Here is a 72,089-nt window from a genome sequence, read left to right as displayed (position 1 = left end):
ACGTGAGACCCCCAGTTAGATTTTTCCATACAGAGCCCTCCTTCAGCAGTATGATAATATTGCTGATTTCCTTCCCATTTTCCTTATTAGTGGCATTTTCCAACTTGGGCCTGATTTCCTCCCTTCTGCTGTTCCCTGGATAACCAGTCAGATCTCTCCCATCTGCCACCCCATTGGGTATGCCTTCTTCTAAAAGAAACTTCTCTGTGTAAACTCCAAACTGTCTTTAGTTAACTGTCATGTTGGATAATGTTAATTAATATAAAAGGTTAGATAAGGCATTCCAAGGGGAACTGCCTTTTAACCAGGGCAAAACCATCAACAATACTAATGAACGACTAATAGAATGTCAAGTTCCAGTAACATAGTCAATGAGACATATAAAGGAAAAAAATTAATCTCTGTCTCCACGAAGCTGGTTCTCTTTTGGGATTATCACCCAACCGTGCAAAGAAGCATGTGATGTTATTGCAACAGTGCAAAAACATATGTGGCTGGGAAGATTGTGTTCTGATTTCTATAAGCTGAAAGGCCAAGTTGACTATTTGTTTCCACTGTGCAGACTACATACCATGAACATTTATCCAGCAACCTCCCTTGTGCCTGCTAAAAGAGGCCCTTGTTGAACAAGCCATAGTCACCTTCACATGTTAGCAGGAGAATGAGTGAATCTGGAGAGGAAAGTCCAGGTCAGTTTTTCTGAGTCAGGAGTAAGTTAAAAGGTATAGGAGTCAAGATGGCAGTGTGGGAAGACATGGAGTTCACATCTCCCCACAACTAGGGCACCTGCAGGACGCTGATGGGGGACCTCTACACCCAAGGTGACAGGAGGAACCACCAGGCGAACTGGTAGGACAGGGGGTGACTGAGGGGGGAGGAGAAGTGGAGGCCAGACAGGACTGGTGCCCCTGAGGGGTGCCTGGGGGGGGGGGAGAGGTTCCCACGCTTGGAGGGACCCTTGGGGGCTCAGATCGGGGGGAGCACACCTAGCATATCCCTGGCCCACTCAAGCCCGGGAAGCCTGCTGAGCTCCCAGGTTGGGTCTCCCACCCTCCAAAGCCCCCTCCAGGACACGTGGGTCCTGGGGACATAGGAAGGAGGCTGAGGGTGAGCAGGAGAGGCAGGCAGCAGGGGCCCTCCAGGACCAGAGGAGTGGGAGAGGAGCAGGGGGCGTTTGCCCCACACACTTGAGCCCAGGAAGCATGCTGGGCTCCCAGGTGGGGACTGCCCCCCTTTGAGACCAGAGGCAGGAGGCACACCTGGGCCCCTTCTGTTCCATTGAGCCTAAGCCCCACCCTCACACCCCCCAGGGCCTTTTCCAGCCCTGTGGGTCCTAAGCATAGGCCTCGCCCACTGCCCAAACCCCACCCTTGCTTAGGCCCTGCCCTCCACAGCCAAGGTCTTTTCCACATTTTTTTCCCCCTCTTTTTTACTGTTGTGGTTCTGTTTTACCTTCTGGTTGTTGTTTCATCTATATTTTTATATTCTTTCTAACATATCTATTAGTTTCCTAGTCTAATTTTATCCTTTGCTTTGCTATTGTTCTTCCCTTTCTCCTTTTTTTTTTTTTTTTTTTTTTTGCCACCCCACGTGGCTAGCAGGATCTTGGTTCATGAGCTGGGGCTCAGGGCAAAGCTCCTGCGGTGGGATTTCTGAGTCCAAACCACTGAACTAAAAGAGAAACTCAGACCCCAGGGAATATTCCTCAGAGTGAGGTCTCCCAGAGGTGCTTATCTCAGCACCAAGGCCCAGCTCTACCCAACAGCCTACAAACTTCAGTGTTGGAAGCCTCAGGCCAAACAACTAGTAAGACAGGAACACAATCCCACTCATGAAAAAAATGTATATATATGAGATGGCAAAAAAATGTCACAGATGAAGGAGCAAGGTAAAAACCTACAAGACCAAATAAATGAAGAGTAAATAAGCAATCTATCTGAAAAAGAATTCAGAGTAATGATAGTAAAGATGATCCAGAATCTCGGAAATAGAATGGAGGCATAGATTGAGAAAATACAAGAACTGTTTAACAAAGATCTAGAACTAAAGAACCAACAAACAGAGATGAACAACACAATAACTTAAATGAAAAAAATACACTAGAAGGAATCAATAACAGAATAACTGAGGCAGAAGAACGGATAAGTGACCTGGAAGGTAAAATAGTGGAAATAACCGTCAAGGAGCTGAATAAAGAAAAAAGAATGAAAAGAAGTGAAGACAATCTCAGAGTCATCTGGGACAACACTAAACGCAACAACATTCAAATTATAGGGGTCCCAGAAGAAGAAGAGAAAAAGAAAGGGTCTGAGAAAATATTTGAAGAGATTATAATCAAAAACTTCCCTAACATTGGAAAGGAAATAGTCAATCAAGTCCAGGAAGTGCAAAGAGTCCCATAGAGGATAAACCCAAAGAGAAACATGCCGAGACACATATTAATCAAACTATCAAAAATTAAGTACAAACAAAAAAATATTAAAAGCAGCAAGGGAAAAACAAAAAATAACATACAAAGGAAACCCCATAAGGTTATCAGGTGAGTTTTCAGCAGAAACTCTGCAGTCCAGAAGGGAGTATCAGGATATACTTAAAGTGATGAAAGAGAAAAACCTACAACCAAGATTACTCTACCCAGCAAGGATATCATTCAGATTCAATGGGGAAATAAACAGCTTTTCAAACAAGCAAAAGCTAAGAGAATTCAGCACCACCAAACCAGCTTTACAGCAAATGCTAAAGGAACTTCTCTAGGTGGGAAACACAGAGAAGGAAAAGACCCACAAAAGCAAACCCAGAACAATTAAGAAAATGGGAATAGGAGCAAACATATCAGTAATAACCTTAAACGTAAATGGATTGAATGCCCCAACCAAAAGACACAGACTGGTTGAATGGATACAAAAACAAGACCCATATATATGCTGTCTACTTCAGACCTAGGTATATAGATAGATTGAAAGTGAAGGCGTGGAAAAAGATATTCCATGCAAATTTGGAAATCAAAAGAAAGCTGAATAGCAATGCTTATATCAGATAAAATAGACTTTAAAATAAAGACCAGTTATAAGAGATAAGGAAGGACACTACATAATGATTAACGGATCAATCCAAGAAGACGATATAACAATTATAAATGTTTATACACCCAACATAGGAGCACCTCAATACATAAGGCAGATGCTAACAATCATGAAAGGGGAAATCGACAGTAACACAATAATAGTAGGGGACTTCTCCACTTACACCAATGGACAGATCATCCAAAGAGAAAACAAATAAGGAAACACAAGCTTTAAATTACACAACAGACCAGATAGATTTAATTGATTTTTATAGAACATTGCACCTGAAAGTGGCAGAATACACTCTCTTCTCAAGTGCGCCTGGAACATTCTCCAGGATAGATCACATCTTGGGTCACAAATCAAGCATTGGTAAATTTAAGAAAATTGAAATTGTATCAAGTATCTTTTCTGACCACAATGCTATGAGATTGGAAATCAATTACAGGAAAAAAAAAAAAACTGTGAAAAACACAGATACATGGAGGCTAAACAGTGCACTACTAAATAACCAAGAGATCACTGAAGAAATCAAAGAAGAAATTAAAAAAATACATAGAAACAAATGACGACAAAAACACGATGATCCAAAACCTATGGGAAGCAGCAAAAGGAGTTCTAAGAGGGAAGTTTATAGCAATTCATCTCAACTCAAGAAACAAGAAATATCTCAAACAATCTAACGCTATACCTAAAGCAACTAGAGAAAGAATAACAAAGAAAACCCAAAGGCAGTAGAAGAAAAGAAATCATAAAGATCAGAGCAGAAATAAATGAAATAGGAATGAAGAAAACGGTAGCAAAGATCAATAAAACTAAAAGCTGGTGCTTTGAGAAGATAAATAAAATTGATAAACCTTTAACCAGACTCATCAAGAAAAAAAGGGAGAGGATGCAAATCAATAAATTAGAAATGAAAAAGGAGAAATCACAACTGACACTGCAGAAATACAAAGGATTATAAGAGACTACTACAAACAACTCTAAGCCAATAAAATGGACAACCATGAAGAAATGGACAAATTCTTGGAAAAGGTACATTTTCCAAGACTGAACCAGGAGGAATTAGAAAATATAAACAGACCTATCACAAGTAATGAAATAGAAACTAATTAAAAATCTTCCAACAAGCAAAAGTCCCGGATCAGATGGCTTCACAGGTGAATTCTATCAAACATTTGGTGAAGAGCTAACACTGATCCTTCTCAAAACCTTCCAAACAATTGCAGAGGGAAGAACACTCCCAAATTCATTCTATGAGGTCACCATTACCCTGATACCAAAACCAGAAAAAGATATCACAAAAAAGAAAATTATAGAGCAATATCACTGATGAAAATATATGCAAAAATCCTCAACAAAATACTAGCAAACAGAATCCAACAACATATTAAAAGGATCATACACCATGATCAGGTGACATATATCCCATGGATGCAAGGATTCTTCAGTATATGCAAATCAATTAATGTGATACACCACAATAACAAATTAAGGAATAAAAACCGTATGATCATCCCAGTAGATGCAGAAAAAGGTTTCGACAAAATTCAACAGCGATTTATGATAAAAACTCTCCAGAAAGTAGGCATAGAGGGAAGTTACCTTAACATAATAAAGGCCATATATGACAAACCCACAGCCAACATCATTCTCAATGGTGAAAAAATGAAACCATTTCCACTAATCAGGAACAAGACAAGGATGTCCACTCTCGCCACTGTTACTCAACATACTTTTGGAAATTCTAGCCATGGCAATCAGAGAAGAAAAAGAAATAAAAGGAATACAAATTGGAAAAGAAGAAGTAAAACTGTCACTGTTTGCATATGACATGATACTCTACATAGAAAATCCTAAAGATGCTGCCAGAAAACTACTAGAACTAATCAATGAATTTGGTAAGGTTGCAGGATACAAAATTAATACACAGATATCTCTGGCATTCCTATACACAAATAACGAAAAATCAGAAAGAGAAATTAAGGAAACAATCCCATTTAACATTGCAACAAAAAGAATAAAATACCTAGGATGAAACCTACCTAAGGAGGTGAAAGACTTGTACTCAGAAAACTAGAAAACACTGATGAAAGAAATCAAAAATCACATAAACAGATGGAGAAATATACCATGTTCTTTGATTGGAAGAATCAGTAATGTGAAAATGACTATATTACCCAAAGCAAGCTACAGATTCATTGCAATCCCTATCAAATTACCAATGGCATTCTTCACAGAATCAGAACAAAAAATTTTACAGTTCGTGTGGAAACACAAATAGCCAAAGCAATCTTGAGAAAGAAAAACTGAGCTGGAGGAATCAGGCTTCCTGACTTCAAACTATACTACAAAGATACAGGAATCAAAACAGTATGGTACTGGCACAAAAAACAAATATAGATCAATGGTACAGAATAGAAAGCCCAGAGATAAACCCAAGCACATACGGCCACCTAATTTATGACAAAGGAGGCAAGAATATACAATGGAGAAAAGACAGCCTCTTCAATAAGTGGTGCTGGGAAAACTGAACAGCTACATGCAAAAGAATGAAATTAGAACACTACCTAACACTATACACAAAAATAAATCCAAATGGATTAAAGACCTAAATGTAAGACCAGATACTATAAAACTCTTAGAGGAAAACATAGGAATAGCACTCCTTGAACTAAACCACAGCAAGATCTTTTTGACCCCCCTCCTAGAGTAATGAAAATAAAAACAAAAATAAACAAATGGGACCTAATTATACTTCAAAGCTTTTGCACAGCAAAGGAAACCATAAACAAGACAAAAAGGCAAGCCTCAGGATGGGAGAAAATATTTGCAAATGAAACAATGGACAAAGGATTAATCTCCAAAATATACAAACAACTCATAGAGCTCAATATCAAAAAAACAAACAATCCAATTAAAAACTGGGTGGCATCATCAAAAACTCTACAAACAATAAATGCTGGAGAGGGTGGGGAAAAGGGAACCTTCTTGCACTGCTGGTGGGAATGTAAACTGATACAGCCACTATGGAGAACAGTATGGAGGTTCCTTAAAAAACTACAAATAGAACTACCATACGACCCAGCAATCTCACTACTGGGCATATACCCTGAGAAAACCATAATTCAAAAAGAGTCATGTACCACAATGTTCATTGCAGCTCTATTTACAATAGCCAGGACATGGAAGCAACCTAAGTGTCCATCAACAGGTGAATGGATAAAGAAGATGTGGCACTTATGTACACTGGAATATTACTCAGCCATAAAAAGAAACGAAATTGAGTTATCTGTAGTGAGGTAGATGGACCTAGAGTCTGTCATACAGAGTGAAGTAAGTCAGAAAGAGAAAAATACTGTATGCTAACGCATATATATGGAATCTAAAAAAAAAAAAAAAATGTACTGATGAACCCAGTGGCAGGGCAGGAATAAAGACGTAGACATATAGAATGGACTTGAGGACACAGAAGGGAGGGGGAAGCTGGGCGAAGTGAGAGTAGCATTGACATATATACACTACCAAATGTAAAATAGTTAGCTAGTGGGAAGCAGCAGCATAGCACAGGGTGATCAGCTCGGAGCTTTGCGATGAACTAGAGTGGCGGGATAGGGAGGGTGGGAGGGAAACTAAAGAGGAAGGGGATATGGGGATGTATGTATGCATATGGCTGATTCACTTTGCTGTGGGACAGAGGCTAGTGCAGTATTGTGAAGCAGTTATACGCCAATAAAAATATATTTAAAAAAAATTTTTTAAAGGACTGGGAACTGTAGTCTTTTAGCTGAGTGGCAATATGTCCGGCTAAAAACTGGAATTCTGTTACTAAGGCAGAAAGGTAGAATGGATATTGGAGGCCCCCAACAGAATCAGCCATAGTAAGTTTTTCTGAAACAAGACGCAGAAGCACAAATGTTTAAGGAAAATATTGGCAACTGTGACTAAATTAAAATGTAAAACTTCTAATAGATAAAATATTTACATTATTTTAATCAATAAATATTGACAAAAACTAATTAAATAAAAGGTAGAGTTATGATTGCTAAGAAAGGGGTCATCAACAATTGGTTCTTCTGGACAAGAGAGTATTACAAAGTTAAAGATATGTGATATTTTAGGAGCATCAACAGAAAAGGTAACTCAGAAGTAGCAGTGAAATAATTAATGGATCTTGTTTTGCTGTATATTTCTGGGTTAAACTTGCAAGAATCAATAGCTGCTTGTTACATTCCCTCAGTCTCCATTCTCTGTCTCCCAGAGATAAATCATATTGGGTAACTGTGGCATCTTGACAATCATGACCTTGCAAACATGTGCAGGTAGGCCTGCTTTGGTGAACAGTGTGGAGAGGGGAATGTATCATAGGCTGTGAGAATGTCTTCCATGAGTGTGAGAGAAGACAAGTGACCCTGGGACTCTTCCGTTATAGGAGAGTGAGAGAAAAACATTGTATAAGGCCAAGGAGGAGACTATTGTAGGTGCCCCGCTGTATTTATTTGCTAGGGCTGCCGTAACAAAGTACCACAGATCAGATGGCATAAACAACAGAAATGTATTTTCTCGCAGTTCTGGATCAAGATGTTGGCATGTTTGGTTTCTTTTGAGGTTTCTCTCCTTGGTTTGCAGACAGTCACCCTCTTGCTGCCTCTTCGTGTGGTAGTCCCCCAGTGTATGCATGCCCCTGGTGTCCTTTTGTGTGTCCAGATTTTCTTCTCTTACAAGTCACCAGTCAGATTGGATTAGGGCCCCTTCTAACAGCCTCATTTAACTTAATCACCTCTTTAAAGGCCCTGTCTCCAAACACAGTCACATTCTGAGATACTGGGGCATAGGGTTTCAGCATATGAATTTTGAGGGAAAACAATTCAGTCCATAACACCCACTTCACTATGTACTTACCTAATCTAGGGCTTAGCTTGGTCTTGGTTACCCACAGACTATCAAAGCTCCAAGGTTAGTTTGTTTGTTTTTTTCTTTGTTAGTATTTTAGCAATACAGGCTGTAAAATGATATATCTGGAATATAATTCCATGCATTTGCCATTTCCTCCATTATATTACCTCCATTTCCAGTTATATTAAGCTATTACTGTTAACCACCTGTGTGTAGCTCTTCAGTCAAATGTTCATGTCCCTTGGATATTTGGTTTAGATCAGGAATCACAAATTAAATGCCTATGGGGAATGAGTAGGCAACACGGTGATGAAGCTGGCCCAGCACAGGCTAAGAGGAGTGTGAGAACTATGGTGAACTGGAGATCAGAAAGCACGCGACTCTTCAAAGGCGGCAGGGTTGTGGAGCTCCAGCTGGTCGAAGTGACGTGGAAATTTTGGTGGTGCTAGATTTTCTGATTTTTCAAGAGAAACTGGGAATACAGATTTTAATCAAATGCTTACAATTTTTAAATTTTGTAAACTATTTCAAGTAAACAAAATACTATGTAGTTCCCCAGTCTATATTATCTCTTCATTTTCATCTATTGGAGATGCTGTTTCAGAACCAATGGGCAATATAGAAATCTCAGGGATACTAGGAAAGACCAGAATAGGATATTCATTCATGGAAGGAGATGGAGGCATTTTTATTTTCCAGAATCCATCTTAGGTGAAGCACTATGTGTGTTTCATTGGAAAATGCACTCAGAGTGAAAAGAAACCTACAGAGTCATTCTCAAGCAATAAAAAACTATATTGCTAAACCATAAATCACAAGAGGCAGGAAGGCTAATGGATGAGGCAGTCAGGAGAAGGGAAGCAGAGACAGGTGAGCTGGTGTGATGCGGAAGGCTGTGTCTTAAAAGGGGGGAAATGTTCTAAACAATCAGAAAGTTCTAATGGAAGTGGGGGCACTTGAGCTTGGTTTAATAAATGAATAGAAAAGCAACTTTTAATTTTAGGATATGGTAAAGGCAGAAAAAAATGTATTGTTACATTTGGGAGATAATAGGGACTTTCATTATCTGAGAATGGAGACCGTCCTTCTGTAAAGTTAAATGAAACCAACTGGCATCTTTAGTTTGGTATTATTTCTGACTGAGTTTCCTAACCTTGTGATCTTTGCCTAACTAAGAAGAGCAGCCAAATGCAGAAAGGAATGGAACTTCTAAAAAGACTTTGTCTAGAGCAGAGGTCCACAAACTTTTTCTGAGGGCCCTAGGATCCCTGATATATAAGCATGCAACTCGGTCATAGCACGGAAGCAGCCGTAGACAAAGCAAAAGCAAATGGGCATGACTGTGTGCCAGTAACACTTCAGTTATAACAAGGGGTGGTGGGCCAGATGTGGTCCACAGGGCATGGACCATTGTCAACTCTCGTCTGGAGAGAGAAGACCCACTAATATAGGCTAGGGGTAGGAGAGGAAGGAAGAAGCTTCCAGACAGCGACTCTACGGCCAAGCACAATACTAGACACCCTCACTAATACGTCTTGTTGAAACTCTATGGAAGTAAAAGGAAGAAAGGAAACAGTGTGGTAGGCAGATGACGGATAAGTGATTTTTAAAAATTCAGAAAGAAATGTGTATAAATATATGGGGGAAAATCAGATCCAGATGAAATGAGAGACCAAGCCTATTTAAGAAGGCTAAATGGAAAGAAAAAAGCCAGAGCATGGAGGTCAACTCATTCAGAGAAATATCAGAGCAGAAAGGGTACAGTAGTATAGAAACAATAGATGATGATAGGACTCATTGCAGTAAAAGGACTAGTAAACAAGACTTGAGCTATTAATTCTACTGGGGCTACTTCTTTCAACCAGGAGCCCATCAGCCTTATTAAGCAAGGCCTGATTTTCCTTTCAGCAGCTGCCCCAAATTTCTTCTATCTCTAATCAATTATTCCAGTGCTGAGAGGCAGATGGGAAAATGAGAAATGATGATGGGAGATGGGCCTCTGTGGGTGTTTCTGTGCCCCTCCTCGGCACCAGGCCCAGTTGACATCTCTCCTGATTTCTGAAAGCTCTGTCTCTTCTGGCGAGGTGTGGACAGTCCCATAGGTACGGCGTGGTTTCTAATCTACAGAGTATTAAGCCTTGCAGGTGTCATTAAAGCAAGGTCCCCAGCTGATACAACGAACGCAGCCAGCAGGAGACTCAGAGAATTGAGTTTATCAAGGGGACTGTAGTAGTAGTAGTCTTATTATCTAGTTTAACAGTTTGGGGATCACCAAGTCACACATCATCATCACTCCTTTTCTGCCAATGTCTTCCCCTTGTCTTTCAAGACCTGCCACTAAATCATGTCACGGTACGCTTTAATGATAGTGTATATGGGATTCACTGCGGTTTCATAATAAAGCTGCAGCTGACAGGCTTGTCTAAAGAATTACAAGGTCTTCTTTCCAAGCATGGTGAAATGAATATCACATCAAAAATAACACCTAGGATTTAAAAATAAAGGGTGCTTGGATACAACTTACAAGAACCATATTCTCCTTTAGTTTTTCTTCCAGAGTGATTCCTGAGTCCTGAGAAGATGGCCTTTGAGTGAAGTGAATGTGAGGTGAGCGTTTGCGTAGGGTAGAACTAATTGTAGCTGTGGCCTCCACCTTCAACTAGCCAAGGTAACATCTTACTCACAACCATGTGCAGCCAGTGCCTGGCTCAGTGCCTCAAATTAAGAGATGCTCAGTAAATGGGAGGTAGGTTGGATGGATGAATAATTACAAATTGTCTTTGTGCTTCTAGGTCTTGGGAGGAAGCTGGTTAACGTCCTCTTCTCTTGTTATTTTGTCTGTACTTTGCAAATCACCAGCAGGCTTGGGATGCATTCCAAAGAGGGATTTTATTTAGCAATATGAAAACTAGGCAACCTACTTTCTTATTTTCAGTCAAATTTGAACCATTGCTAAGGAAATATTTTGAATTGGTACACAGCTGGATCCTATTTCAGTACAGCAGCCTACAACCTATGGCCTGAAACTTGACAGACTTGTTAATGTCCATTCTGTGGTCAGTCCTAATCACAACTTTAATTACTTTATAATTACACAAGTACCATCGTGTGATTAGATGTCTTCTCTCACTGAGGAGAAGGACAGACATAGCCTCCTCTTTTTTTTTTTTTTTTTTTTTGCGGTACGCGGGCCTCTCACTGCTGTGGCCTCTCCTGCTGAGGAGCACAGGCTCCGGACACGCAGGTTCAGCAGCCACGGCTCACGGGCCCAGCCGCGCCGCGGCATGTGGGATCTTCCCAGACCGGGGCATGAACCCGTGTCCCCTGCATCAGCAGGCGGACCCCCAACCACTGTGCCACCAGGGAAGCCCCCATAGCCTCCTCTTGATCATACTTTCCTGAGGGTCCTCCTTTGTCATCTCTCTGCTTCCTCTCCAGGTAATTAAAATCTATGAAAAGCAGGACTAAATCCAATAGTTAAATAATTTATTGTATAGTTAACAGACAAGCTGTACTCGTCACTTATTGAGGGGACAATTAAAAACACATAAAACTTTAATTCATATGATGTTTAATTGGTAGGTTTGAAGCCAATTATGGTACAAATGTACTCTTCTCCCAATTTTAACTCCTACATTATTTTTCATTAAAAACGTTAAATGAAAAGAAATTGTCATTAAGTATCAGGAAAAGCTGTCACTGAACCTAGCAGGTAGTATCTGTTAGCACAGCTAACTTCACTGAGGGACATGGAATCATTTCTTGATAACCACTGTCAGGCAACACAGACACAGACAAACACACACACATGCACACACACGGCAATATTCTATACTAATAGCTTAAGCATGTATCCAAGCCAGAGCATTGGAAAGTATCAAAATATTTTTTTAAATCCATAATGAAATAAACATTAGCTAACACTTATTAAGGCCATAAAATTGGCACTCTTAAATATGCCCCAATACCCCTAAGACACAGGATTACTCAGCTTAAAATCTTAAATGCTACCGGTTAATATCTGCTCCCCATTTTTGGTCTTGCTCCCTTCCCAAAGGATCCTTCACATCTAAGAAAAAACTAAAAAAACATCAAAGCCGCTGGTAACATTGAACCCCTGATCTGAACCGTGAAAGTTATCGTTTTTTTTTTTTTTTTTACGGTACGCGGGCCTCTCACTGCTGTGGCCTCTCCCGTTGCGGAGCACAGGCTCCGGACGCACAGGCTCAGTGGCCATGGCTCACGGGCCCAGCCACTCCGCGGCATGCGGGATCTTCCCGGACTGGGGCACGAACCCGTGTCCCCTGCATCGGCAGGTGGACTCTCAACCACTGCGCCACCAGGGAAGCCCCATGAAAGTTATCTTTGCGCCTTTCTGTTTCAGTATTTCCCAGGAGAGGGCTGTAGTCACCATTTACAGTCTTAATCAAAGGAACTTAAAAAAAATTATATTCCCCTGTCCTTTTTGTTTTATTCTTTTTTTCCAATTTCTATACTTTCTAAACTTATTTAATTAAAGACCCTGAGTGAAAAAAATATTTTGTACTGGAGTGAGGACTGTGCACAGTTGATATAAGATGGGGGTAGGAGTCATGCTGTCCCAAGGAAAAACGAAAACAATCTCACAATCCTATGGACATGTATGTTTTTACCTGGGGACAGTGTTTTCTAGTATTTATGTGCTAGTGGATCTGTGAGTTCTATCAAAACTTTATTGCATGTTACTCGATTCACCTTTCAGGGCTTCCCATCTTGTCTGTCTTTCCTAAGGGTTCCGTGTTGGAAGGAACCCTAAGTATTTTACTTTAAACACTTCCAAGGTAGAGATGGCCTTCAAAGAGCCCAGCAGTGTCATCATTCAGCTTGTGTTTGAAAATTTCCAGGGGAAGAAAGCTTGCTGTTACCAGCCATCCCAACCCACTTGTGAAAGACTTCAATTTTAAGGAAGAGCTTCCCTGTGATTTCTAGCCCTTCTCCTGGATCTGGGGTCTGGTTACGGAAATAAGGACAGCGTCTTATTATCCTGGCACAGAGTTTTTCAACTTCTGCAGTCCTGATACTTTGCAGGGGGTTGGGGGGATGATTCTTTGTCGGGAGGGGCTGTCCCTTGTACTGTGGGATCCCTGCTGTTTTCCCACTAAGTAGCAGTAGTACCCCTCCATCTCCCCCTACCCACTTCCTCCCGCCCCACCAGCTGTAACCATAAAAAATCCCCTAGGTGTGTTGGGGGTGGGAATTACCCCTGGTTGAGGAACACTGTCTAGAGAATGAGAACATAGCTAGTTGGTGGCAAAGCTTGGGCTCAGACCCAGGCTTCTGTCCTCTTACTATTTCTATATTCACTTAACATAGACTCTCATTTAAAAGAAATGGTTTTAGACACAGAAAGAGGAAGGGGATTAGGATCCCCTGTTCGAAATGAGCGTGTGTGATGTCACCTGGTGTCAGCCAGTGGCCCTGCTTCTACACTTTTACGACACCAAGTGCTCGCCAGACTGGGGCATTGGACGAAAATCTATGAGAGTCTTTTTTTCACCAAAATCCTGTGCCCTTACGTATTACATAATAAAAAGGTTTAAAGATACGTCATCACATCATCTCTGCCATGGCTTGGCCTGGCCTACTGCTTTTTGAATAGACACTCTGGATATAGCTTTTAGTTGGACATTTTGCTAATTTCACACCCTGCTGTCCTGTTTCCCCACACTAACTTTTAAAATATGTGTGGATGTTATTAGAATTTTGCTGAGGTTTTTTTTGGTGCTTCGATGAACAAATCTGCCTCATTGTTGAGCTGTCTTCCCCAACCATATTTTTCTTCATGAGCCCTGTTATTTTTAGTGATCAATTTTGTGGAATGTAAGGTCTCTCAGGAACCTGTATATTGTGTTATTACTGTTATGACTTGTAGTTTAAAAAAGTAAAATAGTGCCAAAAGGCTTATAAAAATAGCCCTAGATTTCTGTCCCCAAACTTTAGAACCTTTTCTTTATCCCCAGTATTCTAAGATCTCATGATGTGCCTTTGTGTGGGTCGTTTTTCATTCATTTCACTGGACAGTCAGTGGGCATTTTTAATCTGGAGTTATATGCCTTTCACTGTGGAAATTTTTCTCATATCATTTCTTTGATAATTCTCCTTTCACCATTTTTTCTAGAACTTCTATTAATACAATGAAAGTGGAAGAAGATTTAAGTGAAACTTCCTCAGTTATATAATCCAAACTATAAAAATAGAAGTGAAAGGAGGCTGATGCCAGGTGTTAGCCTAAGAGTTGGCATATATTTGTTGGAGGTTTATTGCAAGCCAGTCTTGCTGTTATTTGTTTAAATTTTTCAAAAGCTAAAGTCAAAATTGCCTAAATAACTTAGATCATTTCAAAAAACATTATTTGCATAGTGTGTTTGAAGGAAGTTAGACTATTAAGAGTTACTAGGGAAGGATAAAATTAGACTATCTATATGGGGAAAATGAATGAGAAAGTTGCATTCGGGTAGTATGCTCTTTACCAGCCCATACTGCCATCCCCTAGTTGCTGGGGGTGTGGACTGGTAACTCACGGCATCCCATTCTCTAGAGAGCTGTCCTGGCTAACCAGGAGCTGCCTCTTCTGAGTGGCTATGCAGGGCTCAGAACTCAGACAGGAACTGACAGTCATGGGAGTAAACAGGCTCGATGCTTGTTCAAATGGGATTGAGTGGGTAGGGTAGTGTGTAGTCTACATTTTTCACTGTCACCTAGACTGAAGGAAGTTTCCAGTTGAGACCAGATTCTTGTGCAGGTTTCTTGCCCTGACCTATCGTGGTTCTCTCCCCAAAACTCTCCCTCAGTCTATCACTGGAACAAGAATCCCCATCTCAGGCTCTACTTCTGTTACCAAACCAAACTTAGGTCCGATTGCCTCCCCGCAGTAAAGCCAATCTACTGACACTGGGTTGTGGTGAAGGAAAGCGCAGCGTTTATTGCAGGGCACCAAGCGAGGAGTCCAGGGCAGCTAGTGCTCAAAAGGCCCAATCTCCCGATGGCTTTCAGGGGAAGGTTCCTAAAGATAGGGTGATGGAGGTGTGTTGTGAGGTACGTGATCATCTCGTGATGTTCTTTTGATTGTTTGGTGGTGAAGTAATCAGGTAATCGGGAGTCAAAATCATCAACCTTCTGATTCCAACTGATCTGGGGTCTGCGTGCTTGTGGGCAGCATACAGTTAACTTCTTCCATCTGGTGCGGGTTCAGTATCTGCCAAACAACTAAAAGGACATGGCTCAGAATATTATCTATAGCCCTTGAGGAGGAACTAAATGTCCTTGACTTTATTTGATGGCTAAACTACTATTATTTTGTCTTGCTTGACTGTTTTTCTTCCTTTTTGCATTTTGTCACCTCTCTGATTAAATTTATTCTTTGGAATTCGGGGACGGCCTGGAAGGCTAAAGTTTTCTATAGACAAGAGGCAGGTGGAGGACATGGTGGGGATCTGACCCGGGAAAGCCCTGTAAGGTCCCATTTGATTACACTTCCAAGGTAGCTGACCTAAGACAAAAATAAAGCTTTTAGGGGCTTACCTGGTGGCGCAGTGGTTGAGAGTCCGCCTGCCGATGCAGGGGACACGGGTTTGTGCCCCCGTCCGGGAGGATCCCACATGCCGCGGAGCGGCATGGCCGCTGAGCCTGCGCGTCCGGAGCCTGAGCTCTGCAACAGGAGAGGCCACAACAGTGAGAGGCCCACGTACCACAAAACAAAAATAATACTAAAATAAAGCTTTTAAATTCAAAGAGCTCTGCCCCCACCGTCCCAATTATTCCTGTTTGTAGTATCCTGTTCTTGTTATGTGAATGTGATATTTTAAAAGGTTTGTTCTGTTTCCTGAATCATCTCTATTTTCTTTTTATCTGTTTGTTTTGGTCTCTCCTTCACAGTGAAGGCCTTCCTCAAATGCCTGGTGATTTTTGTCTATCCATTCCTATTTAAGGTAGGAACACCAAAACATGGTTTGGAAGCTCTGTGTGGATGGTGGACTTGTTCTTGGTGGACATCGCTTGTAAGAAAGTTTTATGGTCACTGGTTTATCACTAGATGTGCCCAAATATTTTATCCTTTGTGTGGTTCAGTTTCTCTGGGGAAGGATTCCCTTCTCTCTTACCTACATTGTGTAAGCTTGGTTCCCTGGCAGTTTTTCTGGAGCAGTGGGGGAAGGGTCTACCCAGTCATTATACAGTGAGCTTTCACTTCATCCCCTTGTCTCAATCCAACTGATCATCCTTGCCCATTTTAAGCCTAACATATTTGCCTCCAGAGCCCATCTGGTTCCATTTTTCTAGAAAATTAACCCAACCATCTCCTGGCAAGGGTCAGGGAGGAGAAAAGATAACCAAATATCTGATTCTTATCATAGGGGCTTTCAAATAAGTCTCCCGCTTTTTTCGGTCTTATCACCTTAGTCATTCTCCCCGGATAGCCTTGCTTTTTATCAGCCCCATCACCACACATTTTAGCTGGAATAGATTTTTCTACAGTATTTTATTTACTTAACAAAAGCTTATATAGTGTTTGCTATATGCTAGTGCAGGTCTAAGTACTCTGCAAATACAACTTATTTCAATAACACAATGATCCTATGTGGTAATATTATTACCCCATTTTACAAATGAGGAAACTGAGCACAGTGTAACTTTCCCAAGTCACATAGCTACACAATGGCAGTGCCACACTTTGTTTGTTTTATTTTTTAATTAATTAATTCTTTTATTTATTTTTGGCTGCATTGGGTCTTCGTTGCTGCGCGCGGGCTTTCTCTAGTTGCGGCGAGCGGGGGCCACTCTTCATTGCGGTGCGCGGAGCCTCTCACTGTCGCGGCCTGTCTTGTTGCGGAGCACAGGCTCCAGACGCGCAGGCTCGGTAGTTGTGGTTCACGGGCCTAGTTGCTCCGCGGCATGTGGGATCTTCCCAGACCAGGGCTCGAACCCGTGTCCCCTGCATTGGCAGGCGGACTCTCAACCACTGCGCCACCAGGGAAGCCCCCCCCCCCAACCTTTTATAGGTTTCAAGGAAGTGGGTTTCATCCCACCTTCATCTCCTTTAAAAATTGCTTACACCCCTCTACCTTTCTGGACCTTTCTCTTGCAAGCCTGCCTGCGGAATATGAAGCTATATTTCTGCTTTCTTGTTTCTTAATGTCCTGGAGAGAAGCACACAGACCCTTTTTATTTTAAGGAGTGTAATAGTAAAAATAGCATTACCAGGAAAGTTACAAAGGTTCTAGAAATTTTACAAAATTCTTACAGTTGTATTCTCTGGTCCGTGGTTCTTGGGTCCCCCTAAAGGGATAATATCAGTCTTCTGTTCACTGTTTTCATTGTTTGTATGTAGGGCTTCTCACCCACTTCTAGCAAAGGAATTTTCTTTTACACGTGCCACTCTTTCTAATCAGAGGATGCAATAAATCTAAAGAGTTAATAAAGGGAAGAACTATTTTCCCTCAGGTGGGAAGTCTGTATCTCTGTAGCTTTTCAAAATTGGTGATAGCCATAGTCCTGTCAAAGAAGTGATTGCCTAGGATACTTCTACACTAAGACTCTGGGTTTACACAGTTGAATTCACACCAGGAAGTCCTGATAAATAAAATTCAGATTCAAAGTCCCATTAGGTGAGTTTCCAGATGCTAGGAAAACAGAGAGGCCAACTCTTACAGTTCTCAGAAATTAGCGAATAGGTTTTAGGGTTTTCCTGTTTCCTGGGGTTCAGAGGGCAGGTAAGGATAGGGAGCCAGTCCAGAGTTATAACAACCAGAAACAGAATATCCTACAGAGTAGACAGAGGGGAGTTAAACACAGATGGCTGGAATTGGAAACGAAGTGTTGACGTGGGTCAGATAAGAGAAGTAGTTATGTGGCAGCAATACTGAAAGCTGAGTCAGAGTGGTGATTCTATGCTGAACAGGAGCGAAGGCAGAATAGGTGTCACTGATTATAAAGGGTAGTGTCAGAGAGTCAGGCCAGCAGCATGGCACAGTGTCCTTGAAGGCTTTTGCCATTTAGCTGCATCTGGTACCTGACCTTTCTTTCATCTGGCTTCATGATGACATCCTTTGCCAATTGTCCACATGTTCTCTGCTCACTCACGTGAGCTCATAGATGGTGAGAAGTGGCATAAACACTGAGTGATCTTCTAGTGCAGCCCCCTCACTTAACACATAATGAAAAAGATATAAGTGTATGAAAAACATAGGAGACAAGTGTAATATTGTCATGGTCTGTGAGGCATGGGGGAGAGCGCTCAAACAGATGTCAGCAGGCCTTGAGGAGATTCCTGCTCAAGTCCTCTCTGCATTGTGGTTTCATGTTCTATAATAGCTGCCTTCCTTGTGGAATGGCACAGGTCGCAGATCAAATGAGATGATGCTTGTGGATGCTCTCTGCAAATTGTGAGGACAGAAAAGTAAATCCCAAGGCTCAGAAAACAGTGCGTACACAGTTGATATCACAGACTGGGTAGTCCCAGGAACCAGCATTTGGAGAATTTGTGGAAGATTATATGTAGGCACGTATAAGGAGAAAAGAAATGACCAGCAAACATCTGTAAGGTAGAGAAAAAGGACACAATTAAGTAACAATAATAATAATGATTGCCATTTGCTAACTGAATACCATTTTCTCATCTCATTTCATTCTCACAGTGACATTTGTATGATTCCCTCTATTTCATGAATGAGGTGGCTGAGACTCCAAGACGCTAGATAAACTCTCCAAGGCCAAGCAGGCAGCTGAGCCAGGGTGGGAACTCATCAGTTTGATTATATTTATTTATTTATTTATGGCTGTGTTGGGTCTTCGTTTCTGTGCGAGGGCTTTCTCTAGTTGTGGCAAGTGGGGGCCACTCTTCATCGCGGTGCGCGGGCCTCTCACTATTGCGGCCTCTCTTGTTGCGGAGCACAGGCTCCAAACGCACAGGCTCAGTAATTGTGGCTCACGGGCCCAGTTGCTCCGCAGCATGTGGGATCTTCCCAGACCAGGACCCGAACCCGTGTCCCCTGCATTGGCAGGCAGATTCTCAACCACTGCGCCACCAGGGAAGCCCCATCAGTTTGACTATAAACCCATGTGTTTAACCAGAGCTGCCCTGCCGCTCTAATAAAATAAAAGCACTTGGAAAATGTTTAGGCACAGTGTATTGTAAAGTGATGGTCTCTTGTTCAGCCTGCTGCTTCTGAACAGGCAGTAGGCCTGACTTCATAACTTACCAAGAGAATTCTGAGAGGTGAGTAGGTACTTACCAAGGCGATGCCCTGGGAGAAAGTGAGTGTTTCAAAGAACAAAGTAGGCTCTCCAGGGGAGATCTCAAGGGATGAGCGAACTATGCAATTACGGGCCATCCACAAATTGAAGGAGAAAAAGAGATTTCCTCTGACCTACTGTTTAGAAAATAGTGTATGAAGTTGCCTCATTAAAAAGGGTAGGGCTTCCCTGGTGGCGCAGTGGTTGAGAGTCTGCCTGTCACTGCAGGGGACGCGGGTTCGTGCCCCGGTCGGGGAAGATCCCACATGCCGCGGAGCGGCTGGGCCCGTGAGCCATGGCCGCTGGGCCTGCGCGTCCGGAGCCTGTGCTCTGCAACGGGAGAGGCCACAACAGTGAGAGGCCCGCGTACCAAAAAAAAAAAAAAAGGTGGGGGGGGACAGTAGTGCCTTCCATTTCACTGAGAATACTTTAATGAGGGCTGCAGAGGCGCTGGCCCTATGTCAGCGAATAAAGCTAATTAAGCTTGGAAAAGCCCTTACTGGTTGGAGAAACAGAGTAAACCACTTCTCTCTACCAAGCTACTGACGCTCATGCAGGAATATCTCATTAACATCAGGGTTCTGATTATGTAAGAGCCAGGGATTTGCTGTTGAAGGGAATACAGCAAATGTTTTGATATTCCAGTGAGAACAGAATTAAGAGGAGTGAGAAATTCCACCAGGTGGGTTTACGTTAGCCAACAACAGAAACCAGGACTAGCAGATTTGGACACAAACTGATTTAGACCCCACCACTAGATATATTAAAAGAAGATCGAATTGAATCTCCTGGAGGTCTGGAGAACATAGCTTGGTGCTCACATCTTGGGCTGGTTGTGAATATTGAATGATTGAATGTGGTGATTCTAAATGGAAGGCTATTTCACCCTCCAGCCGGTGAATGTCTGGAAAGACATTTTTTATTGTCTACCTTGTATTGCCAGTAGGGTACTACTGGCATTTAGTGGGTAGAGGCCAGGGATGCTGTTGAATGTCTTACAATACACAGGACAAACTCCCTCCCGCCCCGACCCACAAACACAAAACAAAGAATTATCCAACCCAAAAAGTGTACAGGGCTGAGATAGAGAATGACTAGTTCTGCGCCCCAGTCAAAGAAAACTCTTAAGACAGTACCTGGCACATGGTTAGCGTTCAGTAAGTGTCAGTTATGGCTTTTATTACTACAGAGCCAGCACAACACACACACACAAAATAGGTGGAGGAGAAAGATAAAGAACGGTGTCCGTTCTAGACAGGTTGATGTTGAAATGCCTTGGGATAATCAAGTAGAGATGATAAGTAGGTAGTTGGCTATATGGGCCAGTGTTTGGGAGAGAGACCTAAGGCAAGACATTAAATGCAAATATCATTCAGCTTTAGCCAGTAGTGGAACCCGTGAACACAGACGTGATTAATTACAGAATGTGAAGAGTAAGAAGAAAAACAAGAATTAAATCCTAAATAACTTCAGGATTTAAGAGACAAGCAGAAGGAAATTTAGCCAGAAAGATCAACAAGGTTAAGTCAGAAATGTCAAGGAAACCACTCCAGCTACTGCTGCTGCCACGAAGCGGTCAGCTTTTCAATGGTCCCAGCTGTTTTGCCAGGAACTCGATCTGGCTGTAAGTACTCCTGCTTGCAGAGACTGACTCCTACAAGGTTCCTGATTCTTGGCATCATTAGCTCCTGGGTCAAAGTCTGGTGTTGGTGTATCTGATTGATGAAATGTAGATCACTGATCATGTCTGAGCTGCAAGGGAAGATGGAAGATAGAATATCTGACATTTTCCTCTTCTGTAATGGGAGGTGAGACCTGCTTCTCACCACGTTCGTAAGACAGAGATTCCCCAAACATAGGAAGGAATTCAGTTAGACAAAAAGAATAACAAATGCCCATTACACTGAGGTACTGCAGTTGGTGACTCTGAGAGGGGATAGAGATGAATTACCATGGAAATTACTGAGAGAAAGGAAAACAGTTTTCTTTGTATATTGTTCTGAAACAGTAGAGAGTTTGTACTGAGGAGTTCAACTAGAAAAGTGAGATAGAGAAACCTGTGTTTTAGGCTTGTGTTCTTTTCACTCCACTGAAATTATTAGTACGCAAGTTATTCTTAACACTTCATTTATCAGGTAGTTACTTCTAGCCTATGTCTTAGGAACTACTCTGCAGTATTTGATACTTTTGACGCTATCGTTTACAATTCTTTATTTTAATTTCTGAGCTATCCTTGTTAATCTCTTTGGCTGGATTTTCTTCTTCTGCTTGTCTCTTAAATCCTGAAATTATCTAGGGTTTAATCCTTGTTCTTCATTCTACTCTGCACATTCCATAGTTGATCTTACCTAGGTCCATCGGTTCTACTACCAGCTAAGACTGGATGATATTTGCATTTAATGCCATGCTGCAGGTCTCTTCCCCAAACACTGACCCATAGAGCCAACTACCTACTTATCATCTTACTTGACTATCCGAAGGCATCTCAACGTCAACCTGTCTGGAATGGATATTGTTCTTTATCTTTCTCCTCTACCTATTTTTACCCATATTTTCTATCCTTTTCAATGTTGCCAGTATTGGCCAAAACACCCAAGTAAGAAGTGCAACAGTCTAGATTTCCCCTTCCTCACTGCCCATATCCATCAACAACTATGTCCTTTTAATATGTCTCTGTCATATGTTATATCTGCTCCTTCCTCTCCAACCAAAATTATTCACTTACATGTCTTGTCACGCACGATAGACAGTAAGTTCCTTGAGATCAGGAATATGTCTTATTCAACTTTATGAGCACAAAACTAAGAAGTGAGATCACCTGTGTCAATAAGACTTAATTGTAAAGATAAGACTGTAAACAAATACAAAGTTTGCTGTTTGTTTCAGGCAATTCTGGCAAACTAATTTATTCAGGCAACCAGTTTGTTCATCTGGGCAAACAGTTCTCTTATTGGCCGACATTCTTCTCACTGGGGCAAATAACTCACTTATCAGACAATTGTTTTCTCATCAAGAAACTTAAATTTATCTGTTCACCAATTTTAAACTATTGTTATGCATTTTGCCCAATTCTAACAATCTTCCCACCTTAAATCATTGGAATCCAATCTCCAAAACCCTATAAATATCTCTCCCTAACTTCTCCTTTGAGACACTAGAAGGCTATCAATGTGGTTTTCTCCCTTGCTGCAGGAACATCCAATAAATTTAGCTTTGCCTGATCAACAGGTTTCTCTGGTGGATTCTGTGAAGGAGTCAACAGTAAACAAACATAGTTCCTGACACATAGTAGGTTTTTTTCATTAAGTAACTAGGTAGAAATTTGGGTAGGGTGTTGTATGAGAGAAATTCAGAAGAGAAAGGTATATGTTTCTGCTCATTTATACTGAAGAGATCCTACATGACCTGGCAGAAGTATTTCATAGTTCTCATGTAATAAGAAAATGTTGATCTCATCTTAGCAACAATAAACCCAGGTGCTAAAGGTATATGGAATTTCCCATTGCTCAATCTGAAATAATTATAGACATGAATACTCGGTATTCCTTATTTTCACTTTACCCTGGGCCAGACTGTGACAAGTAAAATGAATCCAGTTCTCCTAATCCATTTGCTACTTTATCCATCTGTCTCCTCCTAACCTCTGCTTCTAAGAATCTAACCTCTTAACTGGCAGTCAGGATTAGAAATTTTTATGATGCGTTAACCTTCATTAAGGTATTACCTTTAACAGGAGATGTTTGATCATGAAAATACCTTAATGTTTGGAATAAATAAATGAATCAATACGCTTTATTGAATGAGCCAAAAAGGAGCTCTAACAGAGGATAGGGGAAGGGAGGCAGATCAATTATACATAGTTGATCCTTGATATTCTGAAACGAATTGTCATGAGACCCTAAATCTCTGAACTCACAAATACTAACATGCCTTGCTATTTCCCTTATGAGTTGTTTACCAGGTAAGAAATAGTGGACAAAGCAAATTCCCACGGAATTGCAGATGCCGACTTGATGAGCAGTCTGCTTGGCTAAAATAGTCCTAGCTAAAATAGTCCCCTTCCAACCCTACTCTTCCATAGAGATCCCAGAATCTTGTGCGTCATAATTCAAACCCATGCCTCTGCAAAATTACAAATTACTCTATGTTATAAACTTTGAACACATAGTAACTGTTGAAACCTGAATATTAAATCTAGGAACGACAAGGTTCTACTGTGCTCTTAGTTACTCAATTAGTGGATGGAAATCTTTCTGAAATTAAAATCCTGAACTTAAAATGTTTTTATTCTCACCTTGACAGCACACATGATGCTGAACAGAGTAGGCATTCAATTCAAGTGTTACTGAAGACATAAATTAATTTCCCTTGGTGAAGTGAAATATACAGCTGACAATAACTTTCCTCGGGTCACACAAGGAGCCAATAGTGGTGTCTGATGTGGTGACCACACATGGGTTCTCCCAGGGAAGTCCCTACCTATACCTGTTTTCCCATTCAGTCCTACTTAGAATTTTTTAGAAGAAACGTATCCAAATTTGGATGGTAAATTGTAAGATCACCCTCTGTCTAACCCTGATCTTCTCTCTCTCTAAATCTGAAACTTATTAATTGGTTGTTTTCATTTTTTGTTTGGAAAATATTTTTCCTGGAATTGAAAAAGCAGTCTTTCTCTGGGAATGACAAAGTACAGTAAGTGAAATCATATTGTGAGAAGTTCTCTCAACTTAATCCACTGGGCGCTATGCCACACAATTTAGAGACTCTATTTCATACCCTTGAACTGCTAGAGTATTTAAACGAAATAATTTTAATTAAGAGACTTTTTCTACACTTGCCAGTCTTCACTGCAGATACTTCAGTGAATGATCTTTCCTCGTTCTCAGTCAAGTTAAGGGAACAGAACTGGTCCTCAGTTGTTGTTGTTTTTTTAATTAATTTATTTTTATTTATTTTATTTTGGATTGTGTTGGGTCTTTGTTGCTGCGTGCAAGCTTTCTCTAGTTGCGGCGAGTAGGGGCTACTCTTAGTTGCTGTGCGTGGACTTCTCATTGCGGTGGCCTCTCTTGTTGCAGAGCACGGGCTCTAGGCACGCGGGCTTCAGTAATTGTGGCGTGCAGGCTCAGTAGTTGTGGCTCATGGGCTCTAGAGCACAGGCTCAGTAGTTGTGGCGCATGGGCTTAGTTGTTCCGCAGCATGTGAGATCTTCCCAGACCAGGGCTTGAACCCGTGTCCCCTGCATTGGCAGGCGATTTCTTAACCACTGCGCCACCAGGGAAGCCTTGGTCCTCAGTTTTAAGAATCTTAGAGCTCGATGAGACTGACAGTTCATGAAATGGACCAATTGAACAATCAGTATGCGGACATATATGTTAGTTTCTGCAGGTCCTCACAGAGAAGGAACAATGAAATTACCTGATAGATCTTGCAAGAAACCGTGTGAATCTGCCAACAGTTTCTGTTCCTAGAAGAAAAGCTTCTAAACTTGCAGTATATGCTGAGGCTCTAGATTTGCCCGCATTGGCCAATAGAAGATAAACATTTTTTCATTCATATATTCAGTGATATTTACTTAGTATTTGCTATGTTAACAAGCACAATTCCAATTTCTAGCCAGACACTGAGATAGATAACACAGAGTATCCGTTTTCAAGCATCTTTTGATATATGGATGGGGCTGAAAAGCTAAGATTCTATTTTCTCAGAGAGAAGCAAATGAAAGGAAATAACATTTTGGAGCTACATAATTTTAAAAGGTCTCATGTGCATAAGTTTTTGGGTAATCTCCTGTTGATCCTCAAAGGTACCTACAAAAAGCAAAATCATCTCTCCTGGGAGGGTTCTCTTTATACAGTCTCATATTAATTTAGGAAAATATTGTGGCTTAAAAATTATTGTCAATTGCATTTTTGTTGCAGAGGATGAAAAACCAAACCTTTCTGTTTGTTTAAAGGAGTGGAATATCAAATAATTCTTGAAATGGAAAATGACTCTTTAGATACAATTTAGTGTCATTATGGCCTTCACCAAAGACAATGTCCATCAAGCCAAATTATTATTAACACTCTCCAGTGTGGTTGGTCTAAAATGCCACTTGGTCACTTATTCCAGCATATAACATCTTTTAATGGTAGTAAATATTTCCTAAATCTCCTCCTCATGTGAATGCTAGGCCTAATTCTCTTATTTTGGGCTCAGTCGAGATGGAGACAACCTGGTTGCTCTCCTAGGAAGAAGAGTGTTAAAGCTTCCATTAATTAAACCATTGGCACATTTGTCGAGGTTCATAAGACACTGAATTACACTGTAGGAAATAAGACATGCTTGCGATAAACAGAAAAGTAACAATTCCAGGCTCTAGAAGGCTACAAGTATGGTCCAGGCAAAAAAGTACAGTGGGAAGAGGGAGCCAGGAAGAGGATCTTGGAGAGAATGAGATGCGTGGTAGGCATTGAGGCAGAGTAGCCGAACAGAAGCTGGACACACAGGAGAGATCATGGAAGGGAGGAAAGCAGCATGGACAAAGTTCCAAAATGCAATTTTATTTATTCCTAACATCAGAGATCATATGCTACCTAAGAATATTTATTAAATAATTATGATAAGAACAATACATTGTTATTAAAGAAAACATCAATTTATTTAAGATAGAAAGAACAACAAAAATTACCTCTAATCCTGCCATCCCTTCCCAGCCATTATTGATGTTCTAGTGTAGTTGATTCAGACTTATCTGGGCATTTTTAAAACATGATTTCAATATCTGTATCATGTGGTTTAGTTTGTTTGTTTGTTTTTCGGTACGTGGCCTCTCACTGTTGTGGCCTCTCCCGTCGCAGAGCACAGGCTCCGGACACGCAGGCTCAGTGGCCATGGCTCACGGGCCCAGCCGCTCCGCGGCATGTGGGATCTTCCCGGACCGGGGCACGAACCCGCGTCCCCTGCATCGGCAGGCGGACTCTCAACCACTGCGCCACCAGGGAAGCCCATCACGTGGGTTTTTAGATGTAACGCAGTAATAAGCATTTTCCACATTACTTATGCATTTATTTTATTCCATGCACATATACCATAGTTTTATTTTATAATTCATATATACTTATACCTTTATATAATATCACATTCATTATTATTGTAAATCATTTACTGTTAACATCTTGGTACATAACAGTATCTTTCCATCATGCAGTCACTTAGGCAGGGAGTATAGGGGAGTGGACAAAATACAGACTTTGAATTTAGATCTGATTTTTATTTCTGCTGTTTATACCTTATGATCTTAGGCAATGCATCGAACTTCTCTTGAGCCTTGGTTTCCAGAAATATAAATTGAGCATCACTATGGTTACTTTGTAGTACTATTTTGAGAATGAGAATTAATAATTGCAAAGTGTGAAGTGCTTAGAACAGTCGCTGGCACACAGTGGATGTGCAATAAATAATGGTTATTATTTTTAACATTGTTATTAATATTAATTTTGATAGTATATGGCCCCCCTTGAGGATAATGGGGATTATTGGATAAAACCATTTCTTGGAAGGTTGGTGGGGGTCCTGTAAGGAAAACATGAGAAATAAATTCAAAGAAGTTCATAGCCTGATTTAGTAGGATTTGAGTGTCTGCTTAAATCCTGCTTCTTAACCTCTGGGAGCTCCTCTTAGGTCCTCTTCTAGGAGCTGTTTATGAATCTAAATAAGAGAGTGTTTTAATGAAAGCAATATTTTGAAGGAGTCGATAATTAGTCTTGTTTTTTCTCCAGGTTAAACAACCCCAATATTATTAACATTTCCCTATTAGACTTTATGCTTTCCAGACTAATCCCTTTGAATTCTCCCCGTAGCTTTCCACTTCCGTAGATGTGACTTATATTTAAGTCTGTGATGTGACTCCTCCCCCACCCAGTCCCTACCCTAATACAAATAACTCCTAGTTTGGGACAGAAAATAAAAAACTTGAAATTGCCTAACATCAGAAAAACAAAAACAAGAACAAGAATAAAAACAAAAGCTCTATAATTGAATCCCGATTCCGTTATCTTGGTCTAGCAAAATTAATTAAATGCCCAAGACTTAAAAGGAGACTGCATAAAATACTTTGGTAGGTATTTTATTACTGAACTCTTAATATATATATTTTTGCATTCATGTAAGTCCTTCAAAGATTTATTCTCTCAATTACCAATCAAAAGAACTCATAAAGCTAGAGTCAGTGGACCAGGCAGGATTAGAGGTGCCTGGGAAGACGGATGCACTCTCCGCAGCATCTGAGCTTTAAAGAACCTCACCTGCTGCTCATTCCTGGACCAAGTGACAGCTGACCGAGTGGCTCATGATGACTCATTTGGACTTAAAAAGCCACCTTTTTAAATAGAAGAACTAAAGAAGTTCCCCCTTCTTAGGATTAATTCAGATAGAGACTAAATGGGTTGATTCTCAAGTCTTATTTGTAAGAAGTCAGAAACTAATTCTTTTATGGGGGAAAAAAAAAACTAGTAAAAAACCTAAGCAAATGCTGTGTTTAAAAAGTCATCAAAGCCATTCTTTGTTTCTTTTCAGGAAAAAAGAAACAGTTAAATAAAGGACATGACCTTACTGGAATTTGGGCACTTCTCTTGAAATCTATAAGCATTGATACTGTCTGCTTGGAAGTGGATTTATTTCACTTCCTTCTTAGGCATGAATGGTAGTTATGAAGGGTGTGTATTTGTGGGGTTTTGGAATACTCTTAATGAAGGCTTTCAGTGCCCTTGCCCTATCCGTATGGATTGGTTTTTCCACAGAAATATCAGAACTTTCACTGAAGTAATTAAAATAATATTTACAATATTGTTTTACCATGTACAATAAAACACTATGAGCTCAGGAAATTAACTTATAAAAATCATATGAAATACCTTCTCATAAAGACACAGACTTTCTTCATTTTCCTTATACTGTATTGAAATAGAACTACACCATTTTCTTCTTAAACTCCTCTTCCATTGAAGGTGTGTCCTAAAACTTCAGATATGTTTACCTGTCCTCCAGTTTATCCTACCATCTATTATCAATTATTAATAAACAAACATTTAAATACACTAAGGGAACTTCTATTTAAAGTCATCCAATGTTGAATTACTTTATAACGTTCATCTTTAATAAAGTAAAACAAGTGTGGAAGAAGGGACCAGAACAGGGCACAGGCTATGTAAGGGGGTAAAAGGGAGGGGGCAGGTGTTTGGGGGTTGGAGTGTGATGTTTGATGTTTAAAAAGAGCCATGGGGCTTCCCTGGTGGCGCAGTGGTTGAGAGTCCGCCTGCCGATGCAGGGGACACGGGTTCGTGCCCTGGTCCGGGAAGATCCCACATGCTGCGGAGCGGCTGGGCCCGTGAGCCATGGCCGCTGAGCCTGAGCGTCTGTGCTTCGCAACGGGAGAGGCCACAGCAGTGAGAGGCCCGTGTACTGGGGGGGAAAAAAAAAAAAAGAGCCATGGCTAGGGGATATGTCAATGTTTATTAACCCTTTTTTTTTTTTATTATCACCTCCTGAAGCCTTTTTTTTTTGCCTTTTTAGGCATTTTTTCCCTATCACTTCCACCTCCCTATAAAATTTTAGTGCCATAGATATAGTTTATCTGTTTTTGTATGATACGTACTTCTGTGTTTTATACATAAAAAGAGTAAGTTTTTTTGTTTTTTTTTTTTACCTCCCACTCAGGTTTACTCCCTTGGGATGATATTGAGAATCCATGTTCTATGTGAGCTTGCTGTGAGAATCCACATTCTATGTGCTTAAGAGATAATTTGTGCACTTAATGTGGCTCAAGAGAAATTGTGTATATCATAAAGAATTGGCAAAAGTCAGGATTGATGCACTATTTGAATGGAAAAGATGAGAGTCACGGTCCTTTGTTTCGGGGTTAACTGGAGGAGAAAACTCCAAGGTTCTTTCAGCAGAAACTACCAGGTGCTACACTGGCAGCGTGAGGTCAGGTTTGTGAGTTCATCTCCTGTCCATGGAGATGGACCTTCCCGTTACCCATGAGATTCAGTAATTCATTCCGCTAATACTTATTCATCAGCTTCTATGTTGGAGGTTAAGATGGTATTTATCACCTGACTGTGGAAATGTTGACATTTTCCATAAAGTCAGAAGAAGTGTGTCATGTACCACTAATACAGTTTTACAAATAATTCTACTCATTAGGCTTTGCTGGTGTCTTTTCATACAATTAAGGTCAATTACTGTGAGTATATTTTTAGTAGTCTTATATTGCAATTTAAAAAGTTAGACTTTCCAATTTGAAGGTTCCTTAATGAGCAAGAGGTATGCTTCAGACTTGGTGTCTGTTATGAGTTGAATTGTACCCCCCCCCACCCCCAAAAAAGATATGTTAGAAGCCTAACCCTCATTACCTGAGAAAGTGACATTATTTGGTGACAGGATCTTTACAGTTCAAATGAGGTCATTAAAGTGAACCCTACCTCATCCAATATAACCAGATTCCTTATAAAAATTTGGACACTCTACTAGTCTGCTTGGACTGCTGAAATAAAATACCAGAGACTGAGTGGCTTAAACAACAGAAATTTATTTCCTCACAATTCTGTAGTCTAGAAGTTTAAGACCAAGGTGCCACCAGGGTAGGTGTCTGGTGAGGCCTCTCTTGCTGGCTTGTAGACGGCCATCTTCTCACTGTGTTCTCACGTGGCTTTTCTTCTGTGTTCATGCAGAGAAAAACAGATATTTCTCTGTTCCTCTTCTTCTAAATCCTATCAGATTAAGATCTCACCCTTATGACCTCATTTAACCTTAATTACCTTCTTATAGGGCCTTTCTCCAAATACTGTCACACTGAAGACATACACAGAAAGAAAATGTTGTGAACTGACACAAGGAGAAGACGGGCCAAGGAGAAAGGCCTGGAATATGGCACATAAGCTTTAGATTTCTGTCCTCCAGAACTGTGAGGGAATAAATTTCTGTTGTTTAAACCACCTAGCTTGTGGCATTTTTGTTATGGGAGCCCTAATAGACTAATACAGCATGGTCTCACGAGGTAGAAGTGGTCTAAGTTAGCCTCATGGTCATTATACTGAGACACTTGAGGCCAAGCTCAAAGGAGCAAAAAAAAAAAAAAAAAAAATTAAGCCCAAGTCTTATGAAACAAATTGTGAAAGCTTTTACCAAACTGATATCTGGTCCATCATTCTGTTTTAGGCAAATATCAATACATTCAGATTTTGCTGTTCCCTTGAGTACACCCTTCTGGCATTTTGGAGCAATTGTTAGGAGGACAAAGGAAACTGTGGAAGCTTAAACAGAAAAGCCAGATGAGGGTCAACAAAGTCAGGGTGGTGAAGAAAGGGTGGCCCAAAGGATGAGGCTGTGTGAACAGAGTGGGAATTGGAGATAAGTTTGATTTAAGGATGCTAGTGAAGATAAAGAATCTTTGGAATGGAGAAATGAATAAGGGTCTTGAAAAGTAATGAATTACCTAAAAGAGTGGTAGTGAGAGGAAAATATATTTGTAGTTTCCAGAGAGCATAGGGGTCTGATGGTGAAGACTGATCGAGAATGGGAAAATGAGAGATTAGCATATTGCTAATTCCATATGCATATTGCAATTGCATATTGCATATTCCCAGTAAAGATTATTTACTATATCTCTCAAGAGCAAATGTTCCTAGCTGCCCATGAGGCCAAATTACTGAGATTCTTGGTCTCCCTTTAGTAAAGTGTGTTCTTTTCTGCTTTAGCACACTGTTTGGTTAAGAGACAACCTCTTTTACAGTAAAACATGGAGCCAGAATTGACTGATGTGATAGTGTAGGATTTGAAGAGGAAACAAAATGACTTTTAGCCATCTTAATACAACTCATTATTTTTGTAGTAATCTTTAGAGGTCTTTTAGAGGACTCCTAATTCCATTTTTCTTGCGCTTTTCTATGTCTGGTAGAAAATATTTTTCCCATATTATTGCCGCTTAAAAAAAAACATTTTGCCAAAGATCCGGATCTCTCCATCTGATTGTGCTGTGGGACAGCAGGTTTTTGGCCCTCTATTTCAACATGTATGTTCACCACTCAGAGTAGCTTTTTGTTGTTGTTATGGTTGTTGCATTAGGATATAATGGAAGTTGTTTGCTTTTGCTAAAGTAAAAGAAAAAAAATGGAGTGAAATCAACTGTGATTTTTTGTTTAATGCTAGTTTTTCCTGCAGAGGTTGTTACTGATGATATGGCAGAAAACATATTGCTGTATTAACAAGGTCACTCAGTCACAAAATCCTATTAATGTGGAAAATGACAGAACCAAGCTGTGTGGTGACAAATAAGGCAACTTTTCACCTTGTATTCTTAAGATTCCTTGTTCAAATTCATATGGATGGCAGGGAAGCTGTGAATAAATGCAGGAGATGTGCATGACTCTGTAAGAAATATAATTTATGTATCATCAGTATTGAGTGTTTTCTAATTTTATTTGTTTTTTACTTTTTGCAAAAATAATTGTAGCAAGCTAAATCAAGAAATATATTTTCTAATTTATGTTCATATTAAAGACATCTACAGAAGTATAAAGGAACCTGCTGAGTAGAAAATTTCAAACTAAACATATACATTCAAAATATCCCTGATATGTTTACTTATTTTAGAAGTAAAAACACCAAATAGTCATTTGCATTTTGAACAGTAGCACATGCATTTCAGACTTAGTTTTCAATTTGATGAAGCCTCAAATATTGATTTTAGCAAAACAGTAAAGTAGGATATAAAATGAAAAGGATCATTAAAATGGTACCCCAGAGAGAATAACTATGGTCACTTCAGTCAATGATAAACTCATTTTAGTGGTGTGGACTAGACAAATAAAAATAAAGATTATCTTGATTTAGCTTAAGCTGGAAAAGAAATCTTGCAGGTTTATGGCTTCATCAATTGTTCTGAATGTTTAACATCCCATGAAGAAGAAGCAAACAATGAAGATACTTCATTCAAGAATACAAAATCTGTATACTCAGGCAAAAGCCTTGGAATTCAGAGTTAGCATCTTGTTTTGCATGTTTGCATTGCTGAAGGGCCTTCTTTATTATTCTCGAAGCATTTCCATGTAATGTCTGCATGGACATTACCTACCAGGTAACTCTGTGTTTTAAACACCTACAAGTCTGTCTGACTTAATGGCATTGTAGTTAAACGACACCTTTGTATATTAGGTTATTTTCTTTAACACTTATGACTTTTTGTTGATTACAGATAAATTACACACATTTTGAAAATAAACTATTCTTACATAGAGTGGTAACAACTAATTGTATCCACCAAATACTTTCATTTCTCATTGGAAAACATTAGGAAAATTAAATGTTTTAGAAAAAAGAAAAAAATAGATGTTTTATTAACTGTAAGGTTGACATAAAGCAGAATCACAAAAAAATTAAGAGTTTTATAGTTATTTCCCCTTCAGTAATAAGGATGCCATGGCAAGTTTCTCTTGAAGTCCAGGAATGCATCAATCCTGTCTTTCAGTTGAGGTGGGAATTTCTCAATGAATGCAGCATCACGACAGGCCCCACATAGGTTAAACCTATATCAACCCTCTATTGTATTCAAGTAGAATTCCTGGAATAGATAAATAAAGTAGAAGGTTAATATATGCTTGTCAGTGGTTCATTTTAAAAATTCTTTGTTGACTACTGTGCTAAATTGTTTTGGAAGTTGGTTCCTACCTCCAGTAAATTCAGTTTACCAGGAGAGAAGAAGCTAGATACATACAAAAAAGTCCAGATTAAGAAATAATATTATATGATTAAGGGTAAATGATTGTCCTAAATGTATTCAGCCTAAGAAGGGAAGGATGGCTTCCCTGTGACATGTAAAATGGGCCATGAAGGACTCAGGAATTTGATGAGTTGAATTTCGGGGAAGACAATTTATGAGATGGAATTAGCATAAATCAAAGAAAAGAGTCAGAAAATAACATATTGGAGGTTCAACAAATTAGAACCATCCCCAAAGAGCTGAGAGTAAATAGAATTGGTTGAAATAGATATTAGTTTTTAAAATAAAAATATATTCAAATAAACCCTGAATTAGTATATAGAAAAGCTGTAAAACTGATGAATAAATTTAAGAACTGGTTCTTTAGGTAGAACAATATTGTAGATAAACCTCTTACAAATATAATTGGAAAAAAGGAGATGAATTTAAAAAAACACTAGAATGAGGAAATGGATACAAATCACAGATACAAAGGGGCTTATTTCAATGAAAACAAGATACCATCTGCTCAATCTGAAATAAATCAGATTATAAAATTGCAATAATTAAACAGAAAAATTAGCACAAGAATAAACTTATAGACTAATAAAACTGAGGAAAATATCCATAAAGAAGTCTGGATACCCATATAAATTTAATACTTCATAAAGATGGCAATTCAAATCAACTATAAATAGAAAAATTATTCAATAACTAGTGTCAAGCAACTGGCTGATCAGTTAGGAAAAAACTAGTTATTTTTTCTCACACCATACACCATGTAGGGAAATGAGTAAAATCTTAAAAAATAAAAATTTTAAATTGTTAAAAAAATTATAGACACGTATTTATACATTCTTGGTATGGCAAAAAGTCTTTCTGAAAATGACTCAATTTCTACAATGAACTACTAACAATTTTATTAAAACATGTAAGCAAACAGAAAGCAATGAAGTCTGTTTAGAAAAGAGCAGAACAAGAACTGCTTTGTATAAATGGTTAAAGAAGTAAAAACCATTTATATTCTCCACTTTTTAGTAGATAAAAATCTAAACTGTGTGGCATTGACACAGTATATTCACACACATACACGCACGTTTGTTTTTGGATGTGTGGGTATATATGTAAGTGTACGGATACAAGTGTGCATACATACATACAAATATATCCCTAAGAGTTTTTATTTACAGCCAAAAAAAAAAAAAAAAAGATTTGAGGAACGGTTGAAAGGATACTGGCTGGGTCACAGATTCCCTAGGAAGCTTGAGCAATAAAAGGTCTGCATTCAAGCACTAAGTTGTACAAATCATAGCCAAAATCATGCGCGGGAGCCTTCTTCACTGCCACGGTTACCGACCCTCTCGGATCACAGGGACCCCAATTGGGTCCTTTTCTTGCCAGGTGCCACTCGAGACAATTAAATGGAGACCAGGTTCGGCAAAACAGAGCAGAAACTTAATTGTTGATCAAGGAATAGGGAATGAAGGGCTCATGCTCTAAAGACTCCTCCTCCCTAAGGGGAGGGAAGCCAGAAACTTTGAAGAGGTAAGAGGTGGGTGCGCCATCAGAACTCAGGGAACGGAACGGGGCAGTAACATCTAGGAAGAGCTGGAGCATGCGCAGTGCTTTGGGCCCCTCCCCCACGGAACTAATTGGGTGGAGTTCTTAGCGTGGTAATGAGGCAAAGGCAACTTTCAGACGCCTTGGGCCTCATTTGCGCAGGCGCTGGCGTCATGGTCAGGCTGGAACCGGTTCAGGGCGGATGACTGTTGCTACCTTAGCCTGTTCAGGCTCGGGCTGGTTCTGCAGTTTTCCTTGTGTGGCGTCTGCCTTAGTTTCCGTTAAGCAAGCGCAGCAGTGGGCATAGACTGATGGACTGTGGTGCAGAAAATGAAAGTAGGTTAGTCTCTGCACAAGTGTGGGTCTCTTCCCGGTGACCCCACCACTACCAATGGAAACATTCTCACTGCCGGTGATGGAAAGGATTCTCCTCTGTCCTTGCTTCTTTGCATCACTTCTGATTAGGCAGGCCTGCGTTCTGGATCCTTGCCTTGGCTACCCGGTAAGTGAAACAGCTATTTGATTGTGACTTGTATAGTGAGAGGCAACCAGGACTCACAGTGACTCCTCCCTCAAAAACAGGGAGAACCATGGATTTGCAGATTTGCATGTGAGAGTCCTGTGAGTGTTTGTTTCTGTGTGCTTGGATAGCATTTGATGTAATTTTGTTAAGTGTAAATCATGCTGTCAATGACATTGCGTCTAAAATATCTTACACTATGATTTGCTAAGTATTTTAGTGTATACACCAAGTACATAATTGCGATGCGTGCGAAGGGTTTTTCCCCCACTCAGGAAGGTGTAGTCTGGGAGATAAAACCAGCCTATATGGATATATCTAGGGAATACGGTGAGACAGCCTATATTAAGTTTTGCAGTTAATGACACAATTGATAAATGCTGGGGAAACTTAAAAAGGAGAGTGATTTAAGCGATTGGAAGAGCTAAGAAGCATTCATAGAAAAAGTACTAATTGAAATGGACTTTAAAAGAGGGATAATATTTATTACATATTGTCTACAAGTCAGTATATGCACAAGTATGCTTACATTAGTAATTATGAATATATCATCCAACACAAGAAGCACTTGGTTAGTAAGTGAGTTGGTTAGTAAACTGTATATAGCTCATTTCATGGGTGGATACAATTTTTCTCAAATCTATTGATTTTTATGATACGATTCTGAGCTAAAATAACTCCAATTATTTTATAAATAAACTTTTTAACGAAGTAGGTATACGTAAGAAATAGTGTACGAGTTATGTGTATACATCTTGATAAAAATTCACAAAGTGAACAGACCAGCACACATTAGGAAACATAATATTTTCAGTATCCTAAAAGCCCCAGTTGTGCCCCTTCTAATCACTGCCTTCACAAAGGTAACTGATATCTTGATATCTCTTGCCATAGAGTCTATATAAATAGAATCATGCAGAATGCGTTCTTTTGTTCTAGCTTCTTCCACTCAGAATTATATTCATGAGATTTATCCATGCTCCATGAAAGTGTTTATTTTCCCTCATTACTATGTAGTACTCTGTTGTCACAGTTTATCCATTCTATTGAGCTCATTTTCATTGTTTCCAAATTTTGGCTTTAACAGTATTCCCCAGTATCCTTTTTGTGAACATATGCATGCTTATTTTTTAAGTAAACATTTAGGAGTGAAATTCCTCGGTCACAGGGTATGAATGCTTTAAGTTTTAGTGGATATTAATAAATGGTTTTCAAAAATGCTTGCTCGAATTTGCGCGTCCTCCAGCTGTGTGTGAGGATTCTGTCCTCCAAATCCTTACCAATGCTTGATGTTAGCAGCTTGTTTTTGTGTCTGTTTTCATATTTATCGTTCTAGTGCTTGTGTAGTGGTTTCTTTCTATAGCATTAACCTGAATTTACTAAGATGAGTAATGTGTTAAATGTTAAGGAACCACACGTGGGTCCGCTTGCCTGTTTATAGTAAAGCCAATCTACTGACACCTGGGTGTGGTGAAGGAAAGTGCTGTGTTTATTGCAGGGAGCCAAGCAGAGAGTTCAGGGCAGCTAGTACTCAAAACACCTGAACTCCCCCATGGCTTTCAGCCAAGCAATTTTAAAAACAAGGTGACGGAGGGGAGTTGTAGGGTGTGATCGCTTGGTGGCACAATTCTCTGATTGGTTGATGGTAAAGTAACAGGGCGACGACACAGGGGTTAACATTATCAATCCTCAGGCTCCAGTAGGTTGTGCTCATGGTCATCAAGAAGTTACTTTCTTCCATTTGGTGGGGTTTTAGCATCTGTAAAACAACTCAGGAAATGTGCTTCAGATACTATTATCCAGGTACTTCAGAAAGGAACCAAAGCAGAGGACCTGGGGGGAAGGGGTCTGTCCCAGGAAGGCCCCATAGGCTCCTGCTCATTTACAAAAACACCTTTTCATGTGCTTTTTTTTTTTTTTTTTTTTTTTGCGGTACGCGGGCCTCTCACTGCTGTGGCCTTTCCCGTTGCGGAGCACAGGCTCCGGACACGCAGGCTCAGCGGCCATGGCTCATGGGCCCAGCCGCTCCGCGGCATGTGGAATCTTCCCGGACCGGAGCACGAACCCGTGTCCCCTGCATCGGCAGGTGGACTCTCAACCACTGCGCCACCAGGGAAGCCCTCCATGTGCTTTTTGAACACTTGTATATCCTTCACTTTTTGGATGAAATTGGCTGTCCATACCTTTTGTACATTTTTTTATATGGTTGTTGTCATTGCTTTATTGTTCTTTCTATATTCTGAATGAGTTCATCTTCTATTATTTGTGTTAGAAATATTTTCTACTTTTTTACTTACTTTTTCACTCCCTTATGTTTCTTGATTAACAATGGTTTCAGTTTTAATGAGGTCCAGATATCAGTTTTTCCTTTATGTATGGTTGGTGCTTTTGTGTGTGTGTTGGTTTGTGTGTGTGTGTGTGTGTGTGTGTGTGTGTGTGTGTCTCCTGCTTGAAACATATGGATATCGAATTGACCAAGCATCAATTTTTGATAAAAACATAATCTTACCAATGTACTGTAGTGGAATATTTTCACAAAACAAGTGACTGAATTTTTGTGGGTCTCATTTTAGTCTTTCTTTTCTGTTCCATGGTCAGTTTTGTGGACGAAAAGTTAATCCGTTGGTCTAAGAAAGAAATGGAAATTTTTATTTGAGTCAAATTTGAGGATTATAACCCAGGAAGAGCATCTCAGAAAGCTCCGAGAACTGTTCCACCCGTTAGAAGTCAAGGCACAGTTATATAAGTTTTTTGAGACAGAGAGCTGTACATTAAATGATGTACTGTTGACAGTTTACACAAATCCAGATCTGTGTCATCGTAGCCCCTTACAAGATCAAGAAGGACTGTTTTAGGGATTTGTCTTGTTGATGCTAGGAGATCGTTGCTCTTTATGGTTGAGCATATTTTTGCTGATGGGGGAGGTTTGGTCGATGCATAACGCAGATACACAAAGCACAGTCCGGGGGAGAGAGGAGGCCAAACGGCAGAGAAAAATTTTTTTATGTTTGAATTTTTCTTGTCTTGCCATAAAATATGAATTTCATTTCACGGTTTTTATATGCTTGCTGGTATAGAAAACTGCTGGTCTCTTCAGGTGGCAAGATGATAAAGAATCCACTTCCATACAAAAATCAAGTCTAGGGTATTCCCAGGGAACATGATCTAAAGATGACGCCAAAAGTGTGGTTGTGAAATCGTTCTCTCGCATTTCTCCTCTAATCAGTTGTTAAATACCTGTTAAGTCCACTCCGTTTTCTTCATTCCTATAACTGTCACTGATTTGCCCAGGTTAGTTCCTGCCGAGGTTATTTCAGTCGCCTAGCACTGTTTTCCCTGCCTCCCCCACTGTTAAAGAATAATCATTCCCCTCTTTTAGTCCTTCCAATTACTTCCTTTCTTACAAAGTGTGGCCCAGCTTCTGAATATGAGAAGCAGGGCCATTGCCTACACCACTATTTTATTTTATCTCTTTCGTTTCTTGCATTTATCTTACAGCAGAGTCGATAGTAGTTGCCCAAACCTTAAGATTTAGTTCCACAAATCTGTGTCTTTACCCTTGTGTTGCGTCTATGAGAAATCTTCCTCTCACCTCCTGATAAGCTCTTACTCATTCTTAAAGCCCCAGCTCAAATTATAAATTCTGTATGAAGCTGTTTCTCATTCCTTCCTGACAGAAGTTAATCATTCACTACTATTTACTGGGTGCAAACTGATATCATTTCTACTGTATCATATCCATCTTCATATCCCAAATACCTGGCGAAGATTAGATGCTTAATAAGTATTGGCTGAATTGAATCAAATTGATGAATTTTGATTTTCATCTAACATTACTCATGCCCTTTCACACACAAACACAAGACCCAAATGGATTTAGATTTAAATGTTAAATATTAAAGTTTAGACATGGTACAGGATAAAATTGAATATGAAACTTCAATATTTAGAAAGCACAGAAAAAAATCACAAAAAAGAACGTCTATTTTTAAAACATTTATTATAAAAAAATTTTAGTAAACCTTTTTAAAGGAAGCACACTGAAACTTTACATACCTATCAAGATCTTTTAATATTTGCTTCATCTATCTCTTTTTTACATTTTTTTTCCTCTGCTGAGCAGTATTAAAGTAAATCAGTGATGGCAGGTCATTTCACTTTTACCTCTATCAGTACATATTGTTTTAAATATATGCATTTTCTAACAAAACCAAACTGTCATTATCACACCTGACAAAATAAATAATTCTTTTTAAGTGTCACTTAATATTCTTTGTATAATCACATTTCCTGATGATCTCCATGATGATTATACTTGGTTCACCCATTGCATCTGTTCTTTATATCTCTTGAGTCTTTTTTTTTAAATAAATTTATTTTATTTATTTATTTTTGGCTGCACTGGGGCTTCGTTGCTGCGCATGGGCTTCCTCTAGTTGCGGTGAGCAAGGGCTACTCTTTGTTGCAGTGCGTGGGCTTCTCATTGTGGTGGCCTCTCTTGTTGCGGAGCATGGGCTGTAGGTGCGTGGGCTTCAGTAGTTGTGGCATGCAGGCTCAGTAGTTGTGGCTCATGGGCTTAGTTGCTTCATGGCACGTGGGACCTTCCCCGACCAGGGCTCAACCCGTGTCCCCTGCGTTGGCAGGCGGATGGATTGTTAACCACCGCGCCACTAGGGAAGCCCTCTCTTGAGTCTCTTTTATTTCTCTGCAGTCCACTTACTTCCCCCTTTCCTCCCCTCATGTTATTGAAGTTTTGCAAAAGCAGCTTAGTGGTCCTAAAGAATATTCCACATTCTGAATTTGTTTATTCACTTTTTCTTTTCAGTGTCATTAAACTAACTTCTAATTTATCTCCTATAAATGAAGTTAGCTGTAAATCTTGATTAGATTGAGGTTCCGCATTTTTATTTTGTTTCTTTGTTTTGCAAAAGCACTTTATAGGTAATGCTGTGTGTCATGTTGCATCACATTTCAGGACCACAATGATTGCTTGTTCCATCTTTAATGTTGCTAGGACTAATCAGTGGATACAGGTCCTGGCAATCCAACCCTATCATTATGAAACATCTCATAACTTGTAATCTACTGTTTTCATTACTTTATGATCATTGCCTGAATCCATTATTTATTTCATTAGGAGCTGCAAAACAAGATTTCCTATTTTGTCAATCCTTCTACATTTCTAGCTGGTATTCTTCAGCAAAGAAGAACTTTTTTTCATCAACTAGAGATATTTGATTGTCTTGAAATATATTGAACACAGGAAAGGCAGAATAATGTCCTTCATCTTAAATGGCCAGTTTTCAGAGTTATTGCCTTAGTTACTTCCTATGATGTCCAATGAGGCACTTTTTTGAACTCATAGAATTTTATATATTCAGTATGTTTTAATCAGTTGTATTCATCAGATTGTTGGTGTTCAAATTGCTTTTCCTTTGAGCAAAGGGGGCTTCTGAGTTTGTCTCTTTCTTTTTTTTTTTTTTTTCTTTTTTTTGCATTAACCTATTATTCTTGGAAACTTTCTTGCTTTCTGGTACAAGATATCTCAGCCTACTCCTATATATTTACAGCTCTAGACCTGGAATCAGCTAGTCTTCCAAGGAGCCCTGGGTGCCAGGTTACTCATTGCTAATGGGTTGTCATTGATTCCAGGCTTTTTCAGTGGACAGAGCTAGAAAATAAAAGACAAAATAATCAAGAGTCCATACTGATAGTTCCAATTCATATGTAACATTACAGTATTTGTATTTAAGTTCTTTGATTTTATCCTTATGTCTGTTTTCTTTTACACTAAATTTTTGGGTGCTAAAAGCAGTACTGTGATTTCTAACTTGGATTTTTCTATACATGAAATAGATTTAAAAATTCACTATAGTGAATAGTAGTTCACTATATAGTAAAGTGGTATATAGTGTAGAAAATAGTAGTTACAGTGATTCACAATATCACTATAACTACTAATAATTGGACTGCATAATAAAATTTAGTATATAAGTATTACTAATAATGTAAACATAGAAATTATCCCACAAGAATAGTACAGATTCTGTGTTGTAAAGTCACTTGAAATAATTCTTATCTGTGTATTTATATTGCAACTTGATATATAGTCAAACTCTCAGTCAAGTAGGAAGGAAGAATAAAGGCATTTTTGACATAAAATGACTCAGGAAATTTACTTTCCATATAGTCTATATTAAGAAATTTCTTGAAGATTTCCCTCAGTAAAAAAAATAAAATAAGAAAGATTTAAGAACCATGAAATAGTGCATTAACTTTAAGAGCACAGAGTGGAGACTTCCCAAAGTGGCAGACAGCTGTGGTCCTAGAGAGCAACCAGTACAGACTGGAAAAGAATCCTCAAAGTTTTAGACAGGGAGATAGCTGTAACAACAATATATATTCCATGCACAATTCAATAGAATGCTTGAGATATTGGAGTAATTTAAAGATGTAATACAGGTACTAGGTAGAAGAAATGGAGAGGGTACTTAAAAAAACTAAAAGCTTATGAGAAGGGAAATGTGATTACAGTAGTTTCATTGGTTCTGCAATGAACCTCCCAAACTGATACTAATTTGATGTTGCTTAGTGATTTTTAACTTTTAGCATCAATGTATGGAAAAAGCACAGAAGATTTAATTTTGGTTATGTAGAAGAATATAAATATTAAGATCATTGACTATGTAATAATACAGATAGCAGAATTTAGAAGGTAAAGGGATGGGGGAGATGGGCAAAGAAAGAGCAAGTGCATTAATAGCTTCCTCTTACAAAGAATGAAATCAAGAGATTCTAACCATGAAGCAGAGATTTTAGTGTATTATTTGAATACACAGAGGAAACTTATAAAAAGAACTGAAGCAGAAACTATTAAAATGTGTGCTTTGTGGGAGCAGCATTAAGACTGAGGAGTGTAGGGCTGGGATAGGTAACTTACATTTTTTGTAGACCATTGTGTAGTAATGGATTTATTTTATTTTATTTATTATTATTTTTAATAAATTTATTTATTTTTGGCTGCCTTGGGTCTTCCTCGATGTACATGGGCTTTCTTTAGTTGCGGTGAGCAGGGGTTACTCTTCGTTACGGTGCCAGGGCTTCTCATTGCAGTGGCTTCTCTTGTTGCAGAGCACGGTCTCTGGGCACGCGAGCTTCAGCAGTTGTGGCTTGTGGGCTCTAGAGCGCAGGTGCAGTAGTTGTGGTGCATGGGCTTAGTAGCTGTGTGGCATGTGGGATCTTCCCAGACCAGGGATCAAACCCATGTCTCCTGCATTGGCAGGCGGATTCTTAACCACTGCACCACCAGGGAAGCCCAGTAATGGATTTATTTTAAAATGTAATGGAATGCTTTGATTCAAGTGTATAATATTAATATTTACAAGAGTAGTGTTAGATCGCAGAATTACCACTTCAGGAAGTGTATTTCACAGTATGAAGCTGGGGATAGTCTCCGAGGATTCCAGTTAAAGTTTGAGTTATTGAAAGTAGTGAAAGAATGATGGTCAGTATGGAGGCCAGAAAATAGAAATGCCACCAGTGAGTAATTAGTGTGCCTAGATAAATAGAGATAAAATGATATAAATGGGGGCTTCCCTGGTGGCACAGTGGTTGAGAGTCCGCCTGACGATGGGGGGGACGCGGGTTCGTGCCCCGGTCTGGGAAGATCCCACATGCCACGGAGTGGCTGGGCCCGTGAGCCATGGCCGCTGAGTCTGCGCGTCCGGAGCCTGTGCTCTGCAACGGGAGAGGCCACAGCAGTGAGAGGCCCGCGTACCGCAAAAAAAAAAAAAAGATATAAATGAAATACGAGCTATATTCAAAGAATGAAGGAAAATGTGTGTACCTGGTAGAACTCTGAATCAAAGGAAAGAAAGAAATGACTTGCTCTTTATGAGAAACAAATTTTATAAAAAGCAATACTCAGACATATCTATGGATTGGAAAGTAGTTATGAAGTTAAAAAAAAAAGAGAGAGAGATTACCACAAACATCCAGTCAGGCTTCCTTTTTAAGTTGACTTAGAAAGACAGAAGACATTGTGCTGTCCTAGGACTTCCGTTTCCTAACATTTCATTAATATATGATCATCTCTATAGGGTTGGATAAACAAAAGTAGTGACCCAAGAATTTGATATAGAAACAAGTTATTGTTTCATATGAAAAGAACAAAAGAAATTCTCAGATACTTAAGGATTCAGAGAGTCCCCCACCAATGAAAACCACATTCTGAAACAAACCCTTAAAGGGAAGGCAGTGTGGTGCTGACATTAAAAGCAAGGGTTTGAAACCATATCTCCTGGTTCAAATGTTAATTCATTTCAGTTCTTGGTTGCATGAGGCTGATCTTGCGTTTCTAGAACTTCTAGATGTCATCCAGAAGCAAATAGCATTCCTCTCTGCAAAACAATAACATCATACTAAGCCACAGCATACCTCCAAAACTTTCATATGAAATATTAAACACATGATTAGAAATAGCCAGAACAAAGTGTGAAAACACACACATAACACAAATTAAAAATACAGAGAAAAACGTAAGAGACGTGTAGGTCGTGGTGAAAAGGTCTAACATACATGTAAGTAGAATCCCCAGAAAGAGGACAGAAAGAATGGGAAGACCAATATTTGAATAAAAAACAGCTGTTTATTTTCTTGTAAAAGACATGAGTCAAGAAGCATTACGAACCCCAAACAAAATAAATATAAAGAAAAGAATACTTAAGCGGAGCATAGTAAAACTGCCAAAAGCCAAAGTAGAAGGAAAAATCGTAAGGAGGCCAGAAAAAAGGACATAATATGTAGAAAGAAAGAAAGAAAAAAAGCCTATCAGCTGATATCTCTAAAGTAACATTGGAAGGCAGTTGATAAGATTATATCGCAAAGTAGCTGATAGAAAATAGCTACCAGGCTAGAGGTCTATGCCCAGCAAATGGACCCTATAAAAATGATGGTGAAAAAAGACATATTTTCAGACACGTTAAAATTTTGAGAATTAACCACAAGCAAATTGGTAACAAAGAAACTTTACTCCAGGCAGAAGAAAAATTATCCGGGTGGAAACTTGGAGGTGCAAGAATGAATGCAAAGCAATAAGGGTAAATTTGGATAATTCTAAAAGAACATTAAATATATAAAATCATCATCATCTTTTGTGGAATTTAAAATGTAGTGAGAATTAAAATTCCACAAGCCATTACTATTATTGAAATAAAGCTGGTCCCTGGTTCCCAAAAGAGCCAGCCTATTTCTTTATATTTATGCCTGATGTATAGCCTGTCAGCACCTTCCCTTCTTGGTGACAACCGCACTTTAATTTTTGTCCCCCTAGAGCCTCACATCTGTTGAAACAATATTCTTCTCAGCATCTCAGCTGCATCTTCTAGGATCAGTAGGTGCTCCAGGGGGATAAGAGGTCTCAAATGCCGCAAATCTTCACTGCCTTGCTAGTGATCCCAATTCTTCATTTTATTTTTTTAAAATTTGGTCCAGCTTTTCTAGGTGTTTTCTATAGACAATTTGAGCTAAATTACATGGTCTACCATTACCAGAAATGGTATGTACATTTTAAAACTTAATAATTACCCTCTTCATTATTAGAATTTATCTTTCCAAATCACTAGAGTATGAAATAGATAGCTATAGAATACAAACTCCTAGAGATCTAAAACTACTGAAACAGCAAGGCCAACATAAGAATAAAAAACATAAAGCAGAATAATTGAGGTAGTAAAAAAAAAAGCATATCTGACAGAATAATCAGTATGAGTTGGAAAACTCACCTATAAGAAAAGATGAGCAAATAGGATTTAAAAATATAAATCCATCTAAATATTATTTACAGGAAGTACACATAAAGAAGCATAATTCAGGAAGTTTAAAAAATGAAGAAATATAAAGTATACACATGCAATTAAAAGAACGGAGGCTTTGATTTTTCTTAAAGTAAAATGTATGATTAAAAATAAAGTATTAGATCAATTAAAAGTCTACACGGAGACTTCCCTGGCGGTCCAGTGGTTAAGACTCTTCCAATGCAGGGGGTGCAGGTTCAATCCCTGGTCGGGGAGCTAAGATCCCACATGCCTTGGGGCCAAAAAACCAAAACAAAACAGAAGCAATATTTCAACAAATTCAATAAAGACTTTAAAATTGGTCCACATCAAAAAAAAAAAAGTCTACGTGAATGATTTCTCTGCAATAAACATATAACTGTTAAATCATATAACTATGTAAAATATTGAAGGAAAAATACATGACAGACAAGAAAAAAATGTAACAAAATTAGTGGGAGATTTTAACATACTTTCCTGTTTTTAGAAAGAAATAAAAGATAACCTAACACAAAAAAGGATGTGGAACAGTGATTGTACCTCACTATACCAGCATCACTCAGGTAGCTCTAAACGTGCAGATACCTGGCACCACCTACACAGATTTGGTTCCAGTTGGTTTAAGGTGTGATCCAGGCATTGTTGGTTTATAAAAGCTTCCCAGGAGATTGCAGTGTGTAGCCAGAGTTGAAAACTGATAACATAGAAGTAGAGAATCTGAATCTTATTCTAATAGTTAATATCACATATATATTAAATTCTATATCTTACAGAGAATACCTCGTTAAAAGAACACCCAGAAATTACTTATAAAACTTGCTCACAAAGTTACAAAGAATCCTCAGTAAAATCTGTAATGTAAAAATGTATAGTCTATGTCCTCTATTAACAATATGATAAAGTTACATTGGAAATAAAAGTACATTTTAACAACTCTTGACTCGAAAAGTCCAAACTATTATTTAACACAATATTTAGAAACTCGAATAGTGATAAATTGTAATTATTAATTGTATTAATATAATTTTAATGATTAAATATTATAATATGAGCATATATAGTATTTATGGCTAATGTATTCCTTAGAGAAAAAGTAATACTGCTGAATCATTTCATTGCTAAATGAGATAGAGCATGGAGAGGAAAGAACTAAAGCATCTGGCTTGTGATTCATTCACTCCTTCTAGTGCAGGGACATTCCCAGAGGGAGGAAAAAAGCAGATGATCTGGTTAATCTCTTGTCACCTAGACTTCTGGGTAAAAGGACTAATAATATTCGCTAGGAGGAAAAACCTTATCTACAGAATTCCCTTAGAAGAGTATCACTAGCTAAAGGGTTAGAGTAAACAAAGTCAAAATCTATAGAAATGTGAGGCATGGCTCACTGGAAAATGGCATATAAGCTACACAACTCTCTGGGTATAAAACAGAGATTTTACCTAAGTTAAGTGTCCCTCCTGCTATGTGACAAAACTTGTGAAGTCTATTTAGGAACCTCATCTATTATTCTGGACCAGAAAGTACATGTTTGACATGGGAAGAAAGTGTCTGAGAAAACACCCTTAATGTCCCAGGCTGTATCTACTTTGAGCCCTTTGGAGTCCTTGTGTTAGCAAACTCAGGTTCGGCTGCTCGCAGCTCGCAAGCCAGTACTTGAGAGACAAGTGTTGGTTGGAAAAGGAAAGGTTGCAACCTGGGGAGAAGACGGATTCGTGCCCCAGGACCAACTCCCAAGATTCTTCTTGGCCACAAAATTTTTTAAAGGGCAAAAGGGGAAATGATCTCAGTCATTAAAGTAGGGGGTCAGGTGCTTCATCATTTTCCATTGAATACAAATTTTCTGACTCCTTGTGATCTTTCTCTAGATGCTATCTTGTTCACATAGTTTACTTGCAGGATTACTGAAGGGAAGGCTGGGGAGAAGATCTAGTCTTCTGTTAACTACTTAGTCTTCATTCCTACTTCTTTAATTTAAGACAAGAATCAACAGGTTAGATGAGGCATTGTGTGATCAAAAGATTTGAGAGGTGTGCTTGGGCTGAAATTTAGTGAATCTTGGGGGCACCTGGTGTGAAGGTTAAATTAAAATATAGCTTGGTGAAGTCTATTTTCTGCTAGCTTTCAGGGGCTGCTTACAGATCCGCACTGTCAGACATCATTCCATTCCTGTGGGATTAGGGACCAAGGTACATCTTCTGCAACCGCTTTAGGCTGAGAAAGGGCGTTGAGGTCTTTGAGTGGAAGATGCCATCATGGGTCTGTAGCATCTCTTTGCTGAGAACTTCAGTGGCCTGCTTTCATATACAGGGAGAACAAGGCACAATTATTCTGATGTCCACAAAGATACAGATTATTATGAGCAATGGTGTTAATCGCATTCTCTTGAGGCCAGTTCTTAGAATTGTGCGTGCCATAGATTCAGTACTGCTCAAGACGGAGCAGCTTATGTCATGACTGGAGGCTGGTCATCACACAACTTTTCTCCTCTTCTGGCAATTGTAGTATCTATAAAACAACTCAGTACTGAGCAGATACTGTCATTTATGCCCTTTAGGGAGGAACTAAAAATTCTGTGACTCTATTGTCCCAATCATTAACTGCTTGAATCTGCTCTTTTGTGACTCAGGGGAGGCCTGGGAGACTTCAGCTTTTCTCAAAACAGGCAGGGGACTTGGAGGAGGGGCTTTTGTACCTGGGAGGGTCTTGCAGGGTCCTGCTCAGTTTCACTTGTAGCATTGAAATTATTAGTAAAGTTTGATCCAGAGCAAGAATTTTGATCTGTGGACATCAGATCTGACAATCCAAATTATTTGTATTATTTCTGAAAATAAATGAAGTAATGTTGTCTCCTAGATATTGAAAATAGAATAATATAATAAATTTAAGGAGGGTAGAGAAAGTAACTGATAAAAACAAAATAAAAAGATTAATAAGAAAATAGAAATTGGTGGTACTGATAAATCCAAGAGCTATTCATTGAGGAAAATATTCAAATTAATGAATGACCAACTGGTCTATTTATTTACTCCAGAGGATTGCTGTGGAGCTCTTTTTTTGTATAGCTCCTTTATCTCTGCCCCTCAGATTTTGGCTGCCTCAGCTTGCCCAAGCTTTGACCTCTCTCTCCTGAACTCAGCTAGTCTCTCATGCTCTGCTCGGGTTCTCCATCTCTGGTGTGATCTAGAAAGTCTCTCCAGTACAGTAAACTGGGGCTATCATAGGGCTCACCTCACTTGCCTCCTTTTCCTCCCAGCACTTAGTCCTGCTGTCCAGTGTCTGAAAACAGATGTTTGATTTGCTTTGTCCAGTTTATGATGGGAGGACAGGTCTGGTACCATCTGCTTATTCATTGCGTGGAAAAGTATATAAAAGCAAGAAAAACGTAAAAAGAAAGGAAGAGAGCACGAGAAAAAGATAGTTTGCAAAAGAGAAAAAGCAGAAGAAAAAACCCTCAAATCCAAATTTATGAGTAAAATGATAAATTCTCATATTACAGTACAAGTAGAGGAGTAATAAATGTCATCAAAAACAGAAAAAAGAATATGGTTGTTTTAAAAATTCAACTCAAGGGGCTTCCCTGGTGGCACAGTGGTTGGGTGTCCGCCTGCCGATGCGGGGGATGCGGGTTCGTGCCCCGGTCCGGGAGGATCCCACGTGCCGCGGAGTGGCTGGGCCCGTGAGCCAGGGCCGCCGAGCCTGCGCGTCCGGAGCCTGTGCTCCGTGGCGGGAGGAGCCACAGCGGTGAGAGGCCTGCGAACCGCAAAAAAAAAAAAAAATTCAACTCAAAACACATTGAGAAAACTAATAAAAATAGATGATCCACTACCTAGTTCCAGACACACACACACACACACGCACACACACACGCACACAAAACAGAAAAAAATGTAATTTAGAAAGAGGGGGGATATTACAGCTTATCTTTTAAATATATGAGAAATATTTTTACAATTTTATAATTTTACATTTAAAATGTGAATAAGTTAATTTCTATAAAAATACAAATTGCCAAAATTAACTCAAGAAGGGGTAGAAAAATGAAAATTATCATAACCTTGGAAGATATTGCAAATATTCTAAGAATAAAAAAGCAGAAAAGCCTATGTTCTTATCTTTTTCATTTCCTCAACATGATGGTCCCAGATAATTTTGCAGACTAGTTCATTAAACCTACCAAAGAACTCCAAATCTTAATCACCTTAATAGTTAAAGTGAATAGAAAAAGAATGAAAACTCCCGAAGTTATTTTTGCAAAGCTAGTATTTATCTGATGCCAAATATATAATAATGGTTGATCAGTAAAGGAAAACGGCTATCTAAAATTCATGAAACAGAATAAATGTAAAAGTTACTTGGGAAATCTTACCCAAAACAAAACAAAAAAACGATACAGACAAGAACTCTTAAAAGTATAATTCTGTGATCATAAATACTGCATATAATGTCAGAATACACAAATGCATTAATGAATCAACATTGTTGATCTTGAAAGAGATCTAAAAGTCCTTGCAGGAAATAAATTAAATGATAAAAATGACATTATTTAACAGAAAAGAATGAATTATTCAGAAATCGTTTAAGAATAACTAGGTAACCACAAAAAATATGTAAAAATCTCATTCTACCTCATACTTTACAGCAAGATTTTTAGTGGTTTAAAATTTTAAAACGGACTTATAGAAGCCTAGCAAAAATGGTGGAGAAAATTTGTGTAATTTTACAGAAAGGGCTGATTTCTATCTATGACATCAAAGGAGAAACCGTAATATTTATTTTGATTGATAAATTTGACTATCTAGGGAAATATTTGTAGCTATAATACAACATTAACAGGAAACTGGCAACTTTTGCTGCTGGCCATAATGGAGTAACAGGGATTACCCTACCATCTTAAACAAATTTGAAAAAAATAGATAACATTTATGAAACAGTGCTTTTCAGACATTGCATATAGGCTGCACAGGAGAGTGATCTTTGAAAGAAGGGAAAAAATTGAGATGAGCCCTGCAATCGCCCAGTTTTTATTGCCTGCAGAGAGTTGCCAGGTTGCAAAGCAGGAAGGGGGAATCCAAACAGCGCCTGGTGGTCTCCCTGGGTTAAGAAAATAGTTGAGTGTTCAGGGAGGACAAAGAGGTAGAATTCCCAGGACAGAGGACTGTGGAAGAGAAAGCAGCACAGCGAAGGGCTCTGGAGGTAGGCAGAGATCCCCTTGTGTGTGTCCTGGCATCCTGACAGAACACGTCTGTGAGGAATTACCCAAAGCTGGGGAAGGAACTCCTATAGAGGAGTGACGAAACAATTCCTAGTTTTCACAGGGCTGGGAATAGTTCATATTCACAACCACAGTGGAGAAACCTGCTAATATTCAGGGTATCAGGTTGAGTTCTCAGCAGTGGGGACAAATGAGCTCTAGACTCAAGGCTCCTCTGTTCTGCTGATCAGTGATTAGAAGCAAACCTAAAAAGGGTTAAACTTTTCCAAGTAACTTCACTGTGTACCAGAATAAAGCTCAATATTTAGAAGGTTTTTTTTTAAAGTTAAATAATAAAAAAAAATACTTAGGTGCGTATTAACTAACTTTTATATACTGCTTTCCAGTTCACGAAATGATTCTCATAAATATTCTCTCACCTTAGACGTGGGTTCCTTGTATTAAAAATGCAAATATATGAGTGAAATAGGATCGAGGTGATCTAAACACTTGACAGTCCTCACACATATGAGACATACCTTGGTACTTTTGTTTGTAAAACTCAGTTTAGAGGTGGCTTTCTTGGAGGTGGACTGACAAATATTTACAGAAACTATGTTGCAAAAAGACTTCCTTTGTGACTGAATAAAGCGCAGGATGCATTTATGACTTAGACTTGTCTCAAATCTCATCCCAAAGATCAAGCTTTCTTCAGTCAGGGTACTAATTATTCAAGGAAGTAGTGAAAACTGTTAGGTAGTTTAATTTGGTGACAGGTCTCTTTGTGTTGCAAGATGCCTTAACACACGAACAGCTGATTGTTTTCTTATTTGCCAACTGTGCTAGTGCCAAGGTCAACTGACTAATATAGTTGGAAGTGGGGGAAGAGGGGAACATCCAAAACCTTAGGAAGTTGCTTTTGGGGAAGATAGTTTTGATACGTGTGCAGTTGTTCGCTGATCAGAAAGAAAAATGGCAGGTGTTGCATAACAGCTTAAGGCTTTTAGTGTTTATTTAAGGCACATTTAATGGTCTCATCAATTTAAGCAGTGAAATAAAATACATGCATTATTAATAAAACATTTACAAAAGCATTCATGTGTGCAAGGATTCTACATGCAAGGTGTACAATAGCCAAGCTGGAATACAAAAGGACACACTCCTATAAATGACCAATGAATCTTTTCAAAAGTTAACTTCTTCCTCGTATTTAAGTAGTTTTCATGTTATCAGATTGCCTTTTCATACATAATATTGTGTGTTGTTAAATATTCTGTTCGATATTAATCACTGGCGGTTAGTTTTTTTCCTTGATAGATAGTCAATATTATTACTTCATTTAATGAAACATAAACACTGCCCTGTTGCTTAGCAGAGGCTTACATCACTGAGTCTTTCAGCCACTCTTCAAAAGGGCACATGATCAATTTTTTAAAAAGAAATGTTATATAAAACACAACTACAAGTGGATAAGAAATAAATGTGCTCTAGTCTTCTTGAATACCATGTTTATTAGTGAAGAAAGATATACATTATTATTTTTCATGCCTTAATTATCAGTTTCTTCTTTCTAGGACTAATCCTTAATATCAAACTTATGACAAAGATAATTTTGAAAGACATGGTAAACTTATTGATTTTTGTCTTTAAATAGAGATGGAGTCAAAACTCATCCTGTATTCCTGGCAGTTTTGCTTACCACCATCTTCCTGTGTATTCCTCTCTGTTCAGGTTTACTGCCTGTCACTAATGAAGTTGTGAGCATAAAAAGGACTTAAGGCTTTTGTCTTATTATCTGAAAATAAACGGTGATTTTCGTCTTTCTCCTCAAGAAACATGCCTGCCACAAGATAAGGGTGTTATAGAGAGAGAAGGACAATCGTTAATTGCTTCTCATTTCTCCTTTGTAACGGGTACAACAGAAAGAGATATTAGGAAACAAAGTAAAAATAAAGCCCTCTGATGCAGAATGAGATCAGGTTTAATTGACTAGGGTATCTTCCTCTTGGTTTCTGTAAAAGTATTTTCCCTTCCAAAGCTTCTCAAGAAATGCATCCCCAAAATGATCTATCTGTGCTTCTAATATGTCAGACTCAGAATATGTTTTTTTGCAGTGAGAGATACTGGGGAAATTGAAAGTTAGAATTAAAAGGAAGCTAGGAGGGAAATTAATATTTTTGCTTAGAGTCATTCATAAAATCTTTGCTTCTTAGCAGAGCGATGAAAAACTAAACAGTTTTATTTCAGGGAATAGGAATCCAGTATCAATCTTTGTTTAATGCCTTAGAAACAAGAGAGAGGGCAAAATGATCCATCACATCCGATCCACAATAAAACCTTTGGAAGTAATAGGAGGAGCTCTTGCTTGCCAGTCCTCTGAATGGAAGCTGGAAAATAGAGACTTGAATTGACCCCTAAATAAATAAGACTAACTGTTGGACATCAACTTTTTAAACAACCAAATGCCGTTCAAACCAAGTCTCTGGAAAATTACTTCAGAATTAAAATCTGCCTATTGGACCAAACAGGAAACCAGTTAGCAGAAAACCCAGCCCATACGAAAATGGCACAATTCTAATACTACTACAACAAAAGTAACAAAAAGTTCCACAGAAGGAAGCTTGATTAAGCCCCTACGTGTCATTCAGTTCACTGCTTATCATGCAGTGTGCATTACACTGTCAAAACATTGTTCTTTGAATATAAAACATCTTCTATTGAGGGGAGTTTGGCAGTATTTATAATTCATGCCTTTACTTTTTGACATAGCCATCCCATGTCTCAGTATCTACACCAGTTTACAATGGGAAATGTATGAAAAGACTTGTGTTCAAGTGTTTTATTCTGGCACTATACATAATAGTGGAAGATTGGAAATGACTCAAATGTGCAAGAAATAGACAATGACTGAACAAATTATTACACCTCAGCACATTGAAATACTATGCAACATCATATAAGAACGAAGATTTCTGTGTATAGATATGGAGTGGTCTCCATTAAATATTGTTAATTAAGAAAAGCAAGGCAGGGACTTCCCTGGTGGCACAGTGGTTTAGAACCTGCCTGCCAATGCAGGGGACACGGGTTCGAGCCCTGGCCTGGGAAGATCCCACAAGCCACAGAGCAGCTAAGCCTGGACGCCACAACTACTGAGCCTGCGCTCTAGAGCCCACGAGCCACAACTGCTGAGCCTGCGTGCCACAGCTGCTGAAGCCCACAGGCCTAGAGCCTGTGCTCTGCAACAAGAGAAGCCACGGCAATGAGAAGCCCGCGCACTGCAATGAAGAGCAGTCTTGCTCGCAGCAACTAGAGAAAGCCCGCACGCAGCAACGAAGACCCAACGCAGCCAAAAATAAAAATAAATAAATAAATAAATAAATTTTTTAAAAAAAGAAAAGCAAGGCATAGAATAGTATATGAAATATACTCCCTTTGGTGAAAGAAGGAAGTTATATACAGATACATATATAAGCATAGTTTTGTAAAAAGAAACACTAAAAGTATAAACCAAAAATTAATAAAAATGGTTACTTATAAAGAGTAGGAAGAAATAGGGTAGAGGGACATATAAAAAAGTAAGGTTTTTTTTAAAAAAACTTGTTATATGATTTTGCATTCCTAAGTGTTCTAAACACAAAATAAAAAACAGGAAGCAATACCTAAAAATTAAAAACAAACCAAAAGAAAAAATAACTTAATTGTAGTAAAGCACACAGAGATATGACTTTTTAAAAGCAAATTATAGAATACATTATTTTCTCTATATGGAGTTAGTGGAAAATACTCTAAGGACAAATAGAACTACAAAGAAATCTTGGATTTTAACAGTAGTCTAATTGAGAGTGATCACATTAATATTATTATTTTGAAACTACTTTATGTTATAGATTAATGAAAATAAGTAATTTTGCTGTTAAGTAACAAATTCAGCTTGAGAAAAAAGACAGAGTTGTAAAATCAAAATGTTGAATGAAAGTACTGCAATATTAAATTTGAATTGGAAATGTAAGTATGAACTCTTTTTTTTTCTCATCAAAAAAGTAATGACTGCTCAACAGCAGTGAGTACATCTAGTGCCCAGATTGTGGTCTTTAAATACCATAAGAAATCAGAGCTCTTTTGGGTAATGAATGATTCCATATCTGGGGTGAAAAATATACGAGATGACCTTGGAATATCTAGTTGTAACAGAAAGCAAGAAAACTGTCAAAGATAAGTGGATTATGTCAAAGGGATACAGAAGTGAACCTAGAGGAAATCTCTTGGCCAAATTTGAGACAATTTGCACATGAAAAAGAATAATGAATGCGATTGATTGTAAAAGATTGAGTATATAAAACTCCTTGCATTCATAATGTTACAAAAGGGGATGGAGAAGACAAAATAGAAAACACAACGACCAAGGATACAATTGGAGTCAACTAGAAGATCAGCCCCTTAATTAGAAAATTGACAAGGAAAGGTTTAAATATTTTAAATATTCATTTATGCTGTCTTTCCTTTATAAATTGTATTTCTCAGTAAGCGAATAGCCTTAGCTAAAGAGGGACTTCATATATATGCATATACAAAGAATAATAAGGCTTTGTGTGGAAAGAATAATAGAACTAGAAAATACCATTCTTCAACCTCTCATGAAATAATTAGATTCAGGCAGTCATTATCAAAAGATATGATGAAAAATTGTTAGTGAACTTCATAATGGTGGGCTCAGTCTAGCATATAAATCTAGATCCATCGAAATCTTCTAATCAATCTTAACATTACTGAAAGTGGAACCAACAGATACTGCTTTTCTCTTTGTATGAGACAACGTGAAGTACATAGCACCATTTTTGAAGATTTCTTGGATCCCCCCCAAAAAAGTCAACTTGAACCTAATCAAGACTATCATTTATTTCTATTTGTAGGAAATACAAAGAATAGGGAAACAAACCGCACCAAAAGGAAGTTAACTGACAAATCTAAATCACAGACACTCAGTAGGAGAACTGATTCCACTTCTGTGAAAAGTTAATAACATGAAGGGGAAAAAAAGGAGGGAGGCATCAACTTTTGATTAAAAAGTCTTGAGAGGCATGACACTCAAAAGTAAATTGTGAACATTGTTTTCATCCCAATTGGAACAAACCAATTATAAAAGATACGGCTTTTTAAAAAAAATATATTCTATAAGTATGGGCATGAATTGCATATTGATATCAGGAAATTACTTTTTTTTATGTTTGACAACAACATTGTGGTTATGTAAGAAAATAGCCTCATAGATGCCTGTTGAAGAATGTATGGGTAAAATGTATGAAGTCTGAAATGTACTTTAAAATACTTTAGCAAAGAACAAAAGAAGAAAAAGACAAATAAAGCACATATGGAAACATCTTGATAACTGTTGAATCTGAGGTACAGTGTATATAGGGGTTAGTTATACTATTCTATTATTGTGTATGTTTAAAAACTTCCGTAGTAATTTTTTTAAGTTGCATAACTTTAGTACTTCCTGACCACACATATAATTTGTAATTAAGCTCCCTGACTTGAAAAGCAAGCATGTGGTTATAGATATGTTTATAAGTGAATGGGTAGATATTGTACTTCATTTTTTGTCATTAGTTTTGAAATTTTTCCATGTCGAGTCATCCTTTACGCACATGTAAGAAACCATCATATTTTAATGAAAATCCATCGTACTACAAATACCTAACCTTGTTTACACATTTTATGTAAGTTTATCTTTGCTTAAAATAGGTTTTCTTAAGTTTGTTCCAACTCCACTAATAATTAATAGGATATTTGCTCAATTTTGTAACTGTGAGCACCTCAAGATAAGAACTGTATATTTCTATACTCACATAAAAGGTTTAGGACATAAAAGAAGAGTTGTAATAGCACTGAAAATAATTGTTAAATATCAGAAGGCTATGTTCCAGAAGTTAGTTTTCTAACCAATTAAAACCGAGATCCAAAAATACTAATTGATGTGGTTAACACTGTCAATTTCTTTAAGATATCAGTGTGAGATTTTTTTTTTTTTCAGTACGCGGGTCTCTCACCGCTGCGGCCTCTCTGGCTGTGGAGCACAGGCTCCGGATGCGCAGGCCCATCAGCCATGGCTCACGGGCCTAGCCGCCCCGCGGCATGTGGGATCCTCCCGGACCGGGGCACGAACCCGTGTCCCCCGCATCAGCAGGTGGACTCTCAACCACTGTGCCACCAGGGAAGCTCACAGTGTGAGATTTTAACAAGGAGACATTTAGTAAAGAGGTAGAAAGTCATGAAGCAAGAGATTAAGTGTTTTTTGCATTGTGGAGAATCATTTTTAAGCAAGGATCTCATAAGATGTTTATTATTTTTTTCATTTCATTTGTAATTCTGTGTCCATTTCTTATTGTTGATTGTAACATTTGAAATACTGAGCATATATTTCTTAAATTCTAGGTCAATTCAAAGAGGGCATTCAAACAATGGATTTCCTGTCCTATGTCTCAAACTAACTATAAAATCAGAGTGATGACTAATATTTTCTACTTAAGTCACATATTCTCAGCATTCAATCCATGAAGGGAGTGTAGTACTTGAATATGCATTTCTTTGAATTAAAGAATTTAGCAGGTCCATTTAGCAGCATTGCTATAGAGAAAAGCATAAGTATAAATGGTAAAAAAAACTCATTGGGTTGACATCAGCTACTGAAAACATGAACAAAAAGTAAAAGCTAAAGTTGATGGCTTACAGGAATTCAGTTGGGGAAGGGGATGGAGAAGCAAACATAATAAAGTTAAGACATTGAGGATCAAATAACTTTTGTGGTTTTTTAATTTTATCTTTGGTTTGGTGTATAGGTGTGCTTTTAAAGTTTTATACAGTGTTTTCAGGAATGGTTTTAGTGCTTTAATATGGAAAGCCTGTGGCCTAAGATGAGACATATATTAATGATAAAATAGTGGGTTAATTTCAAATGAACCTCATCTTAGTGTGAGATAATACGTTTTGCTGCATGCGGAGGCAATCACAGTTTTAATAGATTTGGTGTTGGACATCAGTCTTGCTAAATCAGTCATTGTAAATTATCTCGCAAACATACCTGCAATTCAGTGGCACAGCCTCAAGTGAAAAACTAGCAAAGTTCACCCAACAAAAGTGACACACAGATTTATTTTATTGTTGCCCACGAAGGATTCTCAAAGAATATTCAAAGTTCAGATATGATGATCGATACTCGTTACACTAAGCCACCTGCGCCTCACACAGCACATAAAGGAATCAATAAAGACTTGCTAGTGTACAGTTTTTTATAAAACCTGTTGGTCTTGGTCCCACTTATTGTATTATGGTGTCTTCATTTTAACATTCATAGTTCTCTTCAATTTAAGTTTTTGCAATATTATTGCATCCTCATAGGCAGAGTAATTTTTATACCCATATGAAAATGACAAAGTGTGTTATATTTCTGTTAGATTTCCATTCTAATGGATCTTTTATCTTTTAAATTTTTTATTTTTATATAGCTTTTAAAGGTTACTTTCCATTTACAGTTATTACAAAATATTGACTCTATTCTCCTTGTTGTACAATACATCCTTGAGCCTATCTTACACCCAATATTTTGTACCTCCCCCTCTGCCAAGGCTCTATTGCCCCTCTGCCCCCTCACAACTGGTAACGACTAGTTTGTTCTCTATATCTGTGAGTCTGATTCTTCTATGTTATATTCACTAGTTAGTTGAATTTTTTAGATTCCGCATATAAGTGATATCATACAGTACTTATCTTTTTCTGACTTGAAATTTCACTTAGCATAATGCCAAGTCCATCCATATTGCTGCAAATGGCAAAAAGTCATCCTTTTTTGTGGCTGAGTAGTATTCCATTGTATATATACACCACAGCTTCTTCATCTATTCATGTGTTGATGGACACTTAGGTTGTTTCCATGTCTTGGCAATTGTAAACAATGCTTCAGTGAACATTGGGGTGCATGTATCTTTTCAAATTAGTGTTTTTGTTTTTTGGATATATACCCAGGAGTGGAGTTGCTGGGTCATATGGTAGTTCTATTTTTAGTTTTTTGAGGAACCTCCATACTGTTTTCCATAGTGGCTGCACCAACTTACATTCTCACCAACAGTGTATAGGGTTCACTTTTCTCCCCATTGTTGCTAACATTTTGTTACATGTAGACTTTTTGATGATAGCCATTCTGACTGGTATGAGGTGATATCTCATTGTGGTTTTGATTTGAATTTCCCCGATAATTAGCGATGTTGAGCATCTTTTCATGTGCCTGTTGGCCATCTGCATTTCCTCCTTGGAAAAATGTCTATTCGGGTCTTTTGCCCCTTTATAATTGGGTTGTTTGTTTTTTTGATGTTAAGTTTTATGAGCTGTTTATATATGTTGGATATTAATCCTTTATCAGTCATATCATTTGCAAATATTTTCTCCCATTCAGTAGGTTGTCTTTTTGTTTTGTCAGTAGTTTCCTTTGCTGTGCAAAAGCTTTTACGTTTGATTAGGTTCCAATTGTTTATTTTTGCTTTTATTTCATTCAGGAGATGGATCCAAAAAAATATTCCTTTGATTTATGTCAAAGAGTGTTCTGCCTGTGTTTTCCTTTACGAGTTTTATAGTATCCAGTCATACTTTCAGGTGTTTAATGCATTTTGAGTATATTTATGTATATGGTATTAGAGAATGTTCTAATTTCATTCTTTTACATGTAGCTGTCCAGTTTTTCCAGCAACACTTACTGAATAGACTGTCTTTTCTCCATTGTATATCCTTGCCTCCTTTATCATAGATTAATTGAGTATAAGTGCATGGGTTTATTTCTGGCATTTCTAGCCTGTTCCATTGATTTATGTGTCTGTTTTTGTGCCAGTACCATACTGTTTTGATGACTGTAGCTTTGTAGAATAGTCTCAAGTCAGGAAGCCTGATTCCTTCAGCTCTGTTATTCTTTCTCAAGATTTTCTTTTTTGGCTATTTGGGGTCTTTTGTGTTTTCATACAAATTATAAAATTATTTGTTCTAGTTCTGTGAAAAATGCCATTGGTATTTTGATAGGGATTTCATTGACTCTTTAGATTGCCTTGGGTAGTATGGTCATTTTAACAATATTGATTCTTCCAATCCAAGTACATGGTATATATTTCCATCTGTTTTTGTTGTCTTCAATTTCTTTTATCAGTGTCTTATATTTTTCCAGTAACGAATATTTTAATGGTGGATAAAGAGTTCAAGGATATCCATGGTACCCTGAAATGATATATGTACAGCTCTTTGATTTCTGGAGAATTCAACCTATAAGCTTACTCAAAAGGAGGAAAGCAGCTTCTTCTGAAAATGGAAAGATCCCCTTTCTGTCTCTCCATTCCAGGATTCTTTTCACTAAATTCTGAAGTGTCTCAATGGCATCATTGTTATTTTGCAACAAGATTCCTAAAACAAGTCATCTCTATTGTACATAATCTTGTTACATAAATAGAAATTTCTAATTAAAGTTTTCCAATTAACAAGGTGGGATGAATCCTTTCACAATTTATAGGTATATCAAATCATCACAATGTACACTTTAAATATCTTACAATTTTATTCATAAATTATACCTCAAAGCTGAAGGAAAAATGATATTTGATTTTCAAAAATACATAAAAATAAAGTTTTCTATCTTCTTCCTATATATAGATAAATATATATCAAATATACATATTTCTCTTGATGGATAGATAGATAGTGATCCTATTAGTCTAGCGAATGTTGGCTTTCAATTCCTCATCTCTAGTACTTTTAATTAAACAAAATTAGGCTGATTTCAACAGAAGATATCTTTCAGATATTAGAATGAGTAAGATTTGAATCCTACTACTACTACTACTGTGAGTTGTTTCACTTACTTTTGGCTTGAAAGAGAAGACCTGGTAAAAGAATGTACATTCACAGATAGAGTGAGTCTAGATACGTACATATATTGTTAGACTTGAAATTTCTTTTTTCCTAATGTGTAAATCTCATAAAGGAAATAGTAAATAGGACCCTCCCTTGATATGCTTAATAATATAAATGCTGAAAAATAATTATAATAATACTGTAATGAAAGACACCTTCATTGATCAACACGCTGACATACTCTGGTTAAATATTAGGCACCATTCATGTGGTTTCCGTTTGGAGCCGGTGCCTCCATAAGTCATTAACAGTGTTCTCTGGCTGAGATCACACTCCTCTGACATTTCAAATGGTCATCTAAAATGGTTACGTGATGGGATGGCCCGATGACTTGAGGTATGAAAACCTCTTTCAGCCTGTTATAAGTTAATCTTAGCTAATGGGCTTTCATGTTACTCTCCTCCTCTGAGCCACACCCTCCTCCCACCTCCCCACCCACCTCCAGCCCCGAATTCAAGTCACCAAACGCAAATATTTAAAAGCATATGGGCTGACTTGAAACTACCTGCATTTTAATTTTGTATAAAACTCATCTGGACAACCTCACCACCCAACTTGGCTCCAGGCAATATTGTCATTATGCACAACATAGCTAAAAAGGAATTCCAGTTTTTTCTAACTGGCCTTCATAGGAAAATGAAGTAAGGCTTTCAGCCTATTAAATTATTCAGCGGTAGTATGCATTCTCTAAATTTATTACTCTTGGCTGATCTATAGTTTTAAACATAAGATAAATGTTAGAGTCTGAACTAAAAATGCAATTAATAGAACTGTCTTTATCAACTGTGGCTATAAAGAAAATGCCATTTTCATAATACACTGACAGTGACTATATATCATCAAATTAATTTTGATAAAAAGTTTAACAAATAAAGTACGAGAAACAGATCTAACTAAAATAGCATTCAGTACTCTAACTTCAGGACCATGTGAGGCCAAGTAATCACATGTTTTTGGTTAATTGCTTCACACATATTCCTGTTCTTAACACTTCTGCAGTAAATTAGACGAGACTATTAAATGTGTTATGTAACTTATGTCAAAGATCACATATTACTCCACTTGGTTTTTGCACGATTATAGCTTATAGAAAAAAGATAAGCAAAAGTAATACATGTAAAATCAGATGCAAAAAACAATTTTTTAATTTGGCCATTGCTCTCACCCATTATTGAAATTATTGTTTCAACAATTAAATTATTTTCTATCATATAATCCATCAGTTTCTTAGTCTTCTCCATACTTTCTATCACTGCATATTCTGACACAGTTGTCTTCTTCCCTCGTGAGGCTTTTAGTAGGCTTACTTAACAGTAGTGAGGCTTACGCAACTTTAAAGACGATTTATTGAGCATTTAGTATGTGTGAGGTATCGTGCTAATAGCTTTACCTGAATCACCTTTTGTAAAGTCTTCACAACATTCCTATATAATTATGATAATTAACCCCCTTCTGCATGTGGAGAAACAAATCCAGAGCAATTAAGTAACTTGACCAATGTCCTAGGGCTAGGAATTCATACATAGGCACCTGGCTCCAGTACCACACATCTAGCATTTTGAAACATGAGTCAGGTGTTATTCCCCTGCGCAGAACCATTTATCAGTTTCCCATCACACTTAAAAGAAAATCCAGGCCCTTCAGAACACTCTATGACATAAATCACAGCAAGATCCTTTCTGACCCACCTCCTAGAGAAATGGAAATAAAAACAAAAATAAACAAATGGGACCTAATGAAACTTCAAAGCTTTTGCACAGCAAAGGAAACCATAAAGAAGACCAAAAGACAACCCTCAGAATGGGAGAAAATATTTGCAAATGAAGTAACTGACAAAGGATTAGTCTCCAAGATTTACAAGCAGCTCATGCAGCTCAGTAACAGAAAAACAAACAACCCAATCCAAAAATGGGCAGAAGACCTAAACAGACATTTCTCCAAAGAAAATATACAGACTGCCAACAAACACATGAAAGGATGCTCAACATCATTAATCATTAGAGAAATGCAAATCAAAACTACAATGAGATATCATCTCACACCAGTCAGAATGGCCATCATCAAAAAATCTAGAAACAATAAATGCTGGAGAGGGTGTGGAGAAAAGGGAACACTCTTGCACTGTTGGTGGGAATGTAAATTGATACAGCCACTGTGGAGAACAGTAGGGAGGTTCCTTAAAAAACTACAAATAGAACTACCATATGACCCAGCAATCCCACTACTGGGCATATACCCTGAGCAAACCATAATTCAAAAAGACACATGCACCCCAATGTTCATTGCAGCACTATTTACAATAGCCAGGAGATGGAAACGACCTTAAGTCTCCATCATCGGATGAATGGATAAAGAAGATGTGGCACATATATATATATACAATGGAATATTACTCAGCCATAAAAAGAAAGGAAATTGAGTTATTTGTAGTGAGGTGGATGGACCTAGAGTCTGTCATACAGAGTGAAGTAAGTCAGAAAGAGAAAGACAAATACTGTATGCTAACACATATATATGGAATCTAAGAAAAAAAAAATGTCATGAAGAACCTAGGGGTAAGACAGGAATAAAGACACAGACCTACTAGAGAATGGACTTGAGAATATGGGGAGGGGGAAGGGTAAGCTGTGACAAAGTGAGAGAGTGGCATGGACATATATACACTACCAAATGTAAAATACATAGCTAGTGGGAAGCAGCCACGTAGCGCAGGGAGATCAGCTCGGCACTTTGTGACCACCTAGAGGGGTGGGATAGGGAAGGTGGGAGGGAGGGAGACGCAAGAGGGAAGAGGTATGGGAACATATGTATATGTATAACTGATTCACTTTGTTATAAAGCAGAAACTAACACACCATTGTAAAGCAATTATACTCCAATAAAGATGTAAAAAAAAAAAAAAATCCAGGCCCCTGCCACATCTTGCAAGTTGTTTCATGATCTCAGCCACTGTTTCTCTCTGTTTGCACCTCCTCCAATCGCACACTCATTTACTCTTCTTCAGCTACAATGACTTCCTTGATTCTTCCACCATGTGAAACACACTCTGACCTCAAGGCCTTTGCACTGCTGTTACTTCTGCTTGAGCCAGCTTGCCCTCATATATTTGCTTGACTTATTTCCTTACCTCATTCAAGTCTCTGCTCAAATGACATACAAAGAGAAATTCCCTCAATGTCCCCTCTAAAATGGTACTTCACTCATACTTTTTAGCTTTATTTTTCTTTTTTGGACTATCTGCCATTATGTTACATATTTATGTGTGTATTTTTTTCTTCCTCACAACAGTGGAAGCTGCAAGAGGGCAGATACTCTGTTCTGTTCACTGCTGTATCCCTAATGCCTGTGTTGTTTATGGCACGTGGTGGGTTGTCAGCTAACAGTTGTGGAAGGAAGGAAGAAAAAGAGGAAGGGAGGGAGGAAGAGGAGAAGGGAGGGAGGGAAGGAAAGAAGTTAGAAATCACAAGCAGGATACAAGTTCTAAAGCCTGACCCTCTGTTCCCAACTCAAAGCATTGAATCAAATTTCTAACAAACACAGACACACACACATCAAAAAAAAAAAGCATGACTTGTTAGATATTATTATGAATACATATATAATACCACATTTGGGTTAAAGTGAAAAATGTGAGATTTATAGTTATTTAATTTCATAACCCTAAGCATTCCTGGGAATTGTTCATTTTATTCTGTTTTGATTGAAATTCTACTCCAAGATTGTGTATATACTATGCTAGACATTTACTTGGAAACCATGATATTTAATCACTATCCAGATGTTTTCAAAGCAACACCCCAGATGGTAGACATTGTGTCTGAAATATCCAGTTTGGGAAATTTTCAGAATCTTTATTAAGCTTAAACTTCTATCCAATGCATAAAGCCAAATGAGAATGAATAATACTCTTTGTTTTTCTACCTGCTCTTGCTGCTTTTCTTCTTTCTGTTGCCACCATCCTAAATCAGCTTTCTCAAGTTTCATTGGTAAGATTGTAATAAGTGTTCTGTCACAGCTGCTTACACTATCACCCCTAATCAACTCTGGCTCCAAATGGAAGATACACTGTCTTTGTTTATAAACCCTCCTGCTCTCCATTGCTTACAAGATAAATTCAAAATCATTTAAACTAGCTTTAAGGGCTCTCAATAATCTAGGAATACCATACTATTGAATGTTATCTTTCAGAATTCCCCCCATAAAAGAAGCAACTATATTCATTGCTCCATGTAATCTGAATGGGAAATAAACCCTTAGCTTAGATCAAGGTATGTTGTTGTAACAAATCCCCCCACTCCTCCAGATCCCAAAAAGGTTTATTTTTCATTCAGGTCGTATGTCCATCATGGGTCAGCACGGCTGTACTCTGCCATGCTGTCACCTTGAGACCCACCCAGGCTTCTAGAATTGGCTTAAATATTTCAGAGCGGAAATGTGCAGGTGACAGGGTCAAGCCTGCCATCAGTCGGAAGGATCCACCACCCCAGAGAGAGGCAGGGAATTTGAACAGTAATACAGTCTAGCACAAGAAAAATTCATTCTTTTTCTAAAGGAATATATCAAATTACTAAAACAGTTACTCAAGAAAATAACAAATTCTCAGGCGGCTTGTTCCTGAGGTCCAGCCCTTTTAAGGCAAGGAACAAATTCTCACCTTTCTTGCTGAGTTCCTTAGTTCTCTGACTTTTCTTCCTACCCCTGCCCTGTAGCACCTAGCACCATGTTTCCACATAACACACAATCCAAACACATTTCCAAACTGGAATGATTTTACTTACCAGCTCATGGTAAGATACTGTGTTTGAAAAGTGCGTTCTTGGTATTTTTTTCCTTTCTCTTTTCCTTCCTTATTAATTTTCTCCCAAAGGAAAATAACTTCTAGAAATCAATAAGAAAAGGATACACTTTATAAATGAAAACAAATATGACCAATGAGCTCACTTAAAATAAATTTTAAACGTCCAGTAAACTTATAAAAATATGCTCAACTGTGATTGTTATTAAACACATTCAAAACAAGTTGGGATAGTTTTCTACCTTTAAAATCATCAAAAATTAAAAAAATTTATAAACCCAGTGTTGGTGTTAGGCAGAATATTGGTAAGTGTGACTGATCCTTTTTCCATTTTCTTTTATCATTTTCTCAATTTCATTAATGCCCCTTTGTTCCTGAAGTAAGTCAAAGAGTAATTATTTAGAACAATGCAGATTTTATTTTAAGTCCTATAGTATGCTGACAGTGAATACACAGAGCTTATTGCTTTGCCAAATAAAAACAGTGGTTAAAAGAAACATACTGCATTACGATTGGTGGGTGGACAGCCAAGCCCACCCCCTGGGTAATTGTGACCACCACCTGAAATCCAGAGATTTCTGATGAATAAAGATAATTATGAATAATACTGCACACCTTGCCTGGTTTGGAGCATATGGCCGTGGTTCTGCATTGCCAGGAAAATAATGTTTCTATCTGCAATATTTCACTCAGAAGCTTTACCTACATGCAACTCACAAAAACATAAGAAGAGCTTTGCTGCATCATGCTGACTGAATTCACTGCAAAGGCTGATATTCTAAACAAAATCATCAGGAGTTGTATAGAATTAAATTTTAACCTGATGCTGGAACTGCAAAAGCAGTTCAGATATTGTACATACAGTATTTCTAAAGACCATGCTTTTGTGCACTCATAAATACGAAATGCTAACAGCCAGCATGATTCAATTGGTTGAGTTTCTTCCATGAAATTGAGATTTTTTTCAAAAGTTGTATTTTTTCTGACTGATTATTATTAGTCATAAATTTTATTTCTAAGTATAGGCTTCTCCCTGCCATTAGGAAGTATTTACCTTGGGGAGGCAAATTAACTCTTTCATTTATGCTATTCAAAACAATAAAGTAAAATAAACATTCACTCCATCCCCTTGTCTGCTTCCACTTAATCTCGCTCTCAGTATAACTCCTCCAAGAATCTAGTATCTTCAAATGTCTCAATCCTCTACCATCCCCAGTTAGCAAAATTTCACTCTGGCAATGCTCCCCTAACTTTCCAAATCACTTCTGCCTTATCAAAACATTATTATTCTCTCTCTCAGCTTGTCCAGATTCCCCTCATTAAACAGATGAACAGCTCATTTTATCCAGTAATGACAAAATTGTGAGTGAAAGATTTAACCTATTATTCTTCTCCACTAGCCTGTTGCTGTTGTGATAATGCTGTGTAACAAACTGCTCTCTGAAACCCACTGTCTTATAACAATAAGCATTTATTTTTCTAACAGATTTGTTGAACACCTAAGGTGCTCTGCTTCAGGGTAGGCTGGACTTGGCTCTAGGCTCTGATCGGGTTTAGATCTGCCTCATTGAACTCTTTCTGGGGCTCAGGCTAAAGGAGCAGTGGTTTTGTGGAACATGCATTTCTCATGACAGTCAGAGGAGCACATGAGATCAAGCCAAATTGTGCAAATACATTTAAGGCTTCTGCTCACATAGTGTCCACAAGTATTTCTTTAGCAAAAGCAAGTTGCATGACCAAGTTTACTACGGATGAGGTAGTGACATATACTCCCCCCACTGAAGGGCACTGCAAAATCACTTGGCCAAAAAATAGTGAAGCATTGAGAGTCAGCATAGCTTCCAGGGAAATATATTCGCTGTTTAGTGGGAATTTCCTAGAGATAATACAGTAGCTTAGGTAAAAGTAGAATTTGTATTGGTACAAAATGTTGGAATTATTGTAATTTAAAAGGCAGTTGAAGGAATGTAATATCCTATGAATCACATCCAATAGATATTCTTCTATTGAACATATAATAAGGAAAAATTCTAATACTTATTACGTGCTGGGCACTGTTTTAAGTGCTTTACCTATGTTAACTCATTTAATTATCACAATCATCCTATAAACTAATGACTATTCTACTTCCATTTGATAAGTTGGGAGACTGAGGCATACAGAGATTTAGCAGCTTGCCCGAGGCCACACACTTAGTAAGGTGTGTACTCCAGCTCCAGCCCCTATGCTTCTAACTGAAAGACTAAATATGTGAATGTATATGTATATAAAAGCAGAACTCTGACCCACAACTTGCAGCATCCTGTACAGTGAACCAACCTATTATCTACAATAAGCAGTCTAGGAAGATGGCCTGCTATACATCACATTTGTAGGAAGTCAGATTACTATCTCTAGCAGCAATCCAGGAAGCCAAACTATAGCCCCTGTAACAATCAGCCCCGAGGGGCTATGACTTGACAACTTCCCAGATATTTTTCCCCACTTTAGACTTAGGACCAACCAGAGAAAGCCAGATAATGCACCCTAACCAATCATGTGGGATGCCCTACTTCACGTTAATGCACCTACAGCTTCCCCATTCCAGCAGCCTCCAATCAGGGCACACCTGAAGCCTTCCCACTGTATCATTATAAAGCTTTCCCATGCCTCTGCCTGCCTTTGAGTCTCTGCCAAAACACAAGTGATGGTGGCCAACTTCTTCGCTATAGCAAACTCTGAATAAATAGCTTTTGCTTCTCTCATTTGGTTAATCTTCATTTATTTCCACATAACCAGAACAATATCCATCATAACTAGTGTCATTGAATTTGTTCATATCTGACATAAATAACTAAGACTGTGGTTGAAACTGCTTAAAGGCCAATAATCAGCTCTTTTCAGTACTTAATTTTGATAATACGGCCCCACCAATACTTGGTATTTAGAGAAGTTTATAGATGTATCTACAGAAAGTCCAAATTACTGATACACGCAATAATAGTAATAACAGTACACGTCAATGATAAGAACAACAGGAATAATAATAATAAAAACAACAGCTATTTTATTAAGTACTTACTTTAGATTTGTTTGTTGCATACTGAAATTAACCACATGAGCTGATTACTGGGATCTCTCCATTTTACAGGCTGGCTTACAGAAATTAAGCAACTTGCTGATACTTACATTATTTAGATGTGTGTATATGTGTGTGTATGTATATATACACACACACTGGATCTTCTATTTAGATAAAAACATCTTAAGAGCATATATTCATTTTTGCTTTTTCCTCAAGGGTTTAATTTACCTGTGTGCATGATGTAAACAGTCAATGCTGGGGAGAAGCAGACCCAGGATTCTGTGCTACCCACTTGCCTCTGTGCCTGGTGAATCTACCAGTGACTGTTGGTAGCAGTGGCTCTGACCTCTCACTTCACCAAATCCGAAGGTCCACAGTCTCTCTATTAAGCAACCATCAATCTTGGCTGACTACTAGGTATGCAAAAAGTTACGGCTAGGAGGTGACTTCCTGAAAATCAAGTCTCATAAGTATACTCTTAGCAGTGAACTGTTAGAAATAACCTGTTTTTCAGTTCTTCAGCAGGACAGTTAAGGACATTGTAATTCCCATGTGCACACGAGTTAGAACGCACAGCCCATCTACCTTAAAGAGCTTGAGATCCATTGTAAGGAGACAATGAAATGATAACTTAAACTTCACTGATGAACAGCAGTGATATGAGGAATGAATTCAAGCAAAATTTATTTAAAGATAAAAAGATTGCAAGGAGAAGGTATGATTTGCAATGATGAAAAATTGAAGGCAAGAGAGAAGGGGACATTCCAGTTGTGGGGAATACTACGGCCAAAGGCACAGCAGTAGGAAAAAGAGGTGTAGAGGTGCACGATCTACTGTCAGTCCAGTGGGAAAAAGCAGGTTTATGCAAGGAAATAGTGTCCCTCTTTCCTATTATGCCTTCAGTGTACATGAAGAACGTCTGACCTTTAGTAGAAGATCAAAGTGTAATGGGAAGTAACACAAGTGCATATTTTGGAAGCAGAACTTCCAAATGGCAGTTCTACAATTTACATTTTTAGGGGATGAGTTATCATGACTAAATGCCATTTTTCTTCATATGTGGTGATGCCTGTTCGTGTGAAAACACAACATTTTATAAATAACACTTTGTACCATCCTTCACTCTTTCAAAGGAAATATGCCTGCTGTCCACCCCATTTCTTTCTTGATATCTCACTGCTTTACCTCTTAATAAGTTATGTTCTATTCCAAGGAATTATACTGACAGCTTTTTTTCTTTTCCCAAAAAATATCTTGTAAACCACTGAACTCCAGTCCTCTTTTCTGAAGATTCAAGGGTAAGCTCACAGCCCATATTATCATAACACTGGGAGGATTTTTTCACCTCTCTGCCATTTACTAACACACTGAGCTTATCCCTTTATTAATCTTTTTTTCCTACTTGAGCTATGACATTTCTCACATCAAGCATCTCCCTATCGTTATCTCCAATTTTGTTACCTGGATTTATTTTCAGTCCGTGGCACTTGTGCATCTCGGATATGTGAAAATCTTCGAGATATTTCCACGGACCTGGCAGTTGACTGTGAAAGGGCTTCTCTCAGGGAACGGACACTGTACAGACCCTGGAGGACTAAAGCTTGATGTGACCTCTTCCATTCATACAGCCTGTGTGGCAGAATGGAGTCTGAGAGAGAAGTGGGGGTCAGTTTATCACGTTCTGTAAAGAGTTTCACTCGACAGTTGTTACTGCCTTTTTTCACAAGGCCCTGTTCTAGGTACTATGAGGGTACCAGGATGGCAAAGATTCTGTTCTTGCCATCAAAAACTTACAGTCTAACATATAAGATCAGATCCCAGTTATATCAGAGAGTAATGGGCATTGTAAGAAAAGTAAGAGATAAAGAGTTGAAAGAAGAGGAAGATCCTTTCTTACTGGCCAAGGGCCAGTCATGCTTCCTGAATCTGTCACAATCAAACCCTCTTTTCTCCTTCCTAGAAATGGTTCTATTTAAGTCTTTTGTGCCTGATCCCAAGGAGCTCAAGCAAATCAACATCAACAGTATAAAATGACCTGCTTGATTAAGTTAATTTCAAGGTTTTACTTTTGCTCTCATTGCCTGTAACTGTTCCATTCATTTGGATAATGGTAGAAAAATAACCTAAAAAATAATTAAGTAATGATGCCAAAGTTTCCTTTCCATCATGGCACTGTAGTCTTCTCATTTCATCATAGATCTTAAATTTGCCTTAAGACTCTAACCACACTTTAGTGAGCATGAAATGTGATTATAATTATGAAAGTAACTGAAAAAGAAAACATTAGCTTACTAGGTATGTTATTCTAAAATATAAATACTTAGGGATGGGGGAATCTCTCACTTGGAAATGCAAAGATTGTTTGAGGATGTAAAATTCATCATCGAGCTGCTGACTCTTCTTTCTTCTTTTGTTACTTCTCTTTTGTATTATGTTATAGGTCTATATTATGAAGTAGCCTGCGTTTTTCCAATTCAAATTTTCTAATACATGTGAAGTAATTAACTTTACAATAGACCCAATTCTAGATGCCCAAATGGTCCTTTTTCTTATTATTAGTTATTTTAATTTGTCTAACATGTATTGGGATCTTGACAATAAGCAGTCCACATTTTAATTTTAATAGACTATAATCTGTTTGGAAGAGAGAACTGTCTCAATCTGTAATAAAATACTGTAATTTTTTAATGTATGTGTATTGCTGAGTGATACATTACTGTGGGTCAGCCATCCATGATCATTTTAAATAAAAAGTTACTGCTTTTTAAATATTTTCTGTTAAAAAAATTTAAAAAGTTACTATCATTATTCTCTACGTTATAAAAATATCACCCAATGCACAAAATTTATTTTTTCTTTTTTCCAGCTTTATTGAGATATAATTGACATGTAATATTGTGTAAGTTTAAGGTTTACAACACACTTATATATTACAAAATGATTACCACCATAGAATTAACTATCACCTGTGTCACTTTGCATAATTACCATTTCATTTTTGTGATGAGAACATTTAAGACCTACTCTTCTAGCAGCTTTCAAGTATATAATACCGTATTGATAACTAGTCACCATGCTGAAGGTTAGATCCCCAGAACTTACTCATCTTATAGCTGGAAGTTTGAACTCTTTAGCTATTATCTCCTTTTCCCCTAGTCCCAGGCCCCTTGTAACTACCATTCTAATCTCTGTTCCTCTCAGTTAGGATTCTACATATAAGTGATATCATGGAGTATTTGTCTTTCTCTATCTGACTTATTTCACTTAGCATAATGCCCTTAAGGTCCATTCATGTTGTCATAAACAGCAGGAGGAAAGTTTTTCTCATGGCTGAGTACTATTCCATTATATATATATAATTATATATATATATATATATAAAAATCATCTTCTTTATCCATTCTTGCATTGATAGACACCTAGGCTGTTTCCATATCTTGACTATTATGAAAAATGCTGCAATAAACACTGGAGCGCAGATATCTCTTTGGGATCTTGTTTGTATTTTCTTTCGATATGTACCTAAAAGTGGGATTGCTGAATCATATGGTAGTTCTTTTTTTTTAATTTTTAAGGAAACTCCATAGTGTTTTCCGTAATGGCTATACCAACATACATTCTTACCAACAGCACACAATAGTTCCCTTTCCTCTTCATCCTCACCAACACTTGTTATCCCTTATCTCTTTGTTACAGGCATTCTAAAAAGTGTGAGATGATATTTCATTGTAGTTTGGATTTGCATTTCCTGATGATTAGTAATGTTGAGCACCTTTTCATGTACCTGTTGGACATTTGTATGTCTTTGGAAAAATGCCTGTCCAGATCCTCTACCCATTTTTTAATTAGATTGTTTGGTTTTATTGTTATTATTGAGTTGTATGAGGTCTCTCTATATTTTGGATGTTAACCCCTTATCAGATATGTAATGGGAAATATTTTCTCTCAGTTCATAGGTTGTCTTTTCATTTTGTCGATGGTTTTATTTGCTGTGCAGAAGCTTTGTAGTTTGATGTAGTTCAACTTGTTTATTTTTATTACCTTTTGGTGTCAAATCAAAAAAATTATTGCCAAGACTGAGGTTGAGGAGCTTACCCTCCGTGTTTTCTTCTAGAAGTTTTATATTTTCAGGGTGTACATTCAAGTCTTGAATTCATTTTGAGCCAGTTTTTGTGTATGTCGTAGGATAGGAATCCAGTTCCATTCTTTCG

The sequence above is a fragment of the Globicephala melas genome, chromosome 12, assembly GCF_963455315.2.
Source record: "Globicephala melas chromosome 12, mGloMel1.2, whole genome shotgun sequence".
Classification (NCBI taxonomy): domain Eukaryota; kingdom Metazoa; phylum Chordata; class Mammalia; order Artiodactyla; family Delphinidae; genus Globicephala; species Globicephala melas.
The sequence above is the reverse complement of the archived record's forward strand: the minus strand, read 5'-3'. Positions refer to the sequence as shown.